Consider the following 67,895-nt stretch of genomic DNA (forward strand, 5'->3'; position numbering starts at 1 on the left):
AGCACGGCCGGCCGGGGCTGTCCCGGGCTGCTGGGAGCTGCCGGCCGTGCCCGGCTCCTCACGGGGCCAGGACACCCCGGGGCCGGTGGGGAGCACCGAGGGGTCCCAGCGGGGCCCCCCTGCAGTGCCGCACGGTTTGGCAGCTGAGCTGGGACTGGGATTCTGCTCCCATCACCAGCGAGCATCAATCAGAGGGGGCCGGTTAATTAACCTGGAGGCGCGGCTAATTCCAGAGGTTCCCGCTATCCTCTTCCCTCGCGTTTCAGCTGCCGCTGACCCGCAGGGCCCGTGTGACACCCCGGCGGTGACACGGCCCCGCTGCCGCGCCCCGGGGCTGCTCCCGGTCGGGATGGAACCCCCCGATGTCCGAGCACCCCCGGGACGGGGCGGGCCGGGGAAACTGAGGCAGCGAGCGGGGCCGTGCCGGGCGGGGGGCCCGAGCCGCCCCCGTCCCGCCGCCCCTGGGGCCGGGGGAGGGACCGGAGCGGGGCTGCCCGGCGCTGCAGCGGGCGGAGCCGGGGCTCGGCGGGGCCGCCTCCCGGTCGAGCCCAGCCGTACCGTACCGTGCCGTGCCGTACCGAACCGAGCCGAGGCGAGCCGGGCGCTGCCGGGCGCAGCGGAGCCCCGCCGAGCCGCGCCGCACCGGGCGGCACCGGGCGGCACCGGGCGGTACCGGCGGCCCCGGCGCTCTCCGCGGTGCTGAACGGCTCCGCCGCGCCCGCAGGACGCGCCGCCGGCGGGGCCCGGCCCGGCCCGGCCCGGAGCGGCTCGGCCCGGCCCCGAGCGGCCGCGGGGGATGGAGCCTTTCCTCGGCTGCACCGGCGCCGCGCTCCTGCTCTGCTTCAGCTACGCCGGTCTGCGCCCGGTGGAGGCAGGTACGGGCGGCCGGGCCCCGGGAGCGGCTGCCGGGATGTGGGGAGGGGGCTCGGTGCCGGGAGAGACCCCCGGGGGGCAGCGGCGGGAGCGGGCGGGGCTGCGCCCAGGGGCCGGAGTTTGGGGGCGCCGGGACTTTGCCGGGATTTGGGTGCGGAAGAAGCGATTCGGGACACGCAGCCCCGCGGCACCGGGCGCGGGCGGCACCGGGCGATCGCAGCCCGGCATCCCCGGCGAGGGAGAGGTGGAAACGGGGAGAGGGAGCGGAGCCCCCTCGCCCTGCAGGGGCACGGTTTGGGCACCGGAGCAGCGGCCCCGGTTCGTGTCACGGGGCTGGACCGGAGTGGAGGAGGTAAAACCGGGTCTGCTCTGCCGGTGTCCCTTCCCGGCTGTGCAGGGCCCAGCCGGGCTCTGCTGGGAGCCCCGGTGGCCCCAGAGGAACCCCGGTGGTCCCAGAGGAACCCCGGTGGCCCCAGAGGAACCCCGGTAGCCCCAGAGGAACCCCAGTGGTCCGAGAGGAATCTCGGTGGTCCCAGAGGAACCCCGGTGGTCCCAGAGGAACCTCGGTGGTCCCAGAGGAACCCTGGTGGTCCCAGAGGAACCTCGGTGGTCCCAGAGGAACCCTGGTGGTCCCAGAGGAACTCCAGTGGCCCCAGAGGAACCTCGGTGGTCCCAGAGGAAGCCCGGTGGTCCTAGAGGAACCCCAGTGGTCCTAGAGGGACCCCGGTAGCCCCAGAGGAACCTCGGTGGTCCCAGAGGAACCCCGGTGGTCTCAGAGGAACCCCGGTGGTCCTAGAGGAACCCCAGTGGTCCTAGAGGGACCCCGGTAGCCCCAGAGGAACCTCGGTGGTCCCAGAGGAACCCCAGTGGTCCCAGAGGAACCTCGGTGGCGCCAGAGGAACCCCGGTGGCCCCAGAGGAACCACCTCTCCAGGGGCACTGCACATCCTGGCCACCAAAGCCAGGCCCCTCCGAGCTGAGCAGCTCACCCAGATCTTTGGTCGAGGCAGTGATCCCTTGAGCTGGACCTAATTTTGGAGTTACCAGGATGGACCCAAACCCACTCTTGGCTTCATTAGCCCCTGTGTGTAAAGTGGGCAGTGCTGGTGGGGCTCCCCAGCCCGAACCAGCCTAGGGCTGTCTCTTCACTGGCTGCAAGATGTTGGTGGAACAGCTGCTTTGATTTGCAGACTGCTGCTTGCCAGGATACCTCTCATTCCAGGAGGCTGGGGGTGATTTTTAGGGATGCAGAGCTCCAGGGAGTGGAAATTCCTTCGCTCCAGCCATCCCTGGAAGTTGCTGGAGTTCCATTTGGGCTGCAGGAAGCCCCGGATGCCTTCAGCTCTGCCACCCGTCCTTGGCCAGGCGTTGGCTTCTGAAAGTTGCTGTTTCACAAGTGCCAGATCCGGGGAGATTAATGAAACATTCCCAAAGGGAGGGAGCGACGAGGAAAACACCATGGAGGCGTCTGCAATTGTGACAGAGCTCGGGCTTTTCTGTCAACTGGGCCACTTCCCTGCTCTTCCTTATCCTTGGATCACCTCGGTTGGCATCTGAGAGTGAGCAGGGAGTTGTGTCCCTGCCCAGAACCACCTCCTGCTCCTGGAGGTGTCCGTGCCACGTCCCTGGGAGCTCACGGTGAGCTGTGTGACTTTGCCGTGGTGCCACCTACCCCACACCGCCTCCTCCTCCTGTGCCACCCGTGCCAAGGGTCCTGAGGAGCTCTCCCTGCACCCAGGTGAGGCAGAGAACTTGTGCTGTCCCTGTTTCCCAGAGCAGGAGCAGAGGGATGAGGGCACGGAGTGATTTTCCCCAAGGTCACACAGAGGCAGCGGCAGCGTCACCAGCAGCTCCGTGTCCCCAGCCCTGCTGATGGTGTGGCCACAAGGCCACCAAGGCACGCAAGCCAGGAGTCCCCCCATGGGGAGGAAATCATTCCCAGGCAGGGATGGAGGCTCCAGGGTCTGTCCCCTTTGGACCCAGAGCTTGTGTGAATGGGTTTAAAATAATCCCTGTCATGAGAGATTAAAGATGTCATTCCCAGGAGGGACTGGTGCAAATTGCCCCCTGGCAATGCCAAGGCAAGGGCTGGTGAGTGGCACCGAGCACAGGCCCCGCTCTGAATTCAGGGATTTTGGCCAGGCAAGGCCATTTTTTGCCAAGGTGATGCCAAGGTGAGTGAGGAGGGGAAGCAGGAGCAGGATGACGAGGTGGTTGAGAAATAATCTTCACACTAATGCTCTCTGGCAACCCCAAATCCCACCTGGGTGGGTGATGCCCTCCCATGACTCCAGAAGGTCCCTGAGGAAACACTCAGGATGCTTGGCAAGTCAGGAATAGGATTGAATTTTGCCCTTGCTTTGCCAGCAGTCCCCTCGTTAGGCTGAGCTAATGAGGAGAGGGGAGCTGGGCTGGGCTCGGGGCACTGCTGAGGGCTCAAAGAGCAGTGGGGTGATGATGGAAGACCCCAAAATAGGCCACAGCCCCTGTGACTTGCAAAACAGCCTCACTGCGAGGTGCCAGCCCGTGGAGCAGCTCAGGTCAGGTTTATTTTTGTGAGATGGAGAGCAGAGGTGACACACAGCTCAGGTAAAACCTCCCCTGCCAGCACAGCTCTGGGCCAGCCCTCGGAACCAGGACAGGCTCCAGTTTGAGGAGCCCCTTCACAGCTCCCCCACCTCAGCTGCCCAAAAAGGTGCCAAACCCCCGTGGGTGGATCCTGAAGCGTGTCCTCACCCCCTGAGCTGCTGCAAACCAGCCTCACCCCCTCCCTAGGCAGCCCCCCAGCCTGGTGGGGGGAAGGAGAGCAAAGCAAAGGTGCCAATCTGCCTGCAGGTGCTGATCCCAGCTGGACGTGCTCCCCCAAGCCCGGGGAGCTGGGCTCACCCGTGGATCAGGCTGAGCAACAAGCTCAGCACGCCCAAGAGAGCATCAAAAGGTGTCTCAGCAATTTGGGAACAACAAACCCAGCCATTGCAGCCCTTTCCCTCCATCCCAGAGGCCGGGGAGATTCCTGGCTGGCTGTCGGTGGCGTAAGCACTTTATTGATTTCTGCCTTCGGCGTGGGAGGGATTTAATTGGGATGAGGAGGTTTCTCACCCCAGTGTCAGCTTCTCAGCAGGGATGATGCTGTGAGAGGCAGCCAAGGTTGAGCCACGCTCTTCCAAATGCTGTCTCCTGCTGGGAATCTGCTTGTGGGAAAGGGAGATTCCTCCCAAAGAGATGTGCTTGCAGTTATTAGCCACGCGCTCCGTGGCAGTGCCATCCACGTGCTGCTCCTGGATCCATCCTCACCCTTTGGATGTTCATTGCTAAAACAAATTCTCGCTGGTTTATGAAGTGCCCAAGGGCTGAATTAGGGCCTGGATCGAGTATAATTCACTTAAAAGCAGAAATGTATTGAGCAATGAAGCTGCAAACCTTTACGTGTGCAGTAAAAAGTGGGATACAGGAGCAGAGCTGGGCTGGGAACAGGCAGCAAAATCCTGGGAGAGGTCTGGTGTCAGCAGCCAGAAATTCCCAGGCTTCCTTACTCCCTCTGATTGCTCTGATACTACAGAGGTGTGGGATAAGAGGAGCTAGAAAAGCCTGTGGTACCCAGTTCTCCACGGGTATTTAGATCCTGGATTAAACATTCCATGATGGGAATGACTTTGCTCCGAGTTGGCAACATTTAAACCCAAACTGTGGCACTGGGGAGACCTGAGAGAATCCTGCCTGTCTCTGGGACTCTCCAGGGTAGAAATATTCCTTCCTTCTGCCCCGAGGAATTCCCAGTGGCTGGCTGGCCACAGTCTCTGTGCTCCCTGAAAAGGCTCCACACTCCTGGCAGCATTTCCAGCACGTTTGGGCAGCTGCTCCCTGGGGAATCAGCCACAGAGCCAAGGGGTGGGCAGGAGGGGGCTGGTGGCCTATTAATATCCCATTTTTACAGGGAAGTGAGCGGGCAGCAGGGAATAATTGCCTCTTTCCCAGCTGAAGAACCACCAGTTGGCCTCTCTGCTCTTTGAAATCTCAGGATCTCAGCAAACAGCTCTGCTTCCCGTGGGGCTGGGAGCGGGAATGATCCCTTGCTCCCACACATTCCCCCGGGGCTCCCTTCATTAAAACCCTCGGGAATGCTGAGCCATGTGCCAGCCCTTCCTACACACCCCATAAAACCCACAAGCAATTACATCCACGGGTGGGATCCATGCTGGGAGAGCTCAGAGAAGCAGCAAAAGCAGCTCTGGGTGAATCCACACGCAGGGAAAGGACAGAAAACATTTTAGGGATGCTCCTTTCATTGTGGAGGTCGTGTCCTTTCATCTCCTGCGAGCCCGGGGAAGGTTGTGGTGCAGGAATCAAGAGATGCTGGGAATGAAGGCTGGGATTCACTGCTTCCTGCAGGAAGAGGCAGCAGGAAAGCAGGGAATGAGCTGCTTCAGAGCCTCAGCTCACCAGCCCATGTCCCTGGGGCTCTGAGGCAGCTTCTCAGCAGGAAGGAGCTGCTTGGGAGAGGAGCTGAGTGGATTGGGAAATGCTGGGAACACAGCACAGGCTCAGGAAAGATGGAATTCCAAGCAACTCCACGGGAGAGGTGGATTCAGGGGGTTTTGGGGACCCCTTGGCTGGAGAGATAAATCCAGAAATGCACTTTAATTGCAGACCTGTGGCCTGGACTTGGCTGGCCTGAGGTGACCCCGAGGGTGTGATATTCCCACAGGTTCCTCCTTTCCTTCAGCGATGCCTTTGTGGCCTGGGTACCTCCCTGATCCTACCAGGGTTTGGACACCCCAATATCCAACCACCTCCCCATTCCCAGGTGACAGCAGCAGTGGGATGGAACAAATAAACCTTTTCCCTGCTCTTTTTCCCATCCCTGCCACAGCTCCCACAGGGAATCCAACTCACAGGGAAGCAGGGGGGCTCCTCTTCCTCATGCCCATAACCGAGCCGGGAACGAGCTGTAAAAATCCGTGCGGGGTTCCTCTCTCTCCAATTAAAGTCCAACCATAACGAGGAAAACATTTAATGGAAGGCTGGGAGGGGTTCTCAGCATGGGGAAGGGATGAAGGATCATCTCCAGGATTTCTTGGTGAACAGCGGGGGCTCCGACCTGCTCCTGCCAAAAGGGCCCCAGGCACGGTGGAAGCGGGGAGGGCTGGGACACACGGACCTGGGGGATGGGAGATTTCGGATTCTGTGGGAAGGAAACCAGATGGGATTTTAGAAAGCCTCCGTTTTTAAGCTGCTATTCATGTTTAAAAGTCCAGATTTCAAGCTGAAGTCATCAGGGTTTCCCTTAATGAAGGGTGGGGGTGATTTCTGCTGACATGAAGATGAGAATCTTTTTCCATCTAAATTTGGGCAAATTTCCTCTGCTAGTTTGCAGGGTGGGATTTGCTCCAGCATCCTGCACTGGAATGAAGTTAAAGTGCTAAACCAGAAATCCTGCACCGTTCCCTTATGGAGCAGACAAGGAATGTGCTGCCCTCAGCAGCTCTGGAGTAAACAGGCACAAAAATAAAAACCTTGATCCACAACCTGCAGCATTCCCACCCTCTGTGCCCTCTCCCAGAACACCAGCAGCTTTCCTGGCTGCCACAGGCACAGAAGCAAAGTTTCCAGGAGTTGCACATGACTCTAGAAGGAAACAAAAATTTGGATTTGGCACCTCGAGGCCCTGCTCGAGCTGCCCACCCCCTGCAGCCAGCTGGGAAATGACAGGAATTACACCTTTTCCACCTGATCTCAGCCAGGCTGGCACTAACAAAGAGCTGCAACAGGGCCAGGGAGCCAAAAGTCCTGTGGAATATCTTGGAACAGTGTTTTAGGTCTCAGGAAGTCACGATCTCATCATTTCATCTCTTAGGAACAGGGAGAAAAGCAAACTCATGGATTGAAAATTTTGGTTCCAAATTATTCCCAGAGCTCTGGGAGCAGGAAATTCGTTTTCCTGGGTTTGTATATCTGTCAAACATGGTTTAATTCTCTCTTTAGTGTTTTTATGCTGGTTTGACACCACTGATTTGGATGTAGCAGTGCAAGGGAAGGCACACTGGGATCTGCTGTCCTGCATTCCTGGATTTTAGAGCTGCTGACTACCCCATCCCTCTGTCAGGCATTCCCACACACAAAGGTTCTAGAATGTTCCTTACCACCCATTCCAGGGGATTTCTCCCTCACCTCCATCCAGATTCCAGTTTTGGAGGCTTCAAGCTCTGGGTCTCAGCTTTGCTGAGTGCTTCCCTCCTGCCTCACAGCTCTCCACCCTCTCCCACCACTTGCCAGAAGAGTTTTTTGCTCTCCTCCAGCTCTTCAAGGTCTTCCCAACTCCCCCACATCTTATGCCATCAGAAAACTCGGACACTTTTTATGCTGTGCCTCCCTCAAGGTCACAAATTCCAAAGGGGACCTGAACACTCCGAGTGCTGTTCCCTTTTCCCAACTTTTTCCCCCGTGATCTCTGCTCTCTGTTCCTGTGGGGTTAATTCATTTCTTTTCAAAGCCCTCCTCCAACTGGAGCTGGCTAAGTCAGTGGTAGCTCCTAAAAAAATATATATATATATAAAAATTGAGCTCCTAAAAATACCCAGGGAAGACAAGCAGGGCGGGATTGAGCCGGGAAGGGCGAAGTGCTTGGCTGCAGCTGGAGACTGTTTTGTCTCCCATCCCTCAACCCCGTCATGTCCTCCGTATGTTCCAGCAAATTCATCAGGCATGACTCACAGACCTTCCCGTGCACATTCCTGTCTGCTGACTGCCCCTTCCTAAAATTAGACTCGACTTTTGTTGCTTCAGTCACGGGGGAAGGTGAAAAGCTGCAGACCCACGTCCCTTCCTCGTGGAAGGGACTTTTATTCCAGGATGGGGAGGATGATCTGTCTCCTTCCTCAGCTGGTCCTGCTGCTGCAGGGAGGGTGAGGATGCTGAGGGATCCCATCCTCCAAGAGGATGGCTGGGGAATTTTGCCTCATTCCATGAGGGCCAGGCACTGGGAGGTGAGAATGCTCTGGATCAACACTGATTCCATTGTTACTCCAGAGAGGAATGACATCCCTCTGTGGAATCAGAGACTTGCTGCTCCTCCTAAAGTGCTAAATTTGGGTGAATTCAGCCATTCAGTGACTTTTTTTCTTACTGAGAATCAGTCTGGCTCGAATGGCTTCTCCAGGCATTTTACTCCTAAGGCTCTACCTGCTGGCTGTGAAAGGAATGAGGGATCACTGTGCCAAGTGACCTTCAGCTGGGGAATTCTGTGCTCCTCTGTTCCCCGGGGAACATTCACCAGCAGTGATGTCAGACACTGACACCACAGCTTGAATATTTTCAGCTCCATCCAGGAGGCTGGGAATGGCCATAAATCCAACAAGTGTCACTGGAGATGGGCACAAGTGCACCCCTCTTGTACTGGTGACCTGTCCCAGCCCCAAAAGGATGGTTATAATGGAATAAATGTATTGATTTCTATAAAAGTCAGAATAAAATTACTCTTCCTCACCCTACTGACCTCCTGGGGCTACTCAGAGCATTCACTGCTTTGAGTTCAGAGCAAAGCTGAAGGTTGTGAATTAAATTTGACCAGAGGAGCAGGAACAGAGTCCAGCTGAAAGAGCAGGGCCAAGCCTAGGAGGCAAAAGCTTCCCTTGAGATGCCAGGAAGGGCTTTGGACTGGGCAGCTCCCTTGGGAAGAGGCTCCTGGGGAGGTTGTGCAGGAGCCCAGCTCTCTTTGGCAAGGCTGGGAGGATCCTGCTGGAAATTCAGCTGTGCTCTGGAACTGGGAAGAAACACAGAGCCTCAGGCTCCTGCTCTCCTGGCCTGCCCTCTCCACATTACAATATCCACCGTGTCCTGGCAGCTCCAAGTGGATTCTCACTGGATGTGCTCCTACATCAGGCACCAAACATTGTAAGGAACATTTTCTGCCAGAGAAAAAACAAAAGAAACTCTCCCAGTTATTCCACTCCTGCGTTTCAAATGCTCATCGAAGCGTTTTTGGAGTGCACACGTCCATGGCAGAGCTGGAATTTCCTCCCAGCTGTCACTGTCAGGCTGTAACAGGGAAAAATGTGGCTGGGGAGGATGGCATGAATGAGCTGCTCAGGGCTCGGCTGTGGTGTTCAGGAAATTCTTCTCAAGGGTCGGGTATTTCACACATGAAGTTGTGGAATGGTTTGGGTTGGAAGGGACAGGAAGATCAGCCAGTCCCTCTCCCTGTCATGGGCAGGGATACTTTGCACTGTCCCAGTGCTCCAACCTGGCCTTGGACACTTCCAGGGAAGGAGCAGCCACAGCTTCCCTGGGCAATCTCCACTACCCTCCCAAGGAAGGATTTTTTCCCTATATTTATCTTAAATTTCCCCTCTATCAGTTGGATGTAACTCATATTCTCAGGTGACATCTCCTAGCTGCACCCTGAGAACTGAGACCTGGAGTGCCTGCAATTTCCAGGTCACAAATCCAAAACAGAACCTGAGGAAGGTCCTTTCCCACTCCTTTCCTTGCCCCTTCTGTGCCTCCTGGCCCTGTAAAGGCTCTGCTCTCCCTCCTTGCAGACAGCCCATCGGCTCCAGTAAATGTCACAGTCAAACACCTGAAAGCCAACTCGGCCGTGGTCACTTGGGATGTCCTGGAAGACGAAGTTGTCATTGGATTTGCAATTTCCCAACAGGTATCGTGCCTACAATTCCCCAGTTTCAGCCATGTCCATCTCCCCCCAGGTGCCCTTGGTTCCCAAATCCTCTCGCTGCAGTTTAAGCCCATTATTCCTTCTTGTCCTGTCCCTCGTGGTCCCGGAGGGGATTTGGCTCCCCCATCCCCTTTGCAGCAGCGCTTTGCGCCTCGGTGGCTGCAGAGAGGGAAGGATCCTGATGGTTCCTCCACATCCACGTGGTGGGCAGGGCAGGAATCGGTGGCCTTAGGTGACAGCAGATGCACAAGGGGAGGTCTCTCCACCACTCTGTGCTCTCCTCTCTCGGCTTCCAGAAGAAGGACGTGCGGATGCTGCGCTTCATCCAGGAGGTGAACACCACCACCCGCTCCTGTGCCCTCTGGGACCTAGAGGAGGACACTGAGTACATTGTGCATGTCCAGTCCATCAGCATCCAAGGCCAGAGCCCTGCCAGTGAGCCAGTCCTCTTCAAGACCCCCAGGGAAGCTGAGAAACTAGCCTCTAAAAATAAAGGCAAGTGTGGGTGAGTTCCTACGTGGCCCCTGGGACACGGGGCTCTGCAGAGAGGAACCAGGATCCTGTGTGGTGAGAGGAGCTGGGAGAAACCCTCTGGGATAAACAGGATAAACACTCATGGGGCTGAGCGTCCTCTCAGGATGTGCTGAGGGGACACGAGGTGCCAGGGAGGTGCTGCTGGAGGTGGCTGATCCTTCTCCCTGCAGATGAGATTTAACAAAGTGAGGAGGAGGAGGATGAGGAGGTTTGCAGCTCTGTGTCCTGCTCCCAACACGTGGAGAATGCCAGAGGGAATTCCTGGCCAGCCTGTGAACTCATGTGGAACCAGCCCCCCTGGATGGCACCGGGCACACCACTGTGCTCACAGGGCACTTGTGGGATTCACGGCACCTCCTGTGCTTGGGTTTCAGGGGAAAAAATACCCAGAGGCTCCCACTTTTCTTGCATTTTTGATATTTCTGCCAAATCACAGAGAGCTGAGCTTGGAAGGGATCTCACCCAGGCAGGGTCAAGTAGAGCAGGTCATCCAGGATCACATCCAGCCGTGTTTCCATTACCTCCAGGGAGAAAATCAGGCAATTCCTCACTGGCAACTCCTTCACGTGCTCCTCTTTAGCCAAACCAGGCTCTTGAGGGTTTTCTGTCAGCAAGAATCCTGCTCCAAAGGGCGCCTGGCAGTGCAGGGCTGTGGGGACACCCAGGTCCTCCCCTGCCTGCTGAGGGCCCAGCCTGTTCCAGGGCTTTTGGCTGTGGTTCTGAGCATGTGAGTCCTTGACTCTCTTTATTAAACTGCTCTGGAGTCTGTAAATCCTGAATTGCTGTTTATCTGGAAGCACTAAGAGGAGCACTGCTCCTTTCCTGGGGTCCTGAACTGTAATCTCCTTTATGCTTTGAAGCCAAGGAGGCGAATTACACCCTGCAAAAAGGCTCTGCTCCTTTCTGAATCCCAGGGCTCTGCTGAAAAATATCCTGCCAGGCTCTCCACGCTCCTGAGCTGAAGCTGCTGGAGCTGCTGGAGCATGCCAGGCTTTGTGACGGGTGCAGATGGCACTAGCAGGGACAGGGCCAGCAGAGAGAGCAGCCATAGGGACAGGTAACACTGCCCTGTCCCACTGCTCCTCCTGAGCCCCGTCCCCTCAGGGTGCCACGGGATGAATCCTGGAATCCCAGACTGGTTTGGGTTGGAAGGGACATAAAATTTATCCTGTCCCACCCCCTGCCATGGGTAGGGACACTTCCAATATCCCAGATTGCTGCAAGCCCCATCCAAGCTGGCCTTGGGCACTTCCAGGGATGGAGCAGCCACAGCTTCTCTGGGAAATCCATTCCAGCCCCTCTCCACCCTCGCAGGGAAGAATTCCTTCCTAAATCCTAATCCAAGCACCCTAAGGAGTCTCAGGACTCTGTCCCTGACACACTGACTGGGGTTGGTGGCACTCCTAAACCAGGCTCTGAGCTGGGCTTTGGGTCTCACAGAATCTCTTTGCCCCTGTGCAGATGAGGTGACAATGAAGGAGATGGCGAAGAAAAACCAACAGCTGCGAGCGGGGGAAATTCTCATCATTGTTGTGGTGTTGTTCATGTGGGCAGGTCAGTCCCAGCTCTCTGTCAAAATATCCACTCAGGATATCCTTGGGAATGCCTGGCTGCACGTGGAACCACGGAAAAAAAACTCTTTCCCTCACAAAAATCATGGAGTTCTCAGCTGTAAGGGCTCCTCAAGTTGGGCTCTGCAGCTCGAGTTTGGTCCAGCAGGAAGCAGAAAATGGATTTGATGGAAGCAATTCCTGATGGCTGATCCTGTAATCTCATTTTTTTCCAGACTGCCCTGATTATGATGCCCTCAGCCACAGAATCATGGAATGGTTTGGGCTGGAAGGGATATAAAGATCATTTTGTTCCACCAAACCTTCCACCAGAGCAGGTTGCTCCAAGCCCTGTCCTGGAAAGTTTCCAGGGATCCAAATATCCAGTCCTTCAGATATTACAGGTTGCAGTAATTTTCTGGACATTATATGACTCCAATGCTCAGGCAAAACAGAATTTTAAGAGTCTTGATCTCCATACCCACTAATTTCTATCTATAGTTATTGTTATAATTGATATGTATATTTTATATTTATGTTTTACCTATATGTATACTTACATTTATATTTAAATTTTCCACAGAAATTTCCCCATCACAGAAAGGGATGGAGGAATCCAGGTGACACTGAATCAGATCCACGTACAATAATTTTTTTTTTTTTTGCCCTTATTTGCATCTCCAGAGACTGGACAGCAATTATTCCTAAAGCCAACAATCACATCAAAACCAAAACGAATTTAGAAGATTTCCAGAACCTCTAGGCCATTATTTTTTCAGCATTTATGCCATGTTTTAGTTGTGCACATCCCAGTTTCAATGCCCTGCCAGGGAAAATAATCATGAATAATTACATGGGATGAGTGAACAACTGATTCATCTCCTGCTGTAGAATAATCTGAGACTGGATCAGCTGGGAACAAAGAATTTGCTAATCCCACAATTTCCCTTCCAGACAAATTCCTTACATTTAAAAAGCAACAGGAGTGTGGGGAGAATCTCTCTGCATCAAATGGGTTCTCAGTACACAAAAACCTCCTTCCAGCTTTTAACTTATCCTGTATGGCAATATTTGGGAAAATCCAAGTGGAACCAGTCCATGCTCAGGGCTCTGGACTGAGCCAAGCCCCAGCTCTTGTGGTTCTGGAATTTTTCATGGCATTTTCTTTCTTTGTGTGCCAGTTTTACCCACGGAAATCACACAAGGAGTGGCTGTGGCAGATGTTTCTCCTGGCATCAGCCATTTACCTACATTCCCAAAGAAAGAATTCGGGCCACTGTGTTTATCAGCAAAGCCTGGGGGCAACTGCTACGTGTTTTATAGAGCAGTTCGTGGCGTGATGCTGCAAGATTTAAATATATTTGGCTATTAAGGAAGATTTTTCAAGGAGGGAAAAGCAGCATCTGCCTGGATCCACTTCACCTACGTGTCTGGAATCCGCAGGCAGAGAGGTTATTTGGTGGAAACATCACATAAAAGCTTCCCAGACAGACATTTGCAGTCATCTTACGTGCCACGGCTGCCCCTGCTTCCCTCTCCACGTGCCTGGGGGTGTGGGGGAGGAAATTTCCACTCGCAGCTTGTGCTGGTGCCCATTTGCAGGTGCTGGCAGGTTCAGAACCTCTCCTCTGCCAGCTCCAGAGGACGGGGAGCAGAGGACAAGGAGCAGAGGACACATTTGCAGCGAGCAGAAATTCCAGGAGCTCCAGCACTCGCTGGACCGTGGGGTTGGCGTTGGTCGAGGTCCAAATGCAGGGTTTCAACCACTTCATAACAGGGAGGCTGAAACAGAATTAATCTTCTCTCGTCCTGTCTAACTGGTTTAGCATGGAATGAAGGGAAGAGCCAGAGGCAGCCTGGCTGTGGTCTGGGAGGAACTGGGAATGCTGCCGAGGCTGGCCAGAGGGATCTGTGATGTCTGCAGGCTGCTGAGCTCCTGGGTGTGACGGTGATGCTCTCTCCCGGCAGGGGTGATCGCCCTGTTCTGCAGGCAGTACGATATCATCAAAGATAACGAGCCCAACAACAGCAAGGAAAAAGCCAAGAGCGCCTCGGAGAACAGCACACCCGAGCACCAGGGCGGGGGCCTCCTGCGGAGCAAGGTGAGTGCCCGATTTGTGCTAAATCAGCCCCAAAAAAAGCCTCGTTAAAAATCCTTCCCCTCCCCACCCAGGGGAGATGCGGGAAGGGAACACCCTCCGCACCCACGGCTCTGCTGATGGGGACAGCAGCGCTTCACTCCCACCTCCAGGATGCTGCGGGGCCGCCAAAAAAAATCAGATTTCAAGCCACGTTTCTGGATGATCTGAGCATCTCTGGAGAAAAAAAAAAAAAAATGAGTTCCTCGGGTCCTCCCACAGCAGCACGTGGCAAAGGGGACACTGCTCCTGTAATTAACTGGAGAGTTAATCAGCAGGAGCAAAGATGGTAACACACGTGATGTGGAAGTGTAAATAGGTCAAGCCTTCAATTTATCCCAACTTATTTCAATTGTTTTAACTTCCTTGTGTTTCTGCTCGCATTCCCACCATATTTATTCAGTATTTTAAATAGTTCATTGATTTATGATGGTTCAGAAGCAGCGATAAACCCCACAAGCCTAAAACCTCAACTCTGACCCTTTTTCATCACCACCAAGAGGTTGGGAAGGGGAATTTTCACAAAACACGACCTGCAGGCTGCACTGAGCTCTGATGCGATTTTTCCCTTCTACACATCCGTTTTTCCTTTGTTTCCTCTCCTAGTTCCCAAAAAACAAGCCCTCAGTGAACATCATTGAAGCATGACACCTGAGAGATGGACTCCATCCCTCGCTCTCACTCTGAGCCATGATGACTGAGGAGGTGAAACACTGTCGGAGCGATTTGCAAAACAAGACCTCGCTGGCATCCACCTCCTCATCCCTGTTCTGCAAAACATCTGGCCAGGAAGGGAAATCCTGCAAAAAAAAATAAAAAAACCAAACCAAACCCTGACACCCAAACAAAGAAGATGGAGAAGAATCAGTGATGCTGGAGTGATCCACGAATCACCTGGGTTGGAGCAACATCTCCCACGCTCCTTTCCACGCTCACGCTCCATTTTCTAGGACGGTTTTCCTGGTTTTTTGGGAATGCACAAGGTTCTGTTGTGTCTTTCTCTGGTCTCACTGTCATTCCACCCCGGCAGTACTCCCAGGCACATCCCTCTCTGAGCAGGAATGGGGGGAAGCTCGTGGCAAATGCCACCCAGAAGCCAAATTTTGGCTGCAGCGTGCTCAGGCCTCGCTTCGTTCATCGATGTGTGTCGTGTAACACGTCTTGCAGGTGGGTTTTTCAAACAAAAAAGGCATCCCCCAGTTTCCATCTCCACCAGGAGAACTTCCCTGGCTGTTTTCCAGCCAGGTTGCAGCACATTTGCCACTGCTGCTGTCTCTCCTCTGTCACACTGGTGCTCTTCACCTCAGAAAAATCGGGGAACACTGAGGCACAGACCAACATGAGGGGACACCAGAAGCTGTTATTTAGCTTCCAGGATAATTTCAATAATTTTCTTCGTGGTATTTTCAGCTGGGCCTGAGTCCACCACCAATGGGATTAAAGGTCCATAAAAATGTAGCCAGTCAGCAAAAAAAAAAAAAAAAAAAAAAACCAGAAAAAGACAAAATACCTGATGATACTGGTTGCTATGCAAGGTCTCCAGGGGCAAGAGCTGTTAATCGTGGAAGGCTCTGGCCTGAGGGGCCTTTTTCTGAGGGCTTAAGTTCTTAAAATGCTCCTTTGAGTAAGGTTTCTGTGTGGGAAGGGCTGGTTCTCCTCACACATCCTGCCTGTGCTGTTCTCCTGACCTTGGAATGGCAGGAGGCTGCTGGAGACAGCCCTTCCCAAAAAGGGATGAGGATGGAGGGGAAAGGGGCTGGGCTTCTCCTCTCTCTCTCTTCGGAATGCTGGATGTCTGTAAGCTGACAGGATCCCTGGGGATTGCTGGTGCTCTGGAAAGCTGGGAGATGCAGGACCATGACATGAAAAAGATTTACTCTTTGTAGTGTGCCATGGGCTATCTGTATTTATTGAACTCCTCCTCCACAAGACCACTCCACATGCACTTAGGGGATGAGGGAGGATCCAATTTGTTCCATCAAATGCCAACTGAGGTTGGCCTGAGGAAGGTTTGGAGGAGCCTGGGTTGGGAGTCCCTGCACAGGAGCAGCCTGGCAGTGAGGAGCTGCCATCTCTCCTCCCATCACCAGTTTTTCCCAAAGAACTGGTTTGGGAAAAAGGCACTGGGAAGTTCTCCTGAAGATGTGCTGCTTCCAGCCAGGCCAACCCCAAAGGTGGCTCCAGGATCCTCTGCCTGAACATACTCTTCCATCACCAAGAAGGAGAGGTCACCACCTCTGATACAGACAGAGCAATAAACATTTTATAATGTACAATAAAAGAGTAAAGGCATCTCTTGTGTCCTTGTAATGCCTGAATTTAATTCTTTCATATTTACCTGCTTTGAGCAGCACACACACCTTACAACTGGGGGACTTTGTATTTCCCAGATCTCAAACCTAAACAGATCTACAAAATCAAATATTTTCTCAGTGTCTGGCTGGAGAAACCCAGGGAGGTTCAGAGCTGGTTCTGGCTGCAGAACAAAAAAAAAAAAAAAAGAAAAACTTGCACCATAAATAGCATCCCAGCCCTACCTAACAAAATTCTTCAGCCATGTCTGTTATCTCCCAAGGAAGAAATAGCATTTGGAATCCACAGCCCTGCAAAGGGAGATTTAGGACAGATGGTACAGCATGTGCAAAATGATAAGGGAGATGCTCTCTCCTAATCCTGAGGAAATCCAGCCTGGTAATTTGGCAGGTTTGGGGGTTGTGTGGCTGTTTTTAAAGCCACTTGTCCCTGGGAATTCAGACCATATCCCTTTTTTTTTTTTTTTTTTCCCCACAGTTGTTCCCTAGGGACAGGTTTAAGCTATTTCCTTCCTGACAGAGCTGTGATCACTCATTGGCAGAACAGAATTAAATTTAAAGTGTCAGTGTGGGGCAGAGTTCAATATTCACATGTGGCAGGAGGTGCCAGGGTTATTTTGATAACCTGCATTTGATAACCCATAAGTGCAGGCTTGGAGAGTAAGGAAATGTTATTTGTGAGGAGAAACAACTGTGGGCTGGCAGAATTCAGCTCAGACAGGGACTGCAAACCCAGTTCAAGTGATTCCCTTCAAGGAAATTTTTCAGCCACTCTGAATTGAAGTGGTGGAGTAAATCCACACTTTAGGAAAAGGTTATAGGAGAATAAAGTTACTTGAAACGCTGCTGTTCTGAGGGTCATAAACATCAAAGCTTAAATTAAATTCCACTGTAACCCATGAGAGTCAGCCACTGTGTGAGCTCAACCCTAAACCCATCTTTAGAACAGAGACCTCACTCCCATCAGCAGCTGCCAAAAGATACTCCCGAGGTGTTTTACAGTCAATAAAGGCAGGAGAACAAGCAAAAATAAACCCAAGACACACTGAGGGAAGTCATGCTGGGCCACAGCACCACACACCCTCCAGCCCACCCACGTCCCCCTACGTGGTTTTGCCCTGGCTGCTGATTTTGACTCATTGTTGGAAGAGGGAGCTGCCAAAGGGAGGTTTCAAGAAATACTAAAAAGCAGCAAGTGGGAGTGGGCTGCTGTGCCACGGATCCCAGAGAGGCTGATTCCCCGCTGATCTCTGAAAGCAAAGCCCTCCCAGCTGGCTCGGGATGAATCCCATGGATTTCCAAGAACCAAGGGAGCAGAGATTTGGGGCACAATAGGAGCAGGGAGCTGCAAACAAAAACCCTTTGCCAGCACACCCAGGGCGTGTTTGGAGTTAAGCACCGCTCTCCTCCCTCCTTCCCAGCACTGTAATATTATGCCTACAAGTACAATTTAACCAATAGATTCCTCCCCCACGAGTTTAGCAAAGAAGAGCCGCGGGAGGAAGTGTGGAGCAAACAATCCTGCACAGCGTGTCCTTCCAACTCACAACACAGCCCCAGCCACTTGTCACCCCCTCCCCCGGGCCACCAGGCACCGGCACAGGCTCCTGCTCCCAGGAAAACGGCAACACGAGGCATTTGGAGTCGCTGGCGCTTGGAGAGGAACCGAGGAGGAAACACCTACACGGAGGAAAAGTGTTAGCACAATCTCAGCTGGGTGATGGAGATGCCAAAGGGAGAGGAGCAGGCTGCCGATGGCGGCGTTTGCCAAAGATGGGAGAGGTGACATCGCTCCAAAGCCAATGTCACAGCTGCACATGCATTTCCCCCAGCAAAACAACACGGCAACCTCGGCGAGGCCCGAGCTTCCCGAGGAGAGAGCTGAAGATGACACCATATGTTCCACCAAATGTAATTTCCCCCAGATTTGCAGGGGAAAAAAAAAAAAAAAAAAAAATTATCTTCCTAACGACTGTAATGAGCTATTACAGCCTCGTCTGGAAGCAGAGCTGACCAAATGCAATCAGCACTTCCAGCCTTTGTTAAAAAGCTGCCCGATCAACGGGCTTGTTATGCTAAAATATCTTCTGTTTGCTCCACAAATCTGGCGTCTATTGAATTGTCTGCTGACCTCAGGCGTTCAAATGATGCTGCTCCCCCTTGGTGGGGCTGCAGCCCACACGTCTGGGGGGAAAAAAAAAGAGTTGGTTTCTCCTTCAGCCTCAATTTTGGTTAAGTAAGTTCCAAATGAAGAATCTTCATTATTAATGACAGAGCCGGGGAAGGCAGAGCTTGGATTTCAGCTTCCCAGATGGAGGCAGCAAAGCTGGCAGCCAGAAAAATCCTCTTTTTCCTTGGAATCTGGACACGCTGGATGCAGAGCCATTGAGAGGCAATAATGACAGAGTCCCACGATGCCATTTGTCACTTTGCAGCTTCCTTGTCCTTTTGAACTCACAAAACCCTCACCTTTAATGCCACCAACTGCCAAATAAAATCTATTTATACCATCCAGACCTGCTCTGCACCTAAACCAAAGGGAGAATTTTATCAGCTTCCACTATTTCCCAGTTGTGGATGTAATTTCTTCCTCCTAACAGGCAAAAGCTGGTTCATTTTTGAGGAGAAGGCAGAAAAAAAAAAACCAACCCACACACAGTGGTTTCATTTCAGTCTCATTGTTTTCCAGCTGTAGTTGGCTGGCTGCAATGCATTGATGAACACTGTTAAATTTTTAATTGCGAGGCATTTCATCAGAGCTCACGCAGGGCTCGCACAAAGCCAGTTTTATTCTGGTTTTTATTGATATCACTGGGTTCTACGACAGCAAAAATCATCAGCAGGGCCCCTTGGCTACTCTCTAACACACAGCAAAACATTCTGTCCTTCCACGGAGGTTTAATCCACAACCCCTCCCTCCTCTCCCCACCGTGCAGATGTGAATCCCTTGCAGTGTCAAATTTGCAGCCCTAAATCCTTGCCAAAAAGCAGAGCTGCTCCATGGCAGAGCTTTACACTCCTAAAGAACACAAACCCGAGGGGATGGAGCACCCCTGGAGACACCAACAGCACCTCCCTGGCATCATCAGGAGCTGCTTGCTGAGAATTTCCATCCCTGGGAGTGTCCAAGAAGCAAATTGGGATGGAGGGAGATGTCCCTGCCCTGACTGAGATGATCTTTGTGTTCCTTTCAGCCCAAACCACCCTGGGATTCCATGGACATCAAGTGAAATTGTCCCCAGACCACAAGTAAAGGATTTCTTTCCCTAAGAACTTAATTTGTGGGGTTCACTGCTTTAAAAGCCATGAACCACCACATGCTGACAGCTCTCACATGCTTCCAAAGGATTTCTCCTTCTCCCTCAATGCAAAGTTTGCTGTAAACAAAATTTACAGAGGTTCTGGTGGCATCAAGGACCTGACCCATCACAAAACCCTGGCCATGCCCCAGCCCCAAAAGTGCTCTCCATGGGTTCCTTCCTGCCTGGATTCTGTGATAGCTGGGAGTTTGTGCAGTCAGGCTCTGCTCCAAGCTTCACTGCTGATCCTTTGGACAAATGACTTCCATTCTCCCTGTCTCAGTCACTGCACATTCAGGGCAGGGAGAAACTTTGCCTGGTTTTCAAAAGCCTGTCCCACTCTGGGTGAATAAAATCTACGAACCACAACGTTAAAAAACTTCGGTACTGAGCCAAACTTTTGATTTCTTTAAGATCACATGAGCCGAAAGCATCTCCAAAAATAGTCAGATTGCGATGATAAAAATATGAGATTATTTGCTGCCTGAATAAACTTAATTTGCTCTCCAAAATTCCACTTATAAATACCTAAAGGAGTCACAAGGCCCTGCTGGCACCCCTGGGAAGAACATTGAGAAGATCAACCTATCCACCTCCAACTCATTTGGAGTTGCTCAGTAGCACAGAAAAGAAGAAAATGACATCTAAAAGCTGCAAAATATTTATAAACTCTAGTGCAAATCTCATGAAATGCTTTTGCAAGAGAAGTTACAAATAAAACTTCAAACCACTGAAAACCAGTCCAATTAACACCTCTAAAAGCAGAACAAGAACCAGAACAGCCCCTCAGCAGCAAAATCCAATGGGCTTGCACTGGAAGTGTTGAGGAATTCTCTGGAAATTGTGGTGTTTGGCCAAGATCTTGCTCACTCACTGGGTATGGGTTGGAATTTGGGGAATTTCTGCCAAAAAAGTCGGTCAAAAAGTTGAAACAAACACGAGAGGAGCACTTGGATGAGGCTGGAGCAGCAGCAGCTCTGAAAATAAATCTCCATTTCCTTGGTGCTCGCAGCTGATACCTGATTTTCTTGGTAGGAACTTTTCAAAGTGAAACCATATCCTAAGAAGGCACCTTGAGAAGTGAGAACATCAAAGCTCCTTTCAGGAATTCTGCCTGGTGCTTCATCCCCTTCTTTGCAGAGCTCCTTCTCCCTGGCCCACCACAAAGGCTGAAGGTTCAACTTCAAACAAAAAGGAAATTGTCCTCCCAAAGTGCAGCACCCACCTTAAATCCTCTCATTTGCACGTTCTGAAATAGCAAGGCAAAACCCCACCAACTTTAGGCAAAGAAAAGCAAGATTAAAACCCAAACTACTTCAAGGGACTTGAAGTAGGCCTCTGCAGGCCTCAGAGTGTTACAAAGCTTTGTCCCATTTGTGTTTTGAAAAAAAAACCAACTTTGCTGCCTTATTTTGATCTTGTTTATGCACAGGGATGAGCCTAACTCAGGAAATCACATTTTTTGAACTGCAAAACCATCTGTTTTTTAAAGTAAAATCCAACCATGGGGGTCACTCCTGCAAAACTACTGTCCAAACATCTGGTTTGGAGCAGGACCATCTGCCTGGCACGGGGTTGTCACCCCTGTCACAGCACAGACAGTTTTATTTTCACTGCTCAGCAAGAACAGGCAGTGACCAGAAGGGCTCCAAACAAAGCAGCTTGCTCTGGATTCCACTCAGAGCTCAGGGAAAGGCCAATTCCCTGGAATTCTGCCCTTCCCAGGAGCTCCCAGCACAGCACAGAGCGTGTCCTTGCCAAGTCCAAACTCCAAGGATTTTCCACCCTGCAGTCATGGGGTGGATGTGAATCACAGCTCCTCCCCCCAGCAATCCCAGCCTCCTTCATCGACTGCAGGATCAGCTCCTGCTTACCCAAAACTTGCCAAAAACTGATACTTCTAGAAGGGATTTTTACAAGTTTTTCTCGAGAAATCCATGGTTTGTTTGGGAGGAAGGGAGGTGCTCCAAGGCAAACTCTCACTCTTCCCATTGTCTGCAGTAAGTGTAGAAGAAATCACAGCTTTATTTTACACATTTTGAGCCTTCCTACATCTCAGTTCCCTCACTTGGCCTTCTGAGTCAGAGGTGAAACGGGTCATAAAAACAGAGGGAACATTTCCTACTGCCAGGGGTGCACTTTTCACCCCTAAGGAGAGACAAGGACTTGGACAAACTTGCACCCTGACTCACTCCAGGAAAAGATTGGAGCTGCTTCCAAGAGGGGAAGTCCCAGGGGCAGATTAATCTCACCAAATATTTGGAGGAATTTATCCCAGTGCTTCACCACCCACCCCAGGGCTCAGAGGCCCTTTTGGGAGCTGGAGAAACTCAGCTGCAACCTTTGGAGTTCCTTGGGCACATCCTCATTCCTTCCACAGCAGTCAAGACCAAACTACAGATTTGGGATGAGGTTTCCAGCCAAGTTCCACTCATTTAGGAACCAGGAGCTCTGATTATTTCAGCTTTGTCACTAGAGAAGCTCCTGGACCAGGAGTTTCCCACTCTGAACCCAGGGAACTTCTTCCTCCCCTCACCACAAACTTAGAAATCCACTTTATCAATTCTTACCCCATCCCACATCTCTTGAAATTTAGGCTTTGGAGGTGGATTTCATTTGCTTTGAAGTGAAATCTCCCTGCTGAGCTCAGCCACTAAATGGAATTCTTCCTTTATGTCAGCACAGCTCCAGCCCTGCACCTTCCCTGCCCACTCTCCATCCAAGCAAAATAAATTTGGGCAGGTAAAAAACTGCTTCAAGATTAAGATTTTTTTTCTTCCCCTCAGCCAGCTCAGCATCAATCAAGAGACCAGAGTCTTCACGGCAAAGTCTGCTAGCAAAGAGTTCATTTGTATTTCACAGATTTGTTTCTCCATCTGTTCCCTGACACTGCTCTCCCTTTCTATCATCTTAAACACACTGTCTGGTTTTTTTTTAAGATATTGATCTTTGTTATTACAGTAAAACCAGATGATTTGTGCCTCTTTATAAGGTATTTCCTCCTCTGCTCCCTTTGATTCCAGGGAGAGCCAAGGAAATAATTTATCAGGTTTCTGCCAGGTTGTGAAAAGTCTGATAACATTTTTGGAAGCATCAAAAACCTCTAGCAAGCACACCAAGCCTTGAAGGAGAGCTCCTGATGGAGTCCTGGTTGGGGAAAAAAAAAATGGGTGCAGGTCAGAGAGGAGCCAGCTCAGCCTCCCAGAGGTGCCTGGAGCAGTGGAAGGTTCTTGCTCATGGCAGGGGGTGGAACAGGATCACCTCTAAAGTCCCTTCCAACCCAACCCATTCTGTGATTCTGCTCCAAATAACAGAGTTTTAGGAGCCTCGTTATTTGTGTAGCTGATCCAGCCCCAGAATTGCCAAGGAGGATCTCATCAGGAAGGAAATAATTCCATTTACTGCTGGATAAAGGACAATAACAAAGTGCAAACACTGACAATTGGTCAGCTGGCAGAAATCTTGTGTGGTCAATTATCAGCCCCCCATTGCCAAGCAGATGCTCAAATCACAGCTCATTTTTACATCTGCTCCAGCACAGCCTCAGCAGCATTTAAATTCTTAGGGGAAGCTGCAAATAAATGAATATATTAGGATTTAACAGCATCTAGAAAGCAGAATGAGAGGAAGCACAAGTCGAGCCACGGGGTTGTCTCCCAACACACTGGAGATGGCTCAATGTGAGAAGTTTATTCTGAATATAAAAGGATTTTTTTCCAACTACTCAGTGTGACTTTTAGCACTCAATCACCCAATATAAGAATATGTATGAGATATATGCAGATATAAAAGATATATCTATGAAAAATTGATTTGATATAGATGGAAGTTGTATTTATATATACGAAGATTCCATTTCCTGCAAGTGCAGATGAGGGAAAAGACAAAAATCTCTCCTGTAGCCAGCTTGGAATTCCCTCAGACAGCACAGCAGCAAGAGCCAGGATCCAAGGAAGAACAGACAGATTATGTAAAAGATGGGATAGCAAAGCAAACATTACCCTGAGACAAATGCCAGGAGATTTGCATCTGAAAACAGAGCTGAAGATTTGTAGCAGCAATATATTAGTTACTGCTTCCCAGAAGGAATTCCCTTGCTGGCTCTAAACCTGCTGATTTTCCTTCCTGAATTCCTTGGGATCACTCAGCATTTCCTGTGCAGATGGCACAGCCAGGACACCTCTGCAGCCCCAGGTGCAGGGGCACAGCACCCAGGGCACTGCCAGCCCACCCAGCAGCTCCTCACCTGGGACAAGTGGCACTGCCCACGCTGTCTGTCGGGCTGAATTCCAAACCTACAGCTACTTGCAAGAAGCAAGGTTTGCACTAATAAGAAAATCAAATTGTGTGCATCACAGACAATGTTCTCCCCCAGCAAAAGAGAGCTCCATTTCACTCGGCAGCCTCGCTCCTTTAGAGCTCCTCGCCTGATTTTTTGTGACTCACGACATACGTCTTGCATTTTTAATTTTGAAAGCAAGAGAAAACAGGCCATTTTAGCTCTCCCTGCATGTCCCCTCTGCATTACTTATGCTGGATTCATCCTCTGGAAGCAGCCCTGTGGCGATGCAGCTGCTCCTGCTGCCTGCCTAAGTGCAGGCTCCACACACACAACTGTCAGCTTCTTGTGCCTTGCAAGAAATGGCAATTATTGCACCCAAATAGCCACAGGCAGCCGTGGCTGGAAGCTAACAGAATATTTTGCCTCTCAGAACATCCCAGTCTGATGCTTCAGGTTTGAGCTTTTCTATTTTTCAGACTCTGTGCTGCTTTAGTGTGCACTTCTGGGCTTCATATTAGGGGATGGTGAGTTTTCTTCACAGAGTAGGAGACAAAAACAATTCCTTCTCTAGCTGGGGACCAAGGACAACTGATCCAAATTTCAGGCCCAAGAGAAACAACGTGGGCTGGAGAGAGAAGAACAAGCAGGATGGGACTTCATAGCCTAAAGCTATAATTGGATAATTCACTCCAATGTGCAAATGGAGCAGAATTTATAAAAGTGAGAGACTCTGTGACTGGGTGTTCATTTTGTGTCTGTTTTGGTTCATCTCGGGCGTAGCCCTGGCTGTGCTCTTGTGCTGCCCAAATTGCCATTGAGGCCTTTAATAAATCCCTACTTTATTCTTTAACTCTGTCCAGCCTCTGTTCTAAGTCAGCCTTCACAAGGCCTCAGTTTCTGGTGACCACAAAGGAACAGAAGGCACCTGGAAAACCCTCTCCCTGTTTTTTTTTTTCCTTAATTTCTAACTGTTAAAATTAATTTCTACTCATAACTGTTAAAATATGGGGTGTACATTCTCCTGCGAGTGTTGTAGTAATAATATCTCTAGAGATAATCCCCTGGGATTAGTACTGATAAACTGGGGAGATCTTACCAGGGGGGAGTCATTGTTTTTAAAATCCAAACTATATTAGACTCTCAGAAAAGATCTGGCACCACCCCCGCCCCCCATGAGCTGAAATCCAAACTTCTTTGCAACACTTTCCTTTCCACACCCCCACAGTCGCTGGCTCTTGGATGACACCACTGAGGCAACACAGAGAAGGTGTCAAAAATAACCCCAAATCTCAGCACTTGAGCTCAATTCCCCAGTCTGAGTCCAAATCTCAGCACTTGAGCTCATTTCCCCAGTCTGAGTCTAAATCTCATTAACTTGAGCTCAAGATTCCCCCAGTCTGAGTCTAAATCTCAGCACTTGAGCTCAAGATTCCCAGTCTGAGTCTACATCTCAGCACTTAGTTCAATTCCCACAGTCTGAGTCCAAATCTCAGCACTTGAGCTCAAGATTCCCAGTCTGAGTCTAAATCTCAGCACTTGAGCTCAAGATTCCCAGTCTGAGTCTAAATCCCAGCACTTGAGTTCAAGATTCCCAGTCTGAGTCCAAATCCCAGCACTTGAGCTCAATTCCCCCAGTCTGAGTCCAAATCCCAGCACTTGAGCTCAGGATTCCCCCAGTGTGAGTTCACAGGTTCCAGGGAGGTGGAGGAGTCCTGGAGGTGGCACTCGGTGCTCTGGGCTGGTGATAAGGTGGGAACTCGATGTTCTTGGAGGTGTTTTCCAATTTTGATGATTCTGGGATAGTTGTGAGCTGACCAGACCAAGTTAATCCCCAACAGAACAGGGCAGAGCTCAGCTCTGCTTTTCCTAGGGAATACAAACCTGCTTTGGTACCATTCCTGATTTTCCACTCCTTCACAACATTTCCCAGGTATCTGTAAAACTCCTCTGAGCCAGGCCTGGAGCCAGGCTGATTCCTGTGCAGAAATTTTGTGCGTGGCAGTGCACAAAAGTGTCACAGGCACTTTTTATTCCCCTCTGAAGACAAACACACTCCAAACAAAGAATTCAAGTCCAGCCAGGAGATAAATTTTTCCCTCCCCACCGGCCTCATCCTATCCCACCTGGGGGTTACCTGAGGTAGTAGCCACACCTTTCCTCACTTGGATTGGCACAGCCTGGACAGAAACGTCTCTTTCGTTCAGGCTGTGCTTCTGAAATGCAGCTCCGTTGTTTTGGCCTGGAAAATAATAAATTGTGAGTTTTTTGGGGTTTTTTAGGTTATTTGTTAAATTAGGTTACAGTTGACAGAGAGGGCAAAGAGCTGCACAGAACTATGGCAGATTTGACATTCTTGTAGCACCGTTCTGGGACGGAAAAAATGCAAGTATTTCTTTGAGTAAAGCTGCCAAAGATCAGTCAGGCCGAGAGCAAAGCAGCTGAGCCACCCAGCCGGTCACTCCCCTGCTGACCACAGCGGGAACCTGCAGGGAGCTCTATAAGCAGAAAAATCTCTTTTTCACTCAACAACAACGCCCAGAATGAGGAGGAAAGCCCCGATATGCAGCCTCCAAGAGTAGGAAGAGCAGGAGCAACATCCCGACCCGCTCTGCTGCTGCCACCTGCAGGGAACGGCTCCGGGAGGAGCAGCCAGAGCCAGGGAGGCACAAACATCCCCTCCTCCACGGCCCAAAACTGCCTGACCCACCTCCTTTCCCATTTCCCGATATTCTTTCCCCTCTTTCAGGGTGAAATATTTATTGTTTCCCTGCTATTTCGGTGCAACTTAATTTAAAAATAAAAATAAACCCAGCAGCACACGGCCAACAAAGTGGTGGACGAAACAGCTGGGATGGTTTTTGAAGTGCAGATTTCCTAAGAAATTACCTTTCTTCCTCTTCCTGTGGGACAGGAATTACTTTGGCACTTTTCTTCCCACTGGGTGGCTCTTCCTGCCCACTCTGGCCTACAGCTGTGTCCTTTAACTGGAAAGGGAAGGGAAAAGGGGATTAACATGTAATAAAACTTTTCCAGGTAAGTTTTGCTTATAGACTTTTATAAAAATCCACTTGGAAAACCTCCCCTGTATAAACACAGCACTTGTGTGCATGTGGACAAATCCAAAGGGATGGGATTAAAAACATTCGAGTTCCAAGAATGAAGGTGTGAGTTTACTTTAGTGCTGCCTGGTGGCTGCTCAGCTCCTGTGGATTCCCCTTCAGCATCCTCTGGAGAGCCTGATTTCTCTGACAAACAGCTCGTTGTTGCTTTGGGAAGTTCTTTCTTGGGTGGCAACACAGATGCTGGACTCTCATCTGCCGTGCCACAGGGAAGGCCGGACGAGGGCACAGATTTTCCCAGGCCATCCTGAGCCAGGCTTTCCTGGCTTTTAGGCATCACCCTTTCTGAGGGCTCTTCAGGAATGCAGCTCCCAGCAGCTGTGGAATATCCTAAGCAATCATCTATCATGGCATCCAAAGTTTCTCTTTCCAGGTTGTTTTCCTCCAGAGCCTCCTCGACGCAGGCGGCGGCAAACGGGCTCAGGCTCAGCAGCTCCTGCAGGTCGAGGTCCAGCTCCTGCTGCAGCTTCTGGGTCCCATCCAGAGCAGCAGTGCCACCCAAAAAGCCACCACCACCCCCAGAGCTGCCTGAGGGATGCTCCTGGGGTTCCTTTGCCTCCTCTGTGAGCCCTGAGGCCACCCTGCTGAGCGACGTCCCCGCGGTGCAGCCGCTGCCGTCGGCCTGCTCGCACTTGCCACTCTCACTTTGGCTCAGGTGGCTCTCAGCAGTGAGGTGCTGCTGCTCAGCTTCCAGGGAATCGTCTGCCAAGATCTCCTGGATCTCTTCCTCGGTGTAATTGAAGGGAGAATTCCCTTTCTCACTGCCCGACAGCTCCAGCAGGGAGTCGTCCAGCTCGCTGTCGTCGAAGCAGCGGCTGATGTCCAGGGAAATGGCCACGTCGTCGTATTTGGAGAGGGAAAAACTGGCCCCGAGCTCATCCTGCCCACTCTCATCCAGGAAAGGGGAGCAGCCAGAGCCTGGGGAAGGGAAGAGAGCATTCCCTGCTGGATTTGGAGTGCTGCAGTCACGGCTCAGCACACAGGCTTTCTTGGCTGACTGCAGGGCCTGCACCTGCGCCGTGGAATCCGAGAGCCTCTTGGCCCTGGGGGTTGGCTCCTGCCTGAACCCCTGAGCCAGGCCAGGGGAAGGAGGGCAGCTGTCTGCCATGGCTCCCTGCAGCTCTGCTTCCAGCTCTACAGGCTCATCTGCTGCTGCTGCTGGCCTTTGATCAGCCCTTCCAGAGGAGGAATCAGCAGGAGTCAGCTCCAACCTGCCAGCAAAAGCAACATCCTCAGTGAAAGGAGCTCAGCCAAAATGCTGGAATTTAACAAAGCCATCATTCTGTTCTTGACTGTTTGAGGGGCAAACCAATCCTTCATCCCCGCGTGCTCCCTCAAGCAGTGGAAACCCCAATGATTGGAAACTCCTCAGGCTGTGCCCTCTCCTCCCAGACTGCTGCCAGTCCCCCACAGCAGACCCCAGCAATCCCAAATCACAGCCTTAAATTGCAGAATATGCCTGAGGGCATTAAATAAAACCTGCAAGTGTCTCAATCAACCCCCCACTTCCGCCCTTCAGAGATACAAATAAACACTTTTTCTTTTTTTTAAATCTTATTTTTTGGGTTGGGAAAAACTGAGCAAAAAGGAACCCTGTCAGGGAATAAGTCACTGAGACACACAAAATCCTTGGTGTGTAGCACTGCCTTGTGCTGCCCAAGGTGGAACCATTGGGACCTTTTAATAAATCCCTATTTTATTCTTTAACTCTGCCTAGTATCTTTTTGGTCAGCCTTCACAAGGCATCAACTTCTCTGAGCAAGACCTCACAGAGAGGAATTTTTCCCAGTGTATCCTGTTCCCCCTGGCCCTTATCCCACGTCGCTTCCCAACTCTCAGAGCCCCTTCAGGCACCAAAATCCCGCACTGGGCTCACCCTGGAGCCTTTCCCTGCGCAGATAAAACCCTCAGGAGGCGCTAAGGCCCCGCTCTCTCCGTCAGGGGCCCGCTCGCCCCTCAGCGAGCACCGCCCAACCGGCGCCTCAACGGCACCGCCCCAAGGCGGGGCCCAGCCCGCCCCGCCCGCGGCTCCTCCTCCCGGCCCACCCCAACACGGGGAGCTCCCCGAGCCGGGGGAAAAACAAGGGGTAAAACCGCCGCAGAATAAACGAGGGGGAATTGAGTTGCGCTGAGGGAAAGCCGCGGCCGCGGCCCGGCCCGGCCTGGCGGGAAAGCGCTCACCCGCCGCCATCTTAACGGCGCCGAGGCCACGCCCCCGCGGCCGTGAGGCGCCCTCTGATTGGCGGAGCGCGGGCTCCTCGCCGCGCGGGGCGCTCTCTGATTGGAGGAGCGCTCACCCCTCTTCCTCCCGCTCGTGGCATCGGCAGCTCGGCGCTCGGCAGGCTCAGGGGTGACAGTGGAGCGCCGAGCGGGGCTGATGCAACCCGGGGCGGGTCGGTGGGACCGGGGGAACCGGGGGAACCGGGGGGAACCGGGTAACCGCAGCGCTGGTAACAGTGTGTCCTGCCCTGCAGCCGCCGCCATGGAACCCGCGCCCGGCCCGCAGGAGAAGTACCAGCTCATCACGCGGAACCTGCAGGTACCGGGATGCGGATAGAAACCGGGGCTGGGCCGCGGGGAGAGCGCCGGCACCGGGGAGGGATGTCAGGGCCAGAGGGGCTGTATCGGGGTCGGGCGGAGGAATTGGGGCTGGGAGGGTTGGCTGAGGATGGGCCGGGGCCGGGACCGAGGCGGGGGCGGGATGGGGTGCGGGTACCGGGGGGATGCGGAGGGGTTGGGGTCCGGGAACGGGGGAGGAACGGGGCGGGATCAGGGCATGGGGATGGCGGCATGGGGGGGATCCGAGCCCGGGGATCAGCACCCGGGGTCAGGTGGAGGAATTTGGGCTGGGAGGGTTGGCTGAAGATGGGCCGGGACCGGGGACGGGGCAGGATGGGATGCGGGTACCGGGGGGATGCGGCGGGGTTCGGGTCCGAGAACGGGAACGCGGCAGGAACGGGACGGGATCAGGGCATTGGGGGGATCCCAGCCCGGGGATCAGCACTCGGGGCCGGGCGGAGGAATTGGAGGTGGGCGGGTTGGCTGAGGCTGGATCGGGACCGGGACCGGGGCAGGATGGGGTGCGGGTACCGGGGGAACCGAGGAGAATGCGGTGGGGTTTGGGTCCGGGAACGGGGAGGAACGGGACGGGATCAGGGCATGGGGAGGCCGGCATGGAGAGGATCCGAGCCCGGGGGTCGGTACCGGGACGCACCGTGCGGGATTTGCCGGGGTCAGTACTGGGACACACCGTGCGGGATTTGCTGGGGTCAGTACCGGGACACACCGTGCGGGAAGTCCGGGAACCCCGCGGGATTTCCCGGTGGGTTCCCCGCAGCCCGGGGGTCAGTACCGGGACACACCGTGCGGGATTTCCCGGTGCGTTCCCCCCACCCCGGTGTTCAATACCGGGACCCACCCCGCGGGATGTCCCGGTGCGTTCCCCCCACCCCGGTGTGTCTGTACCCCCGCAGGAGGTGCTGGGCGAGGAGAAGCTCATGGCCATCCTGCAGCAGCGAGAGCTGAAGATCTACTGGGGCACGGCCACCACGGGCAAGCCGCACGTGGCGTATTTCGTGCCCATGTCCAAGATCGCGGATTTCCTGAAGGCTGGCTGCGAGGTGGGGCACTGCCAGCCAAGCTGGGCGGCACAGGGGGCACAGGGGGCGGCTGCCCTGACTCTCTGTCCCCCGTGGCAGGTGACAATCCTCTTCGCCGACCTCCACGCCTACCTGGACAACATGAAGGCTCCGTGGGAGCTGCTGGAGCTGCGCACGCGGTACTACGAGCACATCATCAAAGCCATGCTGGAGAGCATCGGCGTGGCCCTGGACAGGCTCAAGTTCGTCAGGGGCACGGACTACCAGCTCAGCAAGTGAGTGCTGGGCACGGGGGCTGAGCTACAGCAAGGCCAGGTGCAGCTAGAGGATTGATTATAACTATCTAATATTATGTATTTTTTATATATATAGATATTAGAAGTATCTAATATTTTATATATATTTATATATATTAGAAATATCTAATATTGTATATATATTTTTTATACATATTAGAAGTATCTAATATTGTATATTTTTATGCATATATTAGAAGTATCTAATATTGTATATATATTTTATATATATATGAGAAATATCTAATATTGTGTATATATTTTTCATACATATATTAGAAGTATCTAATATTGTATATATATATTTTTATACATATATTAGAAGTATCTAATATTGTATATATATTTTTATATATTGAATATTAATATATATTTTTATATGATACAAATATAATTAACTCCTGGTGACAGAGCTGTCCCCGTGGTGATAGACTGTCCCCTGGCCCTGGTGACAGAGCTCTGCCCCTGATGACAGAGCTGTGCCCATGGTGTCAGAGCTGTCCCCTGCCCACTGGTGTCAGAGCTGTCCCCATGCCTGTGGTGACAGAGCTGTCCCCGTGGTGACAGAGCTGTCCCTGTGGTGACAGAGCTGTCCCTGTGCCCCTGGTGCCAGAGCTGTCCCCTGCCCCTGGTGCCAGAGCTGTCCCTGTGGTGACAGAGCTGTCCCTGTGCCCATGGTGACAGAGCTGTCCCCTGCCCCTGGTGACAGAGCTGTCCCTGTGGTGACAGAGCTGTCCCCTGCCCCTGGTGACAGAGCTGTCCCCATGGTGACAGACTGTCCCCTGCCCCTGGTGACAGAGCTGTCCCCTGCCCCTGGTGACAGAGCTGTCCCCGTGGTGACAGAGCTGTCCCCTGCCCCTGGTGACAGAGCTGTCCCCGTGGTGACAGAGCTGTCCCTGTGCCCCTGGTGACAGAGCTGTCCCCGTGGTGACAGAGCTGTCCCTGTGCCCCTGGTAACAGAGCTGTCCCCTGGCCCTGGTGACAGAGCTGTCCCCTGCCCCTGGTGACAGAGCTGTCCCCGTGGTGACAGACTGTCCCCTGGCCCTGGTGACAGAGCTGTCCCCGCAGGGAGTACACGCTGGACGCGTACCGCCTCTCCTCGATGGTGACGCAGCACGATGCCAAGAAGGCGGGCGCGGAGGTGGTGAAGCAGGTGGAGCATCCCTTGCTCAGTGGTTTGCTGTACCCAGGCCTGCAGGTGAGGCGGGCGTGGTGCCCAGGGAGGCGCTGGCAGGGCCAGGCCGTGTTTGGGGCCGAGCCTCAAGGTTCTTGTTGTCCACCCCGATATCACACAAAGCCTGGAGCTGCCGTTCCAGCAAATAGTCTGGAATGTTCCTGACCTTCCCTGGCTGGCAGTGCCCCAGGAGGAGCTGAGGGACAGGCCAGGGCTGCTCCGGGTCCACCTCGAGGTTCTGTGTCTCTCCACAGGCATTGGATGAGGAATACCTCAAGGTGGACGCACAGTTTGGAGGGGTGGATCAGAGGAAGATCTTCACCTTCGCAGAGAAGGTCAGGAATGGGGGGATTGCTGGCAGACTGGGGTCTGAGGGAGGGTTTGGCCACTCCCAAATCCACTGGGAGAAATGTGTGGGATTTTGGTTGATGTCGCAGCTCTGTGTGCTGCTGCTGCTCCCGTGCTCTGTGCAGCCACGCATCCCTGGCTCTGACTCTGCCCTTCCTGGGTGCTGTTAGCCCAGATCCCAAAGATATGGATTTGGGATACCAATTTGGGATGCCAAAGTTACCTGGAGCCAGGAGCAAGCAGGGATTGTGAGTTAAAGCTGAATGAGGCTTGTTTCTGACTTGCCTCCTTGTGTTTTCCCAGTACCTCCCTTCCCTGGGCTATGCCAAGCGCATCCATTTGATGAACCCCATGGTCCCTGGGCTGACAGGCAGCAAAATGAGCTCTTCAGAAGAGGTTGGTCCTGGATCTGGCTGTGCTCAGGGGGCTCTGGGGGCACAGCTTGGTGGCTGGGGGCTGAGAGGGAACCACCCCAGGGAGGGTGAGCTCTCCCTCCCCACTCACACGGGGTTCTAAAAACATGCAGCAACTCCAACATGAGTTTCCTGGGCAAAAGCTTGGGTGAAAGGCCAAGGAAATCTCTTGCTGCAGGACTCCAAGATTGATCTTCTGGACCGCAAGGAGGATGTGAAGAAGAAGCTGAAGAAGGCTTTCTGTGAGCCAGGGAACGTGGAGAACAACGGTGTCCTCTCCTTCATCAAGCACGTCCTCTTCCCCCTCAAGTCAGGTGAGGGGCTGGCCACGCTGGGGCGTGGATACAGGAGGGGACAGGAGTGTGTCCCCTGAAACAAGGCTGCCCCTGAGTGCCACCTGCCCAGCCCCTGCTCTTGAGCAGGGTGGGGTGTGTGGTTTATCTGAGCTTTGGGTTAATCTGAGCTTTAAAACCTGTTTTGTCCCAGAGTTTGTGGTCCTGCGAGAGGAAAAATGGGGAGGAAACAAAACCTACACAGCCTATGAGGCCCTGGAGAAGGACTTCGCTGAGCAGGTGAGTGCTGGGAGGGGCTGATCCTTCTGCCTGAGGTTCCTGGGAGCGATCTGGGAGCACTGGGAGATGGAAATCTGCACTGGGAGGAGGTGTGGAGTGTGGCCTGGTAGTGTGGGATGCTCCCAGGCAGGAGAACCCGGGGAGAGAGGATGAGTGAAGGATGTGAGCACCACATCAGCCACATCCTGCAGCAGAGCAGCAGTTTAACCCTTCCCAGCTGTTCCCAGCAGAGGCTGGAGGCAGAAATGTCCAGAAACTTCTGTTGACCAAGGGAATCATCAGGTCAAGGGTTTGGGATTCATCTTCCCACCCTTTTTAGTCTCCATTTCCCACCCGTGGCCTCAGACAGGAACACCTTTGTCCTGACACAGGTTGTGCACCCTGGAGACCTGAAGAACTCGGTGGAAGTGGCCCTGAACAAACTGCTTGACCCCATCAGAGAGAAATTCAACTGCCCGGAGCTGAAGAAGCTGAGCAGCGCCGCATATCCTACGCCAGGCAAAGCCAGTAAGGAGGGGCTGGGAGCCTGGGGAACGGGGCCCTGGCAGCTCAGGGGAATGGGGCCCTGGCCATGCAGACCTCAGTGGGACAGCTCCCTCCAGGCAGCTGAGGTCAGAGAAAGTTTTGAAGCTCCAGACTCAAAAACAGCCGTGGAGAGCATTGGGAAAGGTGAGGAAAGCCAGCACAGGAGGGACTCTGCTCGCTGGTATAGGGACAAGCGTGGAATTCTCTGCAGGGAATTCCCCCCAGGGATGGCATTTGGGGCTGACCACCCACCTGGGTTTGTGCTGAGTGTTGTGACCATTCCCTTCGCCCTGCAGAGCCTGGAGAGAAGGGCACCAAGAACTCAGAGCCAGAGGACGTGGTCCCATCCCGCCTGGACATCCGGGTGGGCAAAGTGATCAGTGTGGAAAAGGTATGGGGCACGAGGGGAGGAACATGTGGTGATATTTGGGGTGTGCCTGGGGTGGCAGGGGGAGGACTGCCACCTTCTTTGCCACCCCATTCCCATCCCTGCTCCCCCTGGCAGCACCCAGATGCTGACAGCCTGTACGTGGAGAAGATCGACGTGGGCGAGGCCGAGCCCCGCACCGTGGTCAGCGGCCTGGTGCACTTTGTCCCCGAGGAGCAGCTGCAGGACAGGCTCGTGGTGCTGCTCTGCAACCTCAAACCCCAGAAGATGAGAGGGGTGGAGTCCCAGGGCATGGTGCTGTGTGCCTCCAGGTGAGGGACAGAGGGGACAGCGGGGCTGGACCCACCCCTGCTGCCTCAGGGTGCTGAGGGGCAGCACCTTGGGGTGACTCTGGTGTCTCCACCAGGGCTGGACCCACCCCTGCTGCCTCAGGGTGCTGAGGGGCAGCACCTTGGGGTGACTCTGGTGTCTCCACACTTCTCCTTAGCGTGGGGGAGCCCCGTCAAGTGGAGCCCCTGGACCCCCCAGCCGGGTGCTGCGCCGGGGAGCGTGTCTACGTGGAGGGCTACGAGGATGGGGAGCCCGACGAGGAGCTCAAGCCCAAGAAAAAGGTCTTTGAGAAGCTGCAGGTGAGGCCTGGGAACAGCTGGGAGTGGCTGGGGTTCTGTCCAGCAGGGTCATGCTGTCCCCACCTCTGGGTGACCCCAAATGGGGTGTTTGCCCCCTCGGTGTTTTTGGCAGCAGAGCTGTGCAGGAGATGAACCTTCCCAGTTCTGAGCCCGCTCCCTGTTCTGCTCCCCAGGCTGATTTCCACATCTCTGAGGATTGTGTCGCTCAGTGGAAGGAGAGAAACTTCCTGACCAAACTGGGGACTGTCTCCTGTAAAAGCCTGAAGGGTGGCAGCATCAGCTAACAAGTGCCAGGGCTGCTCTGGTGCCTCCTGCCTGACTCCTGCACCTCAGCCAGGCTCCTCCCAGCCATCTCCCCACCAGTGCCCCGATTCGGGGGGCTCAGCCCTGGGGGCTCTGGGACTGAACTTTCAGCCTCTCACCCTGGGAGCCACCTCCAGCATCCCCCTGGGGACTGGAGGTGCCACCACACCCCAGGGACTCTTGTGACTCATCCCCATGGCCTTGGGGCCAGCTGTGCCACTGCCTGGGCTCCCTGCCCGCTGGGGTGGCATCTGTGGGTGCTGTGGTGAGGGCAGAAGGGAAAAGCTGCTTCTCCAACCTCGTGTTGCTGCTACCAGAGCTGGGGACAGCCCGGCAGGGCCCTGCTGCACCCCCAGCCCACCCAGCTCTGTGGCCACTGCTGCTGCTCTTTGGCCAGGAGCCCAGGCAGCGCCCCTGGGGCTGTCCTGAGCCTGTGGGAGGTGTGGGCCTTGAACACTGACTCGGGAACCATCTGTCTGTCATAAAACCCAATAAAACATGGAGCTGACTGCACGTGGCTGTGCCCATCTGTCCAAGAGAGCTGGCAGCCAGCCCTGCTCTGGAGTTTTATTGGGCAGTGTTGCTGGGAGCCAGCCCAAGGGTGTGCCTGGAGCTCAGCACCACCAGAAGGGAGCTGCAGCCATAAACTAGGAAGGACAGGAGGCAGCAAGCTTCGGTCATCATTTTTACCAGCCAGGTACAGAGCTCTGAGCAGCTACTCAGCGGCAGAGGGTCAGTTGCTTTTGGTTTGGTTTGGTTTGGTTTGGTTGGGTTTGTTGCTTTGTTTGGTTTTTGTTTAAGGTTTTGGTTTTTTTTACAATCAAAGAAATCAAAATGTGACCCGAGTTTACAGAAACAGAATCAAGGCTCTACCCCAGAGCCCAGGGCCAGCTCGAGGGGCAGCCAGGCCCTTCCTCTTGCTGGGCAGTGGCGAGTGGCCGGAGCCAGTGCTGGCCACGAGCCCCTCTTGCCTTTCCATCAAGAACCAAAGCCCTGATCCCTTCCCAGCCAGCACCTCCATCCCCTCCCGTTCCTGTTTGCATCCCCCAGGCGCTGTCGTGGCCAAAGCCTTCCCATTCCCTTGTCCAAAGTGCTTCCATTCCTCATGGGCCTGTCTGGCCGGCAGTGGTGGCTCCAGCTCCGGTGTCTTTGGCCCCCAAACTCCTCTGGGTGCAGCTGCTCAGCTCCCACACCCACACCAAGCATCAGCTTGGCAGGGAGGAGGTGCTGGCTCTGGGCACGGGCCTTGAGTCCAGTAAAAAAAAAAAAAAAAAGCAAAATAAAGCTGTAGTACTTAGGAAAGTGAAACCAACACCATTTTTGCATAAATATCATCAAGGCCGTGGAGGCTAAGGCTGTTTGCTTCCTGTGTTAAGTTAGTTGCCAGTTCCACACTCGTCCGTTGACCTGCCCAGGTCCCTGAGAGATTTGGATTCCCGTCCGTGGAGGCTCCAGTCCTGCAGTGTCATCTTTCAGGCCGTCTCTCCCCGTCTGTCTGCAAAGCAGGAGGGAAGAGCCCATCAGCCACCCCGAATCCCAGCTTCCCACAGCCCTGCCAGGCTCTGTCCCTGCTGTCCCGCTGCCTCCCAGCTGGAACACAGCCCAGCAGCCCTGCTGGGTGTCCAGCTTGGGAATTTATCACTTGGCGACGTACAGCTCAGGATCCTGAGCAGCGAGGCTGAACCTCCAGCAGCATCAGCCCGTGCCTCCCACCCCACCTACCTTGTGCAGGGAGGCTCTGAGCCGGCGGCTCCGCGCCGTTCCTGCCCTCCGTCCCCACCAGCTCGCTCTTAGTCCTGCTCTCCTCCACCTTGGCATCCCCATCCAGCACCGGGGAGCCCAACGCCTCAGCCCCCGGTGCCTTCGGGGAAGGAGCCGGCCCCGAGCCAAGCGAAGGCTTCTTGGCTACTGGAGGGGGGATCTTGCCGGGTTTCCTCTGGGCTTGCGCCTTCCCGGGGCCCTGCGTGGCGGCGGCGGCGGCGGCCGGGGCTGCCGAGCGCTGGCCCGAGACGTTCATCAGCTCGGCCACCAAGTTCCTCTTCAGGTCGGCCTGTGCCTCGGGCGACGAGGCCGTCTCGATCACCAGCCTCCTGGAGCTCTTGGCGAAGATGAAGCTGGCGGTGGAGGCGGGCGATTTGTTCCTGGGGGACAGCTGCCCATCCCCGGGGAGCCCCTCGGCGCCGGGCTGCGCCGCTCGGCCGCTCGGCGGCTTCTCGGCGGCCTCTCCAGCAGCCAAGGCGGCGGCCTTGAGGTGCACGGCGTGGTGGAGCTGCTTGGAAGGCACCGCGTCTTGGGCAGGAGGCGGCTGCCGCGTGGACAGGGAGCGCCGGACGGGTTTTTGGGGGGCCAGACGCTCCTCGGGCCCGGCTCCGGCCGCCGGCTCGACGCTGACCGAGCGCAGCCGCACCATCTGCAGCAGCGACGGGGTGACGATGGGCAGGCTGGCGTCCTCCTTGGCCACGGGGCCGCTCTTGCTCCTCGACACCGGCTCCTTCTTGGCCTCCACTCGGGGGCCGTTGGCCGCCTTCTTAAGGCTGATTTGGGGCGGCAGGGCCGGGGCCGAGGGCGGAGGGAGAGGCGGCGGCGGCGGGGGCACGGAGGCCGTGGGAAGGGGCTCGGCGTGGCGCGGAGGCTGTGGAACCCCGGTGGGCGGCTCTTGCTGCTGAGATGATGAAGAAGCAGCCCCCGGGCTCGTTGTTGCCGTCTGCCCGTCCACGGTGGCCGAGGTGGCATCGGGCAGGCTGGAGAGATAGGATTCATCCGGAGGGGGGAAGTCTGCCATGGACAGCTCGTGCTCCTCGGGGGCTGGCGGCGGTGGCGGGGGCCAGGTGGTGTCGGCGGGGGTCTCGCTGCTGGTTTGGGGGCTCCCCTCCATCTTCTTGGCCGGCGGCGGAGGCGGGTGGTAGGCAGGCGGTGGTGACGGCGGCGGGGACTTGCCATTGGGCTTGGCCGAGGGCTCCTGGCCGGCAGTGCTGGGCGCTGGGGGGGTTGGCGAGGGCTGGAGGGGGCCAGCAGAGGCCGGGGGCTGCTGGGGCTTGGTGGGTGGCGGGGAGAAGGGAGCGGGAACCTTGGGGTGCGGCGGGATGATGAACCGGTCTGAGCGACCGCTCAACGCCTCGGGGGGCGTCGGGTCCGAGGCCGAGGAGGAGATGGAGGTCAGGGAGGAGGACACGGAGAGCGCCGGCGACTGCAGGGAGCAGACCCGGTCTGGCTTCTGGGGCTGAGACTTGCCCGGGGACACAGCCGGCGGTCCCAACCCCTTGGCGGGCAGCGTGGGCGTCCCGCTCTGGCTGGAGTAGCCGCTGGAAGGGGACATGGTGCGCTCAGACCCATCGGGGCAGCTCCACTTGGCCTGAGCTTGGGGCTCCCTCAGCACCACCATCACGCCGGGGCGGCCCCGAGGGGCCTCGGGGGAGCTGGCGCCCGCCAGGCTCTCGGAGCGGAGGCTGCTGGTCTCGCTCAGCGACGGGGAGAACACCTCATCCTCGCCCGTGGGGCTGAAGGGCTCGGGGCGCGGGGACCAGGGCGCGCCGCTCTCCCGCTGGGGCCGCCGCTCGGGCCTGGGGGGCAGCCCCAGCACCTTGGGCTCCCCGTCTGCCTTCTGGTGCAGCGAGTAGGTCCTGCGGGGAGGGGCCGGGGGCTTCTTCATCTTCCTGAGGGACACGCTGCGGGCGGAGGAGCGCTCGCTGGCCAGGCTGGCCGTGTCCGAGCCCTCCGCCTGGCTGCTCGTGCTGTAGGCGGGGGATGCGCGGCCGCTGCCCACGGCCAGGAGCCCGGGGGCCGTGGCAGCGAGGCCGGCGGCGGGCTTGGAGCAGGAGCTGGCCAAGCTGGCGGAGCTGTAGATGCTGATTTGGTCGGCGTCGGAGCGCGCGGCCGCGGCCGCCTCGCCGTGCGGCCCCGCCTCGGGCTGCCGGGGGTCGCAGCCGCCCTGGGAGGAGATGGTGGAGCTGTTGGAGACGATGGTCTCCGTGGACTGCGAGTGGCTCCAGTTGTCGCTGGAGGAGGAGGGCTCGCGGCTGCGGGGGCCGCGCTCCGAGAAGCGTGACAGGGAGCGCACTGAGGCCGGGCTGGACGACACCAGGCTGCAGCGGCTCAGCGTCCGCACGCTGCTGCTCGTCAGGGCCACCACGTCCACCATGGGCGGCAGGATGGCGTTGGGGATGATCTTGGACATGTAGGTGCCCTGGGGCGAGATGGACATGACGGGGCCGACCAGAATCTCCGGGGGGTTGGCGTAGGTGGTCATGCCCGGCACGGCCAGCGACTTCGGCCTGACCATGGGCGACAGCTTGGCCGCTGTCTTCCTCCCCACCAAGCTGTCGTCGTAGTAAACCCTGTTGATGTGCTTCTGCAGGGCTGCATCCGCCTCCTCCAGCACTCCCAGGCAGACGCGGGCGCCGCCGGCCCCGGGCAGAGGCTGCAGCTTCCCGTCGATGGTGGGGATGCGGACGGCGTCGCCGGACACCTGCCCCCCGTTCAGCAGGGGCTGCCCTGCCTGGCCGTCCCCGTGGCCCACCGGCCCTCGCCCGGCCACCTCGGGATGACCCTTGGCTCCATGACTGTTCCTGAGACCTGGGAGCAGGGAGAGGTGAGCTCAGCGTGATCCCAAGGCAAGGCAAACAGATCCTAAAAATCGCCCCCTTGCCCCCCAAAGCTCACCCAGCTCCTTATGGACGTGCTGGGGGATGCCCAGCACTGTTGTCCTCCTCTCCTTCCTCTTCTTGCCAGCCCTCTCTGAGGATTTGGGAAAGGAGTCGTGTGGTCGGAAGGTGGAACCTACAAGAGATGTGAGGGGGTCTAGCAGGACACCCTGGCCTGGGTGTCCCCAGTGTCCCCAGCACTTCCCACTGCCAGGGGTGCCCTGGGATAAGCCAGGCTCAGGCTCTGGAACAGCCCAGAGAGGCACCAACAGAACAGTCTGAGCAGGGAGGAGATGCTGTCTGCCTGTCTGCCTGCCTAACCCAGCCCAAATACTCCCTCTGACTCAGCCAGAGCTGCTCTCCTCTCTCCCAAGGGCCCCCAAATCCCTGTGCAGGCTCGTGGCCACACCGAGGCAGAGCCCAGCTCCCTGCCACACTCCCAACCCCCCTGGCGAGCCCCAGCCCCAGCCGGGTACCTTTGCGCTGGATCATCTCGGAGCGGATGGAGAGGGCATCCTCAGAGGTGCTGTCCGTGGCACTGGAGGCTGCCTGGGTCCGGAAGGACAGGCTGTCATCCTCCGAGGATGCACAGGACTGCGGGGACACAGGGGGGCTCAGCAGAGCCGGGGGCTGCGGGACAAGAAGTGCCCCGGCCCCTTCCCCGCCGCGATCTGACTCTGCAGCCCAGACAAAAGCTCTTCCGAGGGCCAAAGGCTGAGTCAGCCACGCCGGCATCCAGAGTCCTCCCACCAGGAGCAGGGCTGGGAGCAGCCCCTGGGACCCTGCGTGGCTCTGCAGCCCCCCGGAGGGCAGGAGAGAAGGGGCTGGGGCGTGCAAGGAGCAACCCCAAGGAGCTGCCAGGCTCGCCCCCATGCCAAACCCAAAATGATTCCGTGGATGTTGCCAGCCCGGCTGTGCCCCAGAGGCCGGGGCTGGAGGGCTGCCATGGCTGGGAGAGGGGCGTGGGACAGGGACAGGATCCCCAGCACTCCCTGGACACGGATTGTGTCCAAAGCCCCCCTGGCACAGGCAGAGCTTGGGATGAGACACCTCAGAGTGAACCTGACCTCGCTGCCCCCGTGGCTCTGCCCATCCTGGGGTTCCTGGTCCCCCACTTCCAAAGGGTTAAAGGGGCTGAGAGCCAACGAGAGCAGCAGCTTGAGCAAACGCAGGCGGGTGAGGCTCTGACAGCGGGGTCAGAGCCCAGGGATTGCCAAAGCTCAGCCTGGCCAAAAGAAGGGAAGTTTCTCCTCGTTGGCAGCCAGGGAGGGGCACAGGCACCGGGCTGGATATGGCCAGGAGTCCCCATATGCCACCACATCACCCCTCCTCAGTCAGGGCTCACAGTGGGGAAGGGACAGGGGGATGCAGCACAGGGGGAACCCCAGCAGAGCTCCACAGGGCAGAGCAGGCTGTGCCAAGGCTGAGGATGGGGAAAAGAGCTCAGCATGGGGCACAGGGGACAACACCAAGGGACACACGGCCAGTTCCAGCCCCGCAACCCCCCTGGACATGGTCCTGCCACCTTGGCTGGTTGTCTGTCTGCCCCCAAACACCACCCAGAGAGGACAGAAGAGCCACCCGGTGTGCCCTCACCCCCAGGAGCACCACTTGGCAGGGCTCACCTGGAGGCTGCTGGTGTCCCCGTGGTCCCAGGCACTTTTGGTCTGTTTCTGCTTCTCTGCAGAGGGAAGACAGAAGATAAATCCCTCCAGGGGATCCGGAGGAAGCAGCTGCCCAGCTGGCAGTGCCCCCTGCACAACCCAGCTCCCAGCACTGGACTCTGCTCAGCCCCGTGCACCGCCCACATTGCCCAGCCAGCCAGGAGCTGGGGACAGCCCTTCCACCGTGTCCCCAAGGCCACCCCAGGGTTGGGGACACCTACCCTGGTGCTGCAAGGACTTCAGCCCCTGCTGGGCCTGGCTGTGCAGCTCCTCCAGGTGCGGGGGCCGCGTGCTGGGGAAGAAGACGTTGTCGGGACATTCCTCGCCCGCCGTGTACTGCACGCTCAGCCGCTTCTCGCCCTCGCCCTTGGCAGCGCCTGCGGGGACAGAGGGCTCAGCTGGGCTGGGGGGACACGAGCCCCGGGTGGTGACAGCCACCCCGGGGTGACGTTGTCCCGCTCAGCTCCGAACCAGGCGCTGGAAAGGCCGAGAGAAATCCCATCCTGCAAGGCTCTGCCCGGCCGGTCGATATTCCGGAGTCAGGATGTCTCCGCTGGGTTTCTCCCTGGGATGGGGGAGAAATCCCCCTCCTTCCCCAGCGCCCTCGTTAGGAGCTAACGAGGAGGTGAATTGTGTGGGGCTGGGGGCAGCTGAGCAGGGCAGGGGCAGCACAGGAGGGGATTAAACGTGGATGGATCGAGGATGATTTTCCCTCTGGAGCATTGCGTCATTCCCACACCTTGCTCATCACCCCAAAACAGGGACTCCCCCCGTGCCCAGGCAGGCTGGCAACCGCACGGAAGAGGGAAACTGAGGCACACCCAGCAGCAGAGATCCCAGAGGACCCAAATCCCTGCTGCGAACCCCGCTGGATGCTGAACACCCCATCTGCCACGCCCGGAGCAGCACGGAGCCTCCACTCCCTGCCTGGCACCCCCTCCCCACAGCCACCACCAGCACCCTGCAGTGCCCACGGCCACCCTGGCATCACCCAGCCCTGGCACTGCAGCACCGTGGCACAGCCCTGCCTGCTCCTACCACACGCCTGAGCGAAGCCTCAAACCCTTCCTGCCCAGAAAAAAAAACCAAAATTTTGAGGAAGGGAAGGGCGAGCGCAGGAAACCCTCGGGGCTGGCGGTGGCACCCCGGGGCAGGGGCACCTGCTGCTCGGCACGGCCAGCAGCGCACAGCATCCCTTGTCCCCTGTGCTCCCCGTGTCCCCGCTGCCCCCAGGGCCAGCCCAGGCAGGTGGCGAGGCTGCCGTGCTCCATCTCCAGCACACAAAGGAGCAGGCCTGGAACAATGGAGCCTCCCGCCCCGCCGCCATGCCGGCCGCTGCCTCCGCCAGCCCCGGGCTGTGCGCGGGCACCGGGGCACGGCCCGCCCGGCACGGGGCTGTGCCGCACGGATCCCCCGTGCCGCTGCAAAATCCCTGCGGGGAGCACAGAACACCCACAGCCCCTCCCCACCATCATCATGTTCCCAATCCCCGTTTCCCCCCCCCCGAATTTCGGCAGCCCCTCGCACGACACCCCCCTACACCCCGAACGCTGTCGGAGCTGCCTTGCGGGGAGAGGAGCGCAGTGATTTATTCCGGTAACTTCGGGAGGGCTGGGGTGACCTTCCCTGCCCTCCGCCGGGGCTGGCAGCCCCCCTGCCCCCTGCGGGTGGGCGAGCACCCCGGGCCGGGCCGGGGGGTCCCGGCGGGCAGGGGTTGTGTAAGGACAAAGCTCTGCTCCCTCCCTGCCCGCTGCTCACTCACCCTTCTTCTTGAAGAAGGCCAGAAGCGAGGAGAGGTTCCTGCCCATGAAAACCACCATGGTGGCCGGGGAGAGGGTCTGGTCCCCAGGGAAGGGGGGTCCGCCGCCCCCCGAGGAGGTTCGGCCTGTAGTGCCGAGGCTGCTCTCAGCCGCTGTGTGCCGGCGGGGCGGATGCCGGCGGCCCCCAGCTCCCTCCCTCCGTCCTCATCCGCACGGGCGGGAGGATGCTCGGCCGGGCGAAGACGCTCCGGCGCAGCTGCTCGAGAGCAGGGAGCAGCCTGAGCCGGGCACGGCTGCGCGGTGGCAGGAGGGGACAGTGCCGGGCAGGAGGGGACAGTGCCGGGCAGGAGGGGACAGTGCCAGGCAGGAGGGGACAGTGCCAGGCAGGAGGGGACAGTCCTGGGCAGCAGGGGACAGTCCCGGGCAGGAGGGGACAGTGCCGGGGAGGAGGGGACAGTCCTGGGCAGGAGGGGTCAGTGCAAGGCAGGAGGGGACAGTCCTGGACAGGAGGGGACAGTCCTAGGCAGGAGGGGACAGTCCTGGGCAGGAGGGGTCAGTGCCAGGCAGGAGGGGACAGTGCCAGGCAGGAGGGGACAGTCCTAGGCATGAGGGGACAGTGCCGGGCAGGAGGGGACAGTGCCAGGCATGAGGGGACAGTGCCGGGCAGGAGGGGACAGTCCTAGGCAGGAGGGGACAGTGCCGGGCAGGAGGGGACAGTGCTGGGCAGGAGGGGACAGTGCCGGGCAGGAGGGGACAGTCCTAGGCAGGAGGGGACAGTGCCGGGCAGGAGGGGACAGTCCCGGGCAGGAGGGGACAGTCCTAGGCAGGAGGGGACAGTGCCAGGCATGAGGGGACAGTGCAAGGCAGGAGGGGACAGTCCTGGGCAGGAGGGGACAGTGCCGGGCAGGAGGGGACAGTTCCGGGCAGGAGGGGACAGTGCCAGCTGTGCCCACCGCGCTCCTTGGCCGCGGGAGAAGGAAAGAGGGGGCTCCTCCTCTGGCCCCCGGCTCGCTCCCCCCGGCCCTCCTGCCTCCTCCCACGCACGGCACAGACCACAGGGATCTGTTCTTCCAGACCACAGGGACCTGTTCTTCACAGACCACAGGGATCTGTTCTTCATGGACCACAGGGATCTGTTCTTCCAGGCTACAGGGATCTGTTCTTCCAGGCCACAGGGACCTGTTATTCCAGACCACAGGGATCTGTCCTTCACAGACCACAGGAATCTGTTCTTCACAGACACAGGGATCTGTTATTCCAGACCACAGGGATCTGTCCTTCCAGGCCACAGGGATCTGTTCTTCATGGACCACAGGGATCTGTTCTTCCAGACCACAGGGATCTGTTCTTCCAGGCCACAGGGATCTGTTCTTCCAGACCACAGGGACCTGTTCTTCACAGACCACAGGGATCTGTTCTTCATGGACCACAGGGATCTGTTCTTCCAGGCCACAGGGATCTGTTCTTCACAGACACAGGGATCTGTTCTTCCAGGCCACAGGGATCTGTTCTTCCAGGCCACAGGGATCTGTTCTTCATGGACCACAGGGATCTGTTCTTCCAGGCTACAGGGATCTGTTCTTCCAGGCCACAGGGACCTGTTATTCCAGACCACAGGGATCTGTCCTTCACAGACCACAGGAATCTGTTCTTCACAGACACAGGGATCTGTTCTTCCAGGCCACAGGGATCTGTTCTTCACAGACCACAGGGATCTGTCCTTCCAGGCTCGGGGCCAGCATTTCCCCTGCTCCTCCCTCTCAGACCCCTGGAACTCCCCAGGACCCTGCTGGGCACAGCGGCGCTGCAAACCAGCTTCCACAACAGTGCAGCCAACTGGGAGGAACTGGGAGGAACTGGGAGGAACTGGGAGGCTTTTGCAGCTGGGCTGTGGCACAGCACAGGGTCACATTCCCCGTGCCAGCCTGTCCCCAGTGCCCCTCCAGGACCCTGCCAGGACAGCCCCAAGGCGAGCCAGGACGGGGCAAAGGGTGTTTGTCCTTCAGGACAGGGCTACGTCACGGTCACAAGGGCTGGCAGCAGCGGGGAAAACCAGGTCTGGGACCAGTCTAACCAGTAACTCCAGCTGCTGCTGCGGAGGCAGGTGAAAGCAGGGGCAGAAATGCCAGGCGGTCACACCGTGGCACTGCCCTGGCACTGCCGGTCACTGTCCCCACCATGGAGCTACTGCCAGGGCAGTGGGTGCCCAGCGCCTCCAGGAGCTCCATTCCCCCCATTTACAGGTGTTTTACCCCAAAATGTGAACAGCACCCAGCGTTTACCCAGCAGGCAGCCGTGTCCTTGTGCCAAACCCTCTGCCCCTGCCCTGCAGCTCCCCACGGGCTGTGCCCAGGGTTTGTTCTGGCACGGTGCAGCGTGAGCTCACCCAGAGCAGGGTCCCAGCAGGCCCCAGGCGGTGACAGCAGCCCAAGGGACAGTTTGACCTTGTGAAGGGCATCTCTGTGTGCCCAGCCAGGCAGCTCCAGGCTCAGCGAGGATTTCTTGCCTGGAATTCCATCATGGCCATGGCCCCAAACACCAGCAGCTCCCTGGCTGTGCCTGAGCCAGCCCCTGCTCCAGCATGGGCAGGATGGGCCCTGCTGCCCACAGGCCCCCCAGAAGGTGCTGGTGGTGATGGGCAGATGTTCCCCAGCGGAAAAGGGACATAATTAAAGGGCTGAGGATGCACGAAGCAGGCAGCCACGTGCCGAGCTGAGCACTGCCCTCTGCTCTGGGCAGTCATGAGCCCAGAAAGGGCCACGGGTGGTGGCAGCTGGCAGGGACACTGCTCCCAGCTCCACAGGGAAGGCTCCAGCCTTCCAGTTCTGCCCACAGAGATGGGACTGCACCAGGAGCCCCCCAGAAAAGGGAGACAGCCCCTCCTGTGCTGCTGGTGCAGGGCCCAGCAGAGCTCAGCTTGGGCCCCGCAGCTCTGCCGGTGGCAGCACGGGTGGGAGCTGCTGCCAGGGCTGGGGACATTCCCGGGTGCTGGCAGACAGCCTGGCCCCGCTCCACCTTCCTGCCTGTGGCCCGTTGCCCACACAGAGGAGCTGGAGAACATCCCACACTGATGGAGACGTGTCCCTCTCCGCTGTGACACTGCTGAGGAGGAGCTGCAGCCTCCCAAAAGAAAATCCAGGGCTGAGCCAGGGCACGACGCTGCCTCCACTCCTTCCACTCCCTGTGACCTTCGCTACCTCCTCATCCTCACCCAGCCGGCCTCACCCCGGCTCTGTCAGCACGGGGTGAATTCTGCTATAAGCAGGGGGGGAATCCAGGAGGGGGAGAGCCCCGATGCTGCAGCAGAGGCTGCAGGTCCCGCTGGGCTGGGGAAGCCGCCGCAGCTGCAGCCGCTGCCGGTAGCAACACGCCCGCTTGGAGCCGGTGTCCCGGCCCCCGTGCATTCCTTGCGGTGCATCCCGGATCGCCCCGAGCCCTCCGGGCTCAGCTGACAAACGTGCCTCGGCCACACGTGGCAGCGGGATTCTCGCAGATAAGGAGACAGGCACCCTCTCAAGGATGGGCTCGGAGCTGGTACCGCTGCTGCCAGTGCCAGGGATGGTCCGGAGGGAGCACAGCATCCCTGGAGCGAGGCACAGCAAGGGACAGGGAACCCCGGGCACCCTGCCTTCAGCTCTGCCAGAGGGGCTGGAGGTACCAGAGCGGGAATGGGAAGGGTTCCACAAGGGCTGAGCCCCCACAGGAGCACGGCCAGGGCTGCCCAGCCCGGTGCTGCAAACAGAACTCGCTGCTGGCCCAGCTCTCGCTCTGCCGCTCTTCACCTGGAGAGAAAATCCCATCCAGGGGAGAAAATCCCAGCTCCTGTCCCCCTCCTGGCCAGGCCTGTGCCTCCTGCGAGCAGCAGGTTTGGCCGGGCTCGGCTGCAAGCATCCATCCCTGCCTGCTCGGCACTGCCCCGACTTGCCTGCTCCAGGCGCGGGTCCTGCAGCTCCCTGCCCGCCACTGAGTCACCGCCGAAAAATGGGGAGCAGGGGGAGCCCCAGGGGGGCGGGAGGGGGCTGCGAGGTCCCCAGGGACCCCACTCTCAGCAGGAAGAAGCCCCCCTGCCCCACGGGGTTGGTGATCTCCCACCGCTCTGGGGGTCCCTCCCAGCACCATCCATGCCTGGGGACAGCTCTGCTTGCCAGCTGCCACCACGGGCATGGAAAACACCAGTGGGGTGCACCATGAACCCCATTCCTGGGAGCTGCATGGAGCTGTCAGGACATGGATGGACCCTGACAGAGCTGTGCCCCAGTATCACCGAATATTCTGGTTTGGAAGGGACCTTATCCAGCCCTTCGTCTCCAGCATCCTGTCCCTCTGCTGCTTTTGCAACCTTCAACTCTTTAGGGTGTCTGGGAGCCCCTAAAGACAACCAACCTGCTCCCCAAATCCTTGTCTCGGCACAGGATCCACGCCCTGGGACACGCCAGGGGACCCTGAGCACTCCGGGCAGGGGAAGAGCACAATAATATTGACAGTGGCTCTGGCCACAGAGCCCCTGCTGCCAGCCTGCCCTCGGCCACACCCGGGGGGCTGCTCCAGCCAGAAAAACATCTCCACCAAGAAAACAAACACCATCCACGCTGCTGGCTCGGCTCTCGAACACGATCCCACGCAGAGGCTGAACTAAAATTAATTTCAACCGGGAAAACAAACTTGGATGTGTTTTTTTTTTTTTCTCTTCCCCTAAATCACAGCGCAGAAAGCTGCCTGGTGTCACCTCGGTGAGAAGGAGCTGGTGCAGGGTGAAATCCCACTCGGAGCAGAGCCGTGGCTGCATCGCCTCCAGCCATGGCTGCTGTCATGACAGGAGCACTCAGGGTTGTGCAACGGGCCCCGACCTCGCCGCTGTGCCACACTTGCCCCGCAGCCAGCCCCGAGGTGACACGGAGTGTCTCCTGCTCCCCGAGTTATCCCAAATCCGGGCGAGGGGCTGGCAGCAGACCAGAGGGGTCCCGGGGCAGGACCACCCCAGTGCCCGGCTGTGCCTCATTCCCGGCCCCTGCAGCAGCCCAGCGAGCCTCCATCCCACTGCCTCCGTCCCCACCCGTCCCGGAGAAGCCACCGAACAGGTTTGAAGGTAAATAACAACCTCCCCCAGCCAGGAGCCCCGAACCAGGAGCCAGGAGCCGGATCCGGGCGGGAACATCCCAGCTGGGGAGCGCAGGGCGGGACAGAGAAAGCGGCACGGGGCCAGAGAGGGTGACACGGGTGGCACTGTCACCAAGGGTGGGCCACCACCACCTCCTCCTTCCATTCTCCAGAGCTTTGTCACCTCCTGGTGCCCTTGAAAGCGACACGGGGCCGCAGAGGGTGACACGGGTGGCACTGTGACCAGGGGTGGGCCACCACCACCTCCTCCTATTCTCCAGAGTTTTGTCACTCTCTGGTGCCCTTGGAAGTGACACGGGGCTGTACAGGGTGACACGGGTGGCACTGTGACCAGGGGTGGGCTACCACCACCTCCTCCTATTCTCCAGAGCTTTGTCACTCCCTGGTGCCCTTGAAAGTGGGGTGGCACTGTGACCAGGGGTGGGCTACCACCACCTCCTCCTCCTATTCTCCAGAACTTTGTCACTCTCTGGTACCCTTGGAAGTGACACAGGGCTGCAGAGGGTGACACGGGTGGCACTGTGACCAGGGGTGAGCCACCACCACCTCCTCCTATTCTCCAGAGCTTTGTCACTCCCTGGTGCCCTTCCCTCGGTGTGTCCCGCTCGCACGGGGCTCGGGGCTGGCTGTCCCCGGGCCGGTGCCGTCACACCCGGGTGCTTTGCAGGGCACCCGGGCGCTCCTGGCACGGCAGGGGCGTTGCCTGTCACAGCAGGCACCTGGCACCACGCTGGAGCAAACCGGGCAGACGGATTAAGGACAAGACGTTGCAGGTTCTATCCGTGCACGGATCCCCCCTCCCCTGCCCGTCCTTGCAAGCAGCGCCCAGCCCCGCTCCCGCCCCGCGGGGCTTTTCCAAGGAAACGCTGCGGAGGTGCCGATCCTCCCACGGAGATGGACACGGCCGTGTGGCATCAGGGAGAGTCGCTGCCACCAGGATGGGGTGGGGGATAGCCCAGAGGCACAGGGCAGGTCCCGTCCCTGCCCCTCGGTGCCGGGAGCGTGCCAAGCCGGCACGGCACGGCATGTCAGACCGGGAGCTGCGGCTGCTGCCTGCCAGGGCCAGCGCCGAGCGCCTCCTCCCCTGCTCCGGGAGCGGGACGGGGGCACCGGCAAGGCTCGGATGTCCCGGACGCAGCAGGATGCTGGCAGGCGGTGCCTGGAGGAAGCTCCTGTGTAAATCTCGGCGTGTCCCCCGCCGGGACCGGGCCCCGCTCTCATCCGCCCCCCACGGGTGTTTGCGGAGCCGGCCCAGCGTGGGTCTGGCACGGAGAGAGGCTGCAAAGGACAGAGCTCAGAGCTGCTCAGCCCACAGCGGAGCTGCCCTGCAGGAGCCGGGACTGCCGAGGGGCTCCATGGCTGCTGCTGCTGCTGCTGGGGACGTTCCCAGCCACAGTCACCCCGAGGCATTGGGATACCCCGTCCCTGGAAGTGTCCCACGCCAGGTTGGGGCAGCCTGGGATAGTGGAAATGTCCCTGCCCATGGACTGGAACGCGATGAGCTTCAAAGTTCTTTCCAAATGAAACCATTCCATGATTATTTTCCCTGCGGGCCGCTCCAGGGGCCAGCGAGGGTTCGCGGCTGCCGGGTGACCCCGCACGCAGAGCTCCGCGGGGCGCAGCCCGGCCCGCAGCCGCGTTCCTGCGCCCTGACTCAGCAGCGCCCGGCGGGGAGTCCCGATAAGGAGGCGATAAGAGGCTTCGCTCTCCCTGGGGCTCAAGGACCTTCCTCGGTATGGGCGAGAGGCTGGGGATGCTCCCGGAGCAAGCCAGGCCCCGCTCTGGCACGGGGAAGTGGGCACGGGGTGCGTGGCTTTGGCACGGGTGGGCAGAGTGGGTGCGCTCAGCGGCAGAGCCACCCCGGAGCCCTCGGCTGTGCCCACCCTGGGGACCCCTGCTCTGTCCCCTCAGCACCCAAAGGCGGTGCCCACACCTCTGCACGCATGGCACAAGCACAAAACCATCCTGCCCGGGCCTGATGCGCCAACACCGGGCACGGCAGGGCCAAACGAATCCTCCAGTCAGCGGAGAGGCAGGAACCGGGGACACTGCTCCAGCCGCTCGGAATTGTTCTCCAGCCCAAAATCCGAGGCAGCCGGGGTCTCGCAGGGGGGACACGGCCGCCCGCAGGGTGCCGGCACACCCTGCCCCCAGCCGGCGAGCCGGGCTGCGCCCTCCGAAACGCTGAAGCGACACAATGCAAATTCTTTGGCTTTGTGGCCGCCGCGCCGTTGCCATGGAGGCGTCGCAGAGAACAAACACAACTCGCCCCGTGTTTTCTCAGCACCTTCCACCCCACGGCCTTCGGCCCCAGAGCCAGCCCTCGCCTCCCGGGATCCCTGCCGGTCCCACATCCCGCCCATGCCAGGGCGCTGAGATGGAGCAGGGCTTTCCCAGGCAGCCCTGGGGAAGGGTGGCACGGTCCTGGACACGCAAAGCTGGCAGGGGATGGAGAGGTGACGGAGGTCTGGGCAGGAGTGGCACGTGGAGAAGGTGAGGATGTGCCCGGCCTGGCCAATGGCACCGGGCCCTTCCTGCAGGGAGAGCAGGAGCAGAGAGGCAGAGAGGAGCCTGCAGCCACCCAGGTGAGGAGAGGAGCACCGTGGAGAGCCTGCAGTGAAGGAGATGCTGTCCCGGCATGGCCAGAGGTGATGTGTGACCTCCTGCCTCAGTTTCCCCAGGCACCGAGCGGATGTTCTCAGCCAGGACATTCCAGCCCCCTCTCCCTGGGCACCTGCGAGGTGTCCCCATCCCAGGCAGCACCTCTGGGATGGTTTTGCTCTGAGTGGTGCCCCCGGGCCTGTGCAGAGATGATTCCAGGCCCCATTTACCCTGAGGGCTGCTGCCTGTAAAGGGAAACGGGGCAGGAGGGACAGCAGGGCCAAGGATCCCCCAGAGCTGCTGAGGGAAGGAAAACGCCCCCGGTTACCCCTTGGTCCTGCTAACCCCGCTCCTGTGATCCTGCCCAGACACCTCCCAAGGCTCCTCCTTGCCTCAGGCCGGGCTGGGGACACAGGGACACTTTAATGACACCAGCGGGGGAGTCAGCAACCCCGCGATGGGGACGATGCTACTGCGAGAGACTTTCCCTGCCAGACTTCCCCTGCCGGCATCGGAGCTCACCAGGCACCCCACGGGGTTCACTGTTCCACGCGTGGGACCCTTTCCCTGCTCCTCGTCCCTTTCCCTCATCTCGACCCCTGCTTCCCGCTGGGCTTTCCAGCGGCATCCGTGGGGACGGAGCACAAAGCAGCGGGGCAATCGCTCTGCGGACAGACGGACGGACGGACGGACGGACGGACGGAGCCGCGCAGGGAGAGGGGAAGGCGGCGGGGCAGCAGCCCCCGCGAACACTCCCAGATCCGCCTCTCCCCGCGGCGCAGCGAGAGAAACCGAGGCACGGGGTGCGAGCGGGGGGCCGGGGAGGAAGGCGGCAGCGCTGGGCTCCCACTTGGAAAAACAAATCGGTAACTAATCCAGCTGATCCCGTCCTGATAGCGCGCCCAGCCCACGGCTGCTCCCCGGCGCTCCTGCGCAGCCCTGCCCGCAGCCAGGGGGGCTCCCCCAGCCCCGCAGCGGGCTGATCCTGCCCCCCGAGCACAGGGAGGGCAGAGCGAAGCCTCCCCTCACCCCCCGCTCCTGCCCAGCCCAGCAGAACACCAGCGGCCAACTTTTCCCAGCTCGACCCCTTCCGAATCCCCGCGCCCCATCCTCCGCCGGCCGCACGGCTCCTACCTGCCCTCGGCTTCCCGGCGCGGCCGAAGGGCCACGAGGAGCCGGGCTTGGTGCCCGCCGGGCTCCTCTTGCGCTGCGCGTTGCCCATGAGGCCGCTGCCGCCTCCACCGCGGCCGGGTGGAGGGCACCGCGGTGCTACATGGCCGAAGCGAGCGGGCTCCGGCGCGGCCCCGGCGGATCGCGGCTCTCAGCCGCCGCTCCCCATCGCCCCGGCCCCGGCGGAGCGCAGCGCTCGCAGGCGGCCGCGCCGGAGCCAATGGTACGGGCAGAGAGAGAGGAGGGGCCTGGCGGGATGGCCCGGCGGATCGCACAGCACCCTCCCAAACCCATCCCTCCGCCGGGATGGGATGCCGCGGTGATGCACGGGCTCAGGGAGACGCCCCGCTGGCCAAACATCCCCGAGTCGGGGATTTCACCTCCAGAGGATCGCAAAGCACCCTCCCAAACCCATCCCTCCTCCGGGGATGGGATGCCGGGGTGATGCACAGGCTCAGGGAGACGACCCGCTGGCCAAACATCCCCGACTGGGGGATTTGGCCTCCAGAGGATCGCACAGCACCCTCCCAAACCCATCCCTCCGCCGGGGATGGGATGCCGGGGTGATACAGGGAGACGCCCCGCTGGCCAAACATCCCCGAGTCGGGGATTTCACCTCCAGAGGATCGCAAAGCACCCTCCCAAACCCATCCCTCCTCCGGGGATGGGATGCCGCGGTGATACACGGGCTCAGGGAGACGCCCCGCTGGCCAAACATCCCCGAGTCGGGGATTTCACCTCCAGCGGATCGCACAGCACCCTCCCAAACCCATCCCTCCGCCCGGGATGGGATGCCGGGGTGATACAGGGAGAAGCCCCGCTGGCCAAACATCCCCGAGCCGGGGATTTCGCCTCCAGCCGCGCTCGCAGCTCCCTGGATTTCGCCACGCTGCCGCCACCGCTTCTGGCCGTGCTCATCTCCAGCAGCCGCCGCTACAACCCTCCCACCTCGGTGGGGTTTTTTTTGGGGACGGAGAGACCTCACGCAGCCCACCCAAGGTTAGGACAGGACTACCAAAGCGCCCGAGGCCAGGGGCTGGGTCCTGCCGCTGTGCCCAAAGTCAGGGCGAGCAGCCACATGCCAGCCCTGGCGTGGGTGGCAGCCCCTGCCGCCCTCGCCACGGCCACTCCTGCCTCTGGGGCGAGTCACGAGCACTTTGCTCACACTGCCGGCACCTTCCCGTCCCTCTCCGGGAGCACCTCGGCCTCTCCCGGCCCCAATCCCTGCTCTGCCAGCAGCCAGGGAATTGCTGGCCACGGGAATTGCTGCTCCAAGAGCTGCCCGAGCCACCCGGACAAGCGCCTCCCTTCACGGCCCCTTCCCCAAGGCCACTTTTCCCTCCTGATTTTTAATTAGAACATTAAATGCTGCCAGGGCAGGGAGGGGTCAGCCAGGCAGGCAGTGGTGGGCAATTCCTGCTGGCAATGTTTATGTTCCTTAGGTGATTCATCAAAGGCTGGGATAAATAGGAAGGAGGGTTTTGTGGGAAAGGCACAAAAACCGGGGAGGTGGTGCAAGAAAGAAAGGAAAAAAAATTAAAGATCAACCAGCAGCTTTGTCCTGACCTCCCAAGGTGATCAGCACCGAATTAATCTTTGGACTTCAGTCTCCTCAGTAATGGAAATATTGACGGTTCAGCTCCTCACCAGCTTGGTTGGGTGCCCAGGGCACGCTCAGCTGGGCAGGGACTGACTGTGGGTTTGCTGCCCCATCTGCTGTGGGAGCTGTTAAAGAGATGAGGGGATCCAGGGGGAAAAAATTCCCTGTTTTCCACTCCCGGCTGTGCCCTGTTCACAGGACAGCCTCGGGGCAGCGGGGATGAAACAAGGCCACGGCCACACGGGCAGCAGGTCAGAGATCTCTGCCCGGGGACTGTGGGACAGCAGTTCTCCTCTGCTCAGCCAGGGGCAACTCCAGGCTGGTATGAGGCTTCCTCCCACCACCCCAAAACACGGGATGGACATCCTCCTCTGACCCCTCTGCAGCCCCCTGGATCAAACCCCCGGGTTCAGCTCTTGTGTTTCTCTCTCTGGGAGAAGCAGAGAGGCTGGAGCCTGCCCCAGATCCAGGCAGACACTTCCCCCTGCACTCCCAAAACAGATCCCTCCGTGCCAGCATTGCTCAGGGAGCCGAGGCGCTGCCGCCCCCGGGCTCAGCCCGGGATTTGGGGCAGAGCCCCGGGAGGGAGCGTGGCCCCACGCGTGCCAAAAATACCCAGTGGCTGGGGTAACTCACAGCCACAGCTCCAGCTCCTCCTGGGCCCCGTGGTTCTGTCCCTGCCGAATTTGGGGGGCTGGGAGCAGCGTGGGGGGAGCTCCAGCATCCCCACAGACCCCACTGAGCTGCCCCACTGCTGCTCCAGGGCACAATCCCCCCTGAGGTCTGAGGGCAGGCAAGCTCTCATCCTGCATCCACAGCTGGCTGGTGCTGCTGGGAGCAGAAACCTGGCTCAGGGAGCCTGGGGGGTGGGGACAGCTGTGGGGACAGCTGTGGGGACAGCTGTGGGGACAGCTGAGCACCCCAATTTCCTGCTCCATGTTAGAACCTCAGTACAGCCCAAAGGGGAGGGGAGGGGAAGGAGGGGAAGCACCCTCAGCCTCCCCAGCAGGTGAGAATGGGGAGCTGGGGGCCACAGATGCTGATTCCAGGCAGAATTTCTTCTCCAGGCCAGAAATCCCTGGTTTTATTCACTGAGAGATCTCTGATAAAAGCAGCAGAGAAGCTGTTCATGAGATACAGATCTGGCCAGCACAGCGTGACTGCCCCAGGCACATCTGATCTCCCCAAAGTCACACATTCCCTTGGCCAGAGCGGCCAGTGCAGGCCTGGGGACACCTCTGTGCTGGCACAGGGGACAGATCTGTCCCTCCTGGTCCTCTGTCCATCCCTCCTGGTCCTCTGTCCATCCCTCCTGGTGCTCTGTTCATCCCTCCTGCTGCTCTGTCCATCCCTCCTGCTGCTCTGTCCATCTCTCCTGGTGCTCTCTCCATCCCTCCTGCTGCTCTCTCCATCCCTCCTGGTGCTCTCTCCATCTCTCCTGCTGCTCTGTCCATCCCTCCTGCTGCTCTGTCCATCCCTCCTGGTCCTCTGTCCATCCCTCCTGGTCCTCTGTCCATCCCTCCTGGTGCTCTGTCCATCCTCCTGGTGCTCTGTCCATCCCTCCTGCTGCTCTGTCCATCTCTCCTGGTGCCCTGTCCATCTCTCCTGCTGTTCTCTCCATCCCTCCTGCTGCTCTCTCCATTCCTCCTGCTGCTCTCTCCATCTCTCCTGGTGCTCTCTCCATCCCTCCTGCTGCTCTGTCCATCCCTCCTGCTGCTCTCTCCATCTCTCCTGGTGCTCTCTCCATCCCTCCTGGTGCTCTCTCCATCCCTCCTGGTGCTCTCTCCATCCCTCCTGCTGCTCTGTCCGTCCCTCCTGGTGCTCTCTCCATTCCTCCTGCTGCTCTCTCCATCCCTCCTGGTGCTCTCTCCATCCCTCCTGCTGCTCTGTCCATCCCTCCTGGTGCTCTCTCCATCCCTCCTGCTGCTCTCTCCATCCCTCCTGGTGCTCTCTCCATCCCTCCTGCTGCTCTGTCCGTCCCTCCTGGTGTTTCACCCACTCCTTCTGGAGTTTTCTAAACCCGATCCCATCTCCCAGCCAGCAGAGAGCAGGAGCTGAGCTGCCTGAATGAGAAAGGAATTCAGCCCTTGTTCCCTTCACGGGGAAGTAAAGCTCAGCGAGGCAAAGGTAACACAAAAACCCCACTTGAGATCCCCAATCATTAACAGAAATACATAACCAGGAGGGTTCCAAAGGATTTCCTGCTCCAGGCTGGCTCTGCTGCTGACAGGTCCAGCTCCAGCCTGCAGAGGTGGAGGGAGCCCAGCTCCCTGCCCAGGCTCAGGTGGGTTTTATCCATGCTCAGCACCACCAGCCCAAGGCTCCGGCTCCTGCTTGGCAGGGAAATGGTTTTTCACTTCATCCTTGCCCAGCTCTTTGCCTTCCAGCGGGTCGTGTTCCCATCGCTGCCGGAGTCAATGATGATATTGTCTTATGAAACCAGACCTGCCTTCCACGGGGGAAACGTGACCCCGCCGAAATCGTTTTATCGGCTCTTCTGGAACGTTATTCTCAGGAGTCATTCTCCCGCTTGTCTCCAGGTGGAATAGCTGTGCTTGCAGACACACCTCTCTTTGTTCGCCGGTGCCAGGCCCGGCCAGCCAGGGGATTCCTGCTGCTCACATTTTCTGAAGTGTCGCTCCGTGCCTCTGGCAGATGAACCAACTCCTTCCCACACACGATCCCCACGCCTCCCCCCTCTCCTTTGAGCTGACAAGCTCAGGGCTAAACCCAAGCCCTGTGTTTACACCAAACCCTGCGTGGCAGCAGAGGATGCAGGAAATAATTGTCCAGGGAGATTCCACAGCTCAGCCCCACATTGCCTTGAGGGCTCACGTGAACCCTGCGGCATCGAATGTCACCAGTGCAGAATCACGGAATTATTAAGGTTGGAAAAACCCTCCAAGATCATCAAAGCCAACCTGTGATCCAAGCCCACCTTGTCAAGCAGCCCAGAGCACTGAGTGCCACGTCCATTTGTTTCTTGAACGCCTCCCAGTGCTTGAAAACCTTTTCCATGAAGGAATTGAGCACGATCCCCAGCACAGCCCAGCCCCTCCACCCTCTGCTCACCCCGCACATGGCAAATCCCCAGTCCCAACAAGCACTTGCTGCTGCTACAAAGCAGCTGTGAGCATCGAAAGCTTTATTTTTAACAGCACTATCCCCCACCCCAGTGAGGAAATCATTGCTGCTGGACTAAGCTGGCATCAAAAAGGAAAAAAAAAAAAAATAAAAAGAGGAAAAAAAAAATAAAAGAGAGAGAAAAAAAAGCCAACCCTAATTTAATATTTCTGGAACATCGATTCCTTTACTTCATCAAGGAATTAAGAGGAATGTTGTGAAAGCCGGATAAAGCAGCAGCCAAAACAACCAGACTAAAAGCGCTGGACCCCAGCACCAGCTCATCCTCCATCCCAGAGCTGTGTTTCCATCTCTGCACTCAGAAATCCAGCGCAGGGAGTGGCAACAGCCGGGCACCCCAAATCCTGGCTCTGTGCGTGACCCTTGGCACAGCCCAGCTGCCCTCGCTGGGCCTTCATCACTCCTCTGCCTCCAGAGGTTATTGTGGAAATAAACCCAGCCAGCAGTGCAGAGCATCCCGGGGATGCAATTCCAGCTGGGATGGAGCCACCCCCCACTCCTGGAGCCACTGGTGTCCCCTGGGGAGGCAGCTGATGCTCGCCCAGGGGTGGGAAAAAATTCCCTGTTTTCCACTCCCGGCTGTGCCCCGTTCACAGGACAGCCTCGGGGCAGCGGGGATGAAACAAGGCCACGGCCACACGGGCAGCAGGTCAGAGATCTCTGCCCAGGGACTGTGGGACAGCAGTTCTCCTCTGCTCAGCCAGGGGCATCTCCAGGCTGGGATGAGGCTTCCTCCCACCACCCCAAAACACGGGATGGACATCCTCCTCTGACCCCTCTGCAGCCCCCTGGATCAAACCCCCGGGTTCAGCTCTTGTGTTTCTCTCCCAGGAAGAAGCAGAGAGGCTGGAGCCTGCCCCAGATCCAGGCAGACACTTCCCCCTGCCCTCCCAAAAAGAGATTAGGGAACCTTTCCTCACAGCTCAGCTCTTTGGGCAGCCAGAGATGGCATCGCTGATAGCCACGGGCCCCGGGGGATTGGTCCGAAGGGGAAATGCTCTCATCCTCCCTGCGCCGTGATTTCAGTGCTGAGCAATGCCGGGCAGGCAGATGCTCAGGAATGAGCCCCGATTCGGTGCCCTGCGATGAATTCTGTCTTTCCCACCCCTTGGAGCCATCCTACTCCCCCTCCCCACCGCCGGGACGCTCAGACAACCCTGTCCCAAATCCATGAGCAATCCACGCCCAGGGGGATGAGGAACTGCCTGGTCCAAATCCCCCAGCACCACTGGGACCCAGGGAAAGCTGAGGGCACGCAGAGCCTGCCGCAGCTCTCCCCACTCCCCCTCCCAGTGCTCCCAGCACCGTCAATATTATTGTGCTCTTCCCCTGCCCGGAGTGCTCAGGGTCCCCTGGCGTGTCCCAGGGCGTGGATCCTGTGCCGAGACAAGGATTTGGGGAGCAGGTTGGTTGTCTTTAGGGGCTCCCAGACACCCTAAAGACTTGAAGGTTGCAAAAGCAGCAGAGGGACAGGATGCTGGAGACGAAGGGCTGGAAGAATTCCCAGCTGGTCCCGCTGCACGGATGCTCGTGGGGCCAGCGCAGCCTCCGGCCGGGTCAGAGCCGCGTGTGGCACGGCGATTCCGCCGGCTCCGAGCCTGGAGAACACCCGGGGCGAACGCTCCTTCCTTCCCACAGCATCCAGAGGCATCTGACCCCCCCACCCTGCAGGGAAACGTTGTCCCCATCCCGCGGGGATGGGTGCCGGGGCCGCTGGAGCAGGGAGGGGTTCCTGGCGTGCTCTGCGGGCCGGAGCTGCACGGGGAGGGTGATTCAGGCACGCAGGCAAGCTGCAAGCGCGGCACATCCGCGCTGCTTCTCCCCCAACACCGCGGAGAAGAATTTGGGATGCAGCCCACAGGGGAAGAGTCCCCCGGGCTGGGGCACTGAAGGGCTCCTCCATGCAATGAAAGCTCTCCCGATGGGACAGCAGGGTGGCAGTGCTGTGACAGAGCCCTGGCTGGCACAGCTGCCACAGAGAGGTCCCCAAGCTGTGACCCTGACAGGCCGTGACTTGGCATTTTGAGGGTTTAGCTGGTGAACGGTACAACTTCAGGGAAAAAAAAAAAAAAAAAAGGAAAAAACGGGCTGGCAGAGCTGCTGGGGGCGTTTCTGCTGCCAAGAGGAACATCACATGCTCCGGCACATCTCGTTTTTTCTGCTCAGGTTTCAGTGCTGGGCTGTGGCAGCGGTGTCCACACACGGAGGAACCACCAGCAGCATCCGATGGATCGGCCCAGGAGAAAGCTCAGCTCTTCCCAAGCTTCTTTTCCCTTCCCACGGCCACTCCTGTCCTATCACAGATCCCCGTGTGCTTCTCCAGGCAGCACGCAGCCTTGCGTGCCTGGAAATTCACTCCCTGGAGCAAAGTGAGGAAAAAAGTCCCAGCTGGCAGCGTCCTGCTACGCTCGGGTGCCACGGGAGAGGCCTCTCCCTTGGCAAAAGAGCCAAAACATCCCTGCCAGAGGTGCCCTCAGGGAGGGCAGGGCTGTGACACAGACACTGTCCCCAGCAGCGTGGGGTGGGACAGGCTTTTGGGGTGGGACAGGCTTTTGGGGTGAAACCTTCCCTGTTGGGACATCTGCTACTGCCAAAAAAGCGCTGAGGAGAGGAGCGTGACCAGACAAGCCAGCAGCCATGGCTCTGCCAAAGCTCGCTGGCTGAGCCCTTGGATCCCCAAAACAGGGCTCCAGGGTGGCCAAGAGAGGGGACCCAGGGCAGCTGCCCCTGCAGGATTGTCCTGGTCAGGGTGGCAGGGACATGACCGGGCCGTGCAGGCAGCAGGCACGAGCGGGCCGGGCTGAGACCGTATCTGGGCCAGGAAGGGCCACACCTGGAGCACGCAAACACCCTGCCCAGGAGGAGGAGGAGGAGGAGGAGGAGGAGGAGGTGGCAGCGGCTGGCATCCCTCCAGAATTCCCTCAGCCCCAGTGACCTTCTGACTCAGCGCAGGAGAACCTACCCAGTGAACCAGCACCAGCCCTCGGGGCTGGGTGAGATTGTGCCAGGGACTGCCGGATCCATCCTGCTGCCACCACGGCCACCATGGCCCCTGTCGTCACTGCCACCACCGCTGCCACCTCCTCCCCCTGCTGCCACCACAGCCACCACAGCCCCCGTGGTCACTGCCACCACTGCTGCCATCTCCTCCCCCTGCTGCCACCACGGCCACCACGGCCCCCGTGGCCACTGCCACCACCGCTGCCACCTCCTGCCCCTGCTGCCACCATGGCCAGCAGCTCCACCCCACCTGGCCACCACCATGGCCAGCACCCCTGCCCCTCCTGTGCGCCCTCTTCAGCCACGTCCACGGCCACCACCTCAACTCCTGTTCAGCCACCACGGTGACCCCTCTTTGGCCACCTCCAGGGCCAGCAGCCTGACCCTCCTTGGCTTCCACTGTGACACCTCCTCAGCCACCACCTTGACCTCTCCTTCACCACCTCCATGGCCACCGCTGTGACTCCTCCTTGGCCGCTGCCGCCACCCTGAGCCCTCCACAGCCACCACCTTGTCCCTCCTTGCCCACTGCCTTGGCCACCATTGAGAACACCACCCCAGCACCTCCCTGCCCACTCCCACAGCCACCACTCAACGCTTTGCCACCACACCAAGGCCACCGTGGCCACCGCTGTGACCCCTCCTTAGCCACCACCGTGGCTAAGGGTGGGACAGGATTTTTGGGGCTGAAAAACCACCTCGCCACCTCTTTGAGCAGCTCCCTGAAAATCTCCTCGCCCACCTCCTCTGTGGCCACCACCGTGCCCCCTCCTTAAGTGCCACCGTGGCCACCACCCCGCCCGCTCCTCACCTGCTCCCTCCGTCCCTCCCGAGCCGCTGCCGTCCTTGGGCTGCCGCCGCCGGCCCCGGAGCCAGCTGATCGCCCGGCGCAGCGAGTTCGCCCGGCCCTTCTTCCGCCGGGGGGGAGCCCCGGGAGCGCCCTCCGAGCCGCCGCCGCCGCCGCCCCGCTCCGGCTCCCGCTCGCCGCCCGCCGCAGGTGCAGCCCCGGCGGACATGGCCGCGGCGGGCAGCGCCCCGCAGCGCCCCGCACCGCCGGCAGCCGCTGCCCATAGGGCCGGGCCCGCCCGGCTCGGCTCGGCTCGGCTCCGGCCGCAGCCCCGGCCCCGCTCCGGGCTCCCGCCGAGCGCCCGGCGCCGACGGAAAGTTTCTGTGCGGGGCGGGGCCGGGGCTGCGGGAGCTCCGCCCGCACCGGCGCCCGCCCCCCCGAGCCCGCAGGTGGCCCCGGGGGCGTGGGGACCGGGGACCCTCCCCTTGCTGCCAGCGGGGTCACCCCCGGAGCCGCCCGAGGTGTTCTTCCCGTTCCCCGGTGGGTCCCGGCTTTGTCCCCTCGCTCTCCGCGCGGGGAGGGGGCGGTGCGGGGACAGCGGGGCGCCCTTGGGACCCTCTGCGACCCTCTGGGACCCTCTGGGCCCCGAGGTGCTGAGCACCAGCGGGAGACAGGCGCAGGAAAAGCGGGAAGCACCCGAGCGGGAGCGGAGCGCGGAATTCCAGCAGCGTCATCCCCGGGGCGGCGTCCGGCTCATCCCGGCGGGGCTGGCCCCGGTCCCGGTCCCGGTCCCGGGAGAGAAGCCGGACTCGCAGCCGTGTCCTGCCCTTGCCCTCCCACCCCGCAGCTCCCCCGGTTCCTCACCTGCTGGCCCCGGGGGTGACACTCGCCCTGTGTCACACGCTGCTCCGACTCGGCCACACCTGAGCTGTGCCACGCTGCTGCTCGCTGCGAGTGATCAATCAGCTCCTGAAAACGGAATGGCACCGCGGGAAGGGGAATTCAGCCCCCTGGAGAGGCTCTCCGGGCTCTGCCTGAGGCCGGCAGAGCAGCAGGAGCTGCCTGGGAAAGGATTTCACCACCCGGTACAAGCTCGGGAGCATGACCGCTCCAATCTGATCGAGATTAGGTTTCAGGAAGAAATCCTTCCCTGCGAGGGTGAGGGCCCTGGCACAGGGTGCCCAGAGCAGCCAGGGCTGCCCCTGGATCCCTGGAAGTGCCCAAATCCAGGCTGGACGGGGCTTGGAGCAGCCTGGGACAGTTCCCAGTGGGATTCCAGTTCCCAGCGGGATTCCAGTTCTCAATGGGATTCCAGCTCCCAGTGGGATCCCAGCTCCCAGTGGCATTCCAGTTCCCAGTGGGATTCCAGTTCCCAGTGGGATTCCAGCTCCCAGTGGGATCCCAGCTCCCAGTGGGATTCCAGCTCCCAGTGGGGTTCCAGCTCCCAGTGGGATTCCAGCTCCTGGTGGGATGATTCCAGCTCCCAGTGGGATTCCAGCCCCCAGTGGGATCCCAGCTCCCGGTGGGATGATTCCAGCCCCCAGTGGGATCCCAGCTCCCAGTGGAGGTGTCCCCATGGCAGGGCATTGGAACAAGATGACTTTTAAGCTCCCTTCCAACATGAACCATTCCACGATTCTGTGATCCAGCCGAGAGGGGACAACAGGACACAGGGACTGAGCTGGAAGAGCAGCAGGCCGGCGGCAGGACGCGTGGCAAAGCCAAGGGAAGGATCCCAAGCAGAACTCAGGTGGTTTCTGCTGCATTTCCACGCTCCTGGCTCCCAGGGCTTCGGCTCCCTGCGTTTCCTGCTGCCTCTCTTGCAGCCACATCCTTCCCAACGCTCCCAGGGCCTGGCCGCACGCCCGGAGGAGTTTGCCAGCTGCTGGAAATGGCTGGAAGATTTCTAAAGCAAGAAGCTTCTCCATCTCTCAGGCTTCCCAGCACATCAGCATCTCCCGTGGGATTCGGGCACTGGCTCTTCTATCTTGTGGGCTGAGCAAACCTGAGCTGCTTCCCAATAGCAGCAGTGAGCAGGGATGGGAATTTGGCTCCAAATCCAGGGTGATGCCTGAGGAAAGGCTGGGATTTGCTGGGCTTTTGTGTCTCTGCCTCACATTTTCCCTCCTTCACCCATCTGAACCCAAACTGAAGATTGAAAGGAGCACTGGAAGGAGTTGGGCTGAAATTTCCCGGCACCTCTGGGCCTCTCTGTGGTGCCAGGGAGGTGATTCTTTTCCAGGATGAAGGTTGAGCGTGTCACTGCTCCCTGGGCTTTGTTGAGCTGAGCTGAGCTGCACTGAGGAGATTCTAATCCCCAATTAGGCTGTTTGGGTTGACTTTCTGCTGCCAGCTCTGACTTCCGAGTCATTAGCCTCCCAAAAAAAAAAAAAAATTAAAAAAAAAATCCCATTTTTCATTTTTCATCTCTCCCCTCCTCGTGTGGCAGCAGAACCAGTTTGAAAAATATTTCTGCACAGAGTAATGGAGCATTGTCCAAGTAATGACAGGGAGAGAGGGGGAGAGGATCGGTTACACTGCGGGGACAGAGGGGTGAGGGAAGCACAGGAGGAAGGTGAAGAGGAAGGTTGTCCCAGCCCTAGAAATTCCAGGAGCTCCCCAAAGCACCCCAACACTTCATGAAGGGCCCCAAAAAGCTCCAGACCAGCAGCGTGCGGGGTCCCCAGCTGGGTAAATCATTTCCACCCGCGGGGCCAGGATGATGACAGAGAATCCTGGGGACAGCAGCTCCCACAAAAACTCAGCTCCCACGAGACCCAGGCACAGGGGAGGGGAGGCAGAGACTCTGCCACATCCCCGGGTGAAATGGGGAATCCCTGGGAAGCGAAACCCAGAATAAAAAACCCAAACTGCTGTGGGAATCCAGAGCTTCCCTCTGGCTGCCCTGGGACCCTGGCAGGGGTCAGAACCCCCCTGGACAGAGCCCCCAGAGACACTGGCTGTGATCTCTGTCCATGGAAAAGAGTTTTCAATCTTACAGGATCAATTACCAGCTCTGTGTGTTTGATAGCAGTAATAATTAAGTGTGGCACGGGTGCAAAAGTAAAATTTTAGGATTCTAGATGAGGGGTCCAAAGGGGACAAGCTGGAGGAAATTGGGTGTGCCTTGTCCTTTTTCTCCTTCTTCATGCCCTCCATGTCTCACTGTGGTGTTGGCATTTTTCTGTTGGTTCAGGCTGGGGACACACTGTCCAACGTAGGTGACAGATATTGGCACGTTCTTGTAAATCCAGCCCAGGGAGTTTCTGGTATTGAATGTTTGTCACATCCCACTGAGGGCAGAGCCCCACACGCTGCCCTGCAGGACAGAGCTGGGCAGGGCAGCAGAACATGTGAGAGATCAACAGAATAAACAACCTGGAAACCAGCACAGACCAATTATGGCTTCTGCTTTGGCAGCGGGGCTGAAAGACAGAGAATTTTTGCAATTTCGGAATCATCAATACCACGGATTGGTATCAGGCTCGAGCTGCTGCCAGCCGTGCCAGGGTGCAGCCGCTGCCCCGGGCTGTGCCCATCCATCCCCTGCCCTCATTTCCATCTCCTCGCGGGGCATGGCTGCTCCCTCATTCCTCATTAACGCCTCCGTCGGGACAAGGTCCTCCCGCATCCCTCTGAGCCCCGCGGGTGCCGCTTCTCACCCCAAATTCCTTCCGCCGGAATCGCCTCCTGCTCCCGTGCCTTGCCCCGGGGGATGGAAAAAGCCAGAGCGGAGCCCGGGCTGCGGTGACCCCGCTGGGACACGGCCACTGCTGCTGGTGGTGCTGAGCATCAGCTCAGCTGTAAAAATGGGTTTTTAAAATTGGCACGGGAAAAGGGAGGCACTGATGTCCTCGCTCAGGCGCCCGCCGCGTGGAATGGGATGAAAAAACCAGCATTTTAGGGTCTCTCCCTTCCCATTCTGGAAGGGACAGCTCTGGCACAGCCCAGGAGCATCACCCGTGGCCTGGTGACAGGGACAGGTGGCCACAAGAGGCATTTCCTGCTCCTTTGTGAGCATCCTGAATTTTCCTGGGGAGAGAAAAGCCGGTGGGAATGTCAGCACAGCCTCGGTGCCCTGTGGGATGCCATGGGCACATCAGGGTTGGCACAGGCATGACGGGGCTGACAACCAGTGCCAGCCCCGGCCCGGGGTGTGAAATCCCCTCGGCTGTGACACCGGTGACACCCCGGGGAGCTGCCGGGACAGGCAGCCTCGGGGCAGATGTGGAATCCCAATATCTGGCTGGGCCGGTGTCTCCCTGAGGAGCTGCCGGGACTTTTCCTCACCCCCCGGGCTGGCCCCGCTCCCGTGGAGATGCCAAGGTCCCCGCGGGGCAGACGGCGCCTTCGGCCTCCCCTTTCCTCCCCGCCCCAGCTGGGCACATGCCCACCTTTCACTCCTCCTTCTCCTCCATCCCTGCTGGGCAACCTCCCCTCCCTCTCTAAGGGCCACCCCATCTCTCAGCTGGGGAAACTGAGGCAGGAGGTGAAGCAAACCAGGACACCTCGAGGGGATGGTGGCATCCAGCACCTCAAACCTGGGTGAATCCCCCCACGTGCAGCCGGGGAGTCACCCAGGGGCCCCTCACCTGGCTGGGGCCACCGTGCGAGGGCAGGGCAGGGGTGGCACCCGGTGGCACCGCCCTCGGAGCCAGGACCTTCCCTGGAGGCGCTCCCGGCTCCCGGGATGAATCACGCTTTCCCCCGGGATCAGATTGCAGCTCCTCCACTCGAGGGGCCGGATCTGGCACGGCTCTCCCTGGCACGGCTCTCCCTGGCACGGCTCTCCCTGGCACAGCCGGACCCCTGCGCCCTCGGCAAACAGAGCCAGCGGGGGCACAGAGCGGGCAGCGCTGCCCGGCACCGCTGCCCCCAAAGCCAGCCACGCTGGAACCCGCGGGGAGCTGGGATCCCATTGGGAGCTGGAATCCCATTGGGAACTGGAATCCCATCAGGAGCTGGAACCTAGCTGGGAGCCAGAATAATACTGGGAGCTGGAACCCTGTTGGGAGCTGGAATCCCATTGGGAATCCCACTGGGAGCTGGAACCCTGTTGGGAGCTGGAATCCCACTGGGAACTGGAATCCCATTGAGAACTGGGATCCCACTGGGAGCTGGAATCCCACTGGGAGCTGGAATCCCATTGGGAACTGGAATCCCACTGGGAGCTGGAATCCCACTGGGAGCTGGGATCCCACTGGGAACTGGAATCCCACTGGGAACTGGAACCCTGTTGGGAGCTGGAATCCCACTGGGACCTGGAATCCCACTGGGAGCTGGAATCCCACTGGGAGCTGGAACCCTGTTGGGAGCTGGGATCCCGCTGGGACCTGGAATCCCACTGGGAGCTACAATCATCCCACCGGGAACTGGAATCCCACTGGGAACTGGAATCCCATTGACAACTGGAATCCCACTGGGAGCTGGAATCCCACTGGGAACTGGAATCCCATTGAGAGCTGGAATCCCACTGGGAGCTGGAATCCCATTGAGAGCTGGAATCCCACTGGGAGCTGGAATCCCACTGGGAGCTGGAATCCCATTGAGAGCTGGAATCCCACTGGGAGCTGGAATCCCACTGGGAGCTGGAATCCCACTGGGAGCTGGAATCCCATTGGGAACTGGAACCCGCTGGGAGCTGGAACCGCTGGGAGCTGGAACCTAGCTGGGAGCCAGAATAATACTGGGAGCTGGAACCCTGTTGGGAGCTGGAATCCCACTGGGAATCCCACTGGGAGCTGGAACCCTGTTGGGAGCTGGAATCCCACTGGGAACTGGAATCCCATTGGGAACTGGAATCCCACTGGGAGCTGGAATCCCACTGGGAACTGGAATCCCATTGAGAGCTGGAATCCCACTGGGAGCTGGAATCCCATTGGGAACTGGAATCCCACTGGGAGCTGGAACCCTGTTGGGAGCTGGAATCCCATCAGGAGCTGGAACCCGCTGGGGGCTGGAACCGCTGGGAGCTGGAATAATACTGGGAGCTGGAACCCTGTTGGGAGCTGGAATCCCACTGGGAACTGGGATCCCATTGAGAACTGGAATCCCACTGGGAGCTGGGATCCTGCTGGGAGCTGGGATCCCACTGGGAGCTGGAATCCCACTGGGAGCTGGAATCCCACTGGGAGCTGGGATCCCATTGGGAACTGGAATCCCACTGGGAACTGGAATCCCACTGGGAACTGGGATCCCACTGGGAGCTGGGATCCCATTGGGAACTGGAATCCCACTGGGAACTGGGATCCCACTGGGAGCTGGAACCCTGCTGAGAACTGGAATCCCATCGTGTTCACACCCCACGGACCTACTGTTGCTGCCAGAGCCCCGAAGTTGGCCTGGTACTTCCAGCCTGTCCCTAAAGATGGTGCAAAAATTGGGAGAAAAAGTTGTTTTACAGAGCATCGATGCATTCCAGGAACACAGAATTCTTACAATCCTTTTGTTTCATCAAGCACCTGAGCCCAGGCGTTTGCATTTCTTGTGAAACGCTTGATTTGGAACATTTCAGTGTTTTTTCACCACTGAACACTCACATCCACAACAGGAGGATCTGAAACTCCAGCAGCCGTGGCAGTGCCAGGCTGGTGCCACCGTGCTGCCAGCTGAATCCGTGCCTTTGGGACAGGTCTGACAGGAAGGAAAAATCCACCAGGAAAGCGGACACCGGGCACAGAGAGGGGGTGCAGCACCCCGCAGCTGCTCTTTGCCCCCCACCACCCCTCTCAGCCGGGGCACGCCGCGTTGGCAGCGCTGCCAACAGCCTCATCTCACACTCTGGGCATCTCCAACTCCCTCCTGCCTTTCTCCTCTCCTCTGGTGCCACCCCGCCGGTTCTGTTTACCGGAGCGAAGTCCGCGTTGTTCGCTGCCTCCGGCGCCTCCCCGCACCGCCCGGCCCCAGCGGCTGCCCGCGGCCGGCCGGGCTCTGCCGGGGACACCGGGGACACCGGAGCCGCCTGTTGCCTGGTTATATCCACAAAACATCCATCCCCGCACCGGGGCCTGGCCAGGGGTATCCGCTTACGGAGAGGGAACAGCTGAGCCTTCCTCGCTCCCCACCCTGCCTTGGCAGCTCGTCACATAAAGCCCGGCTGCGCTCGCCGCTGTCATTGTCCCCTCCAGGCCCTACAAGGGTTGTTGGAGCAGCCCGTGTGACCCGCGGGTTTCCTTTAGATAGATATTCATCCACCCAACTTGTGCGAATTAACAGCATTCCTCTCCGATGGAGTCAAAAATAGAGGCGCTTCATGGAAAAAAAAAAAAAAAAAAAAAAAAAAAAAAAAGAGAGAGCAAAAGAAGGTGTGTCACGCTGAAAAAAAAAGCAACGGGATCCAAAAAAAAAAAAGAGAGAGAGAGAAAAAAAAAAACCACTCAAATCTCCC

General features: G+C 58.2%; 3 protein-coding genes across 3 annotated transcripts; 2 read left to right on the top strand and 1 right to left on the bottom strand.

Moving 5' to 3' along the window:
- Positions 1-743: 743 nt before the first annotated feature.
- Positions 744-16,057, top strand: FNDC5 (fibronectin type III domain containing 5). Its single transcript, XM_021539428.3, has 6 exons — positions 744-875; positions 9,410-9,525; positions 9,840-10,038; positions 11,539-11,631; positions 13,596-13,729; positions 14,372-16,057. Exons 1-6 carry the CDS (start codon positions 797-799, stop codon positions 14,411-14,413), a joined length of 663 nt encoding a protein of 220 aa, XP_021395103.1. The 5' UTR covers positions 744-796; the 3' UTR covers positions 14,414-16,057.
- Positions 16,058-29,106: 13,049 nt separating this feature from the next.
- On the top strand, positions 29,107-35,537 carry YARS1 (tyrosyl-tRNA synthetase 1). The gene is made up of 14 exons (XM_077788533.1): positions 29,107-29,170; positions 29,252-29,316; positions 30,251-30,397; positions 30,476-30,651; positions 31,741-31,870; positions 32,101-32,181; positions 32,498-32,590; positions 32,786-32,921; positions 33,094-33,179; positions 33,551-33,686; positions 34,001-34,095; positions 34,210-34,403; positions 34,580-34,721; positions 34,895-35,537. The coding sequence occupies exons 1-14, from the start codon at positions 29,155-29,157 to the stop codon at positions 35,003-35,005; spliced, it is 1,608 nt and encodes a 535-aa protein (XP_077644659.1). The 5' UTR covers positions 29,107-29,154; the 3' UTR covers positions 35,006-35,537.
- Positions 35,538-35,696: 159 nt separating this feature from the next.
- NHSL3 (NHS like 3) lies at positions 35,697-60,737 on the bottom strand. Its single transcript, XM_077788534.1, has 7 exons — positions 60,533-60,737; positions 41,550-41,705; positions 41,290-41,345; positions 40,141-40,258; positions 39,684-39,800; positions 36,747-39,596; positions 35,697-36,519 (listed from the first exon to the last, which is right to left on the bottom strand). The coding sequence occupies exons 1-7, from the start codon at positions 60,735-60,737 to the stop codon at positions 36,497-36,499; spliced, it is 3,525 nt and encodes a 1,174-aa protein (XP_077644660.1). The 3' UTR covers positions 35,697-36,496.
- Positions 60,738-67,895: the final 7,158 nt, after the last annotated feature.

This window comes from Lonchura striata, chromosome 26 (genome assembly GCF_046129695.1).
Source record: "Lonchura striata isolate bLonStr1 chromosome 26, bLonStr1.mat, whole genome shotgun sequence".
Classification (NCBI taxonomy): domain Eukaryota; kingdom Metazoa; phylum Chordata; class Aves; order Passeriformes; family Estrildidae; genus Lonchura; species Lonchura striata.

What these genes read in the sequence shown, in the direction of transcription:
- FNDC5 (XM_021539428.3), top strand. Translation starts at nt 797, where the DNA reads ATGGAGCCTTTCCTCGGCTGCACCGGCGCCGCGCTCCTGCTCTGCTTC. An exon ending in GATTTGCAATTTCCCAACAG is followed by an intron (nt 9,526 to 9,839) that starts GTATCGTGCCTA and finishes CTCGGCTTCCAG; the next exon opens with AAGAAGGACGTGCGGATGCT. An exon ending in GGGGCCTCCTGCGGAGCAAG is followed by an intron (nt 13,730 to 14,371) that starts GTGAGTGCCCGA and finishes TTCCTCTCCTAG; the next exon opens with TTCCCAAAAAACAAGCCCTC.
- YARS1 (XM_077788533.1), top strand. An exon ending in CCTCTTCCCCCTCAAGTCAG is followed by an intron (nt 32,922 to 33,093) that starts GTGAGGGGCTGG and finishes GTTTTGTCCCAG; the next exon opens with AGTTTGTGGTCCTGCGAGAG. An exon ending in AGAAGGACTTCGCTGAGCAG is followed by an intron (nt 33,180 to 33,550) that starts GTGAGTGCTGGG and finishes GTCCTGACACAG; the next exon opens with GTTGTGCACCCTGGAGACCT.
- NHSL3 (XM_077788534.1), bottom strand. Translation starts at nt 60,737, where the DNA reads ATGTCCGCCGGGGCTGCACCTGCGGCGGGCGGCGAGCGGGAGCCGGAG. An exon ending in GAAGTCCTTGCAGCACCAGG is followed by an intron (nt 41,346 to 41,549) that starts GTAGGTGTCCCC and finishes TTCCCTCTGCAG; the next exon opens with AGAAGCAGAAACAGACCAAA. An exon ending in GCACGTCCATAAGGAGCTGG is followed by an intron (nt 39,597 to 39,683) that starts GTGAGCTTTGGG and finishes CCCTGCTCCCAG; the next exon opens with GTCTCAGGAACAGTCATGGA.